The 54,747-nt window shown below is 49.9% G+C and overlaps 2 protein-coding genes across 2 annotated transcripts; both read left to right on the top strand.

Annotated features, from left to right (window-relative positions):
* Positions 1–10,974: 10,974 nt before the first annotated feature.
* On the top strand, positions 10,975–51,819 carry LOC122386739 (di-N-acetylchitobiase-like). Its single transcript, XM_043376253.1, has 10 exons — positions 10,975–11,162; positions 16,873–17,091; positions 23,029–23,173; positions 46,853–47,061; positions 47,404–47,546; positions 47,719–47,848; positions 48,474–48,635; positions 48,902–49,746; positions 49,960–50,566; positions 51,721–51,819. Exons 2-8 carry the CDS (start codon positions 16,879–16,881, stop codon positions 49,277–49,279), a joined length of 1,380 nt encoding a protein of 459 aa, XP_043232188.1. The 5' UTR covers positions 10,975–11,162; positions 16,873–16,878; the 3' UTR covers positions 49,280–49,746; positions 49,960–50,566; positions 51,721–51,819.
* On the top strand, positions 29,351–31,054 carry LOC122386743 (chloride intracellular channel exl-1-like). Its single transcript, XM_043376260.1, has one exon. The coding sequence runs from the start codon at positions 29,644–29,646 to the stop codon at positions 30,406–30,408; it is 765 nt and encodes a 254-aa protein (XP_043232195.1). The 5' UTR covers positions 29,351–29,643; the 3' UTR covers positions 30,409–31,054.
* Positions 51,820–54,747: the final 2,928 nt, after the last annotated feature.

Below are 54,747 nucleotides of genomic sequence, written 5' to 3'. Positions count from 1 at the left end.
ACTAAGTAAGTGCACCCTCATTCTGCGTAAAACTGAAGAAGATTCGAATGTATTCATAAAAGACAGCATGGGTTCAGTTTCATTTCAGTTTTATTCAATACGCAAAATCCCATAGTGTCATGGATGATTGCCAAAATCTGGTTGTCAGCGTCTACCTATCCCAATTTCTTCAGTAGTTTCTTCACCTTCTTTCGGCGTCGCTGCCTCCTCTGCTTGCGTCGCTGCTTTCGTCGTTTCCGTCGTTCCCTCCTGCGCTTCCGTCGTTCCCTCCTGCGCTTCCTCCGTCTTGCCCTTCTTCTTCGACGTCTCTCTTTTCGACGTCTCAGCCACTCCCTAAACTTCTTTATAACCTTCTTAACTGACTTCTCTCCTTTCTTAAGTGCTTTGTTGCACCACTTTACCTTCTTGCATAGTTGAATAATGCTGGAAAATAAGGAGTTAATTGAGTCCATTTGCCTCAAACAATAGCCGTTTCCACGACGGCCATCTAGTACACATTTGGTGTAGATTAGGTGCAGATTTGGTGAGGATTTGGTCAAATTAGGTTCAGTGCATAGTGCATACTGCATTTCTTAGTAGCTATCACTTATCAGCTAGGTTTGCACTAATTGCTTATATACCTGCCTCGTCATAGCATCAGACATTATCATCGATTTAAAACACTGAAGTAAATTGTTGTTGGCAACTGACAAGGTTGTTGATGTTGCTAAAATTTCATTTTCTTAGTTTGAGCCTGTAGGACCTGTGATATCACCAAAATCTATGCAACTCTTAAAAATTGTCAGATTGCAACAGAGTCCCAAGGAGTGGAAAAATCAAAAGTTCGTTGATACCACTCACGTTATGGTCGCTTTAACGATCGGCACTATTGCTACAGTCTTCTGCGGGGTAGATGAGGGGGCAAAGCTTCGCTTGGGTGCCAGTGGCGCGGCGGCGGCCAGCCCTGCGGCGCCGCCGGCGGCCCCTCCGCCGCCCCACCAGGGGGATAGCAGCAGCAGCAGCGCCACCAGCGGCGCCGCCGTCCTCAGCGCGGCCATCCTCCGGCGCAGCCGCAGCACTCCTCCATGGCGCCACCGACACGACGGCGTTTTATTGCACAGCCACGCCCACGGCCGCGTCCGAGTTCACCATCCCGGAGGCCGCCCGACGCCGTTTAATGTCACACGCGCCGTGATAGAGACTGATGGACAGGGCGGCGCAGGTCGTCCGATCGCATGGCCTCGGCATGATCGGGCCTCTTTGTGAAACATTTTAAAAGCTCATGGTCATGTAAAGATCATCCGGGAACCGTCCGACGGTGATTTTTGACGTGCGCAAATGTGATTTGAGCATCACATTTTCATCGCTGAATTGTACGGCCGGGGATCACCTGCCTTGTCAGCTAGGTGTTAACGTGCCTGTGGGTGAAATATAACGAGTGAAGCTGACTCAGGAGGCGTGAAAATGAAAACTAAAGATTCGTCAGATTGAAAAGAATGGCTGTCAGCCACAGCTGGTGGTCATAGTTTTCCGTGTCGTGCTGGGGCCTTTTCACCCCCCCCCCCCCCCGTCTGACTCGGTTCGTAGCGACACACGTTAATTAGCATCCGAAAGAGCGTCAAAAATAATGAAGGAAATGCATCAGCCATTTTTTAGGTTAAGTCAAAGGTCAGGTCACCAGAGGTCATCAAAGTTTAAACTTTGCCTATTTCTACCATTTTCGAAAAACCGGCACCAGCCCGGGAATTACAACGCCGCGGATAAGCGCATTCGATAGCCCTTTTAATGTTTTTTTTTATGTGTGGCCTCAGATTTGACCTCACGCCAACGATTTACCTACCCTTCAGAGGGCAAAAACTCTAAAGATAGCCGTTTTCCTTTTTTGTTATAACTTTTGAATCATGAGTCATGTCATTACTTTTGCCAGTGTCGTTTTGCTCTCGTCGATACGCGTCGAATGAACTGTGATTTGACCTTGAAAGGTTATTTTGAAAATTTGACCTCATGCTCTAAGGTCATGACCTGACCGGAAAAGGTCATTATGTTGCTATTAGAGGTCACTGGTCATACCAGGTCAGGTCAGAGGTCAGGTCACCAAAGGTCACCAAAGGTCATGAACCCAACTTTACTAAGGTTGTGCGATGCATGTTTTATGGCAGTTTTTCATTTCCAGCTCAATGGTGTTGGTTATAAGACCATCAGGTACGATTTAGGTCACTTTCCGGTGGAGGTCAGGTCAAGGTCAGGTAAAAAAAGATCAAATTTCAAAGTTGATATTTTTGCATAAAATGGGTATTGATTCGATGCAGTTCGTCACAGGGAGTCTAATGGTGGTCTTTGTTTTGCGCTACGAGGTCTATAATTGCTAAAAAAAAAAAAAATGAGTTTGAAAATTTGACGTCATCCATTTTGAACAGCTTTTTCGCTATAACTTGGCCAAAAAGAGTTTTTTTTCCAAAAAAAAGAGGTATCGATCTCAAATTTGGTATGTAGATAGAAGGCGGTAGTGACTATCACATATATTCCGTTTTTTTTCGAAATTCAAAAAACGTTTTGGATTTTTAAGCTATTTTATTTTAAAAAATCTGTTTTTTGATTTTTGGGGGTCAAAATCCAAAAAGTTAAAAAAATGCGATATACCTATCAGTTTTGTAGCCCTCTAAATTCTACACCTTTTATGTTTGAAACATTTTTCTGTAGGTATCTTTAAAGCTGTAGGCCTGACAGCTCTTCTCGCGAAACCTTTTTTTGGGTCGAAAATGGCAGAAATGACGTCACTCTGACGTCATTAGCATCCAATCTATCATAGCCTTTGAAAAAAATTTGGTCACAATGTGCAATAGCTATTCACGGGAGGGTACTGAAAGTTCGGTGACGATCGGCGCAGCGGTTCTCGAAATATATCGCAAAAACTAAGGGGGGCAAAAAATGCCCCCCCCCACCGCCTGGAAGGTTAACCCGCGCGGGGCTGGGGTCTCCAGCCAAACGCGCGGGGCTGGGGGGTAAATTTTACCCCCCCCCCTGTTATCTCCCGAACTAATGGTCCGATTTGGAAAATTCAAACGCCAATCGAAAGCTCTCATCACGAACAACTAACAACATGTACTTAATTTAAAGTTTGAGGTCAAGGTCAAGGTCAGGTCAAGGGTACAAATTGCAAGTTTCTACAGTATCGGCCTTGCACCGTAGTTGCCGAAGAATGGAGTCATGGACTGAGACTGATTGCCCAAAACGTGTTCTTAGGCTACCAAGACAATATTCATTGCATACAATATCATTCAGAGGTCAAGGTCAAGGGCAGGTCAGGTCAGGTCAGGTCACCAAAAAACAAAATATAGAAAAGGGCATGTGCGACACATGTTTTATGGGTCATTTTACTCATAGAATTCAATAGGCACACTCAATAAGTGATATGGACCACCTCTGGATGAATTTCAGGTCGAGGTCAGGTCAAGGTCAGGTCAAGTGAGGTCAAATTTTGAAGTTGGTTGTTAAGGCCTACAAAGGTGTCTATCTGATGCAGTTTTTCACGGCGTATCGAATGGTGCTATTTTTGTTTCCGTACGAGGTCTAAAACTTCCAAAAAAATCATTTTTCAAAATTTTTGTGTGTCGTGACGTCATAAAATTTTGAATAACTCCCACATTTTTGAACCGATTCTTCTAAAAATTGGTATGTAGGTGCACATAGACCACTTCTCTGACATAATTCCGGTTTTTTCGATACACCCAAAATTTTGGATTTTTTAATTATTTTCCCAAAAAAAGTCAGTTTTTGGAAAAATTTGGGCCAAAATCCAAAATTTTCAAAAAACCGAGATAGCCATTTGATAGACAAAGTAGAATTACGTATAACCTTTTTTGTTACGTCTTGATTCCTTTAAAAATGAAGATGTTAGCGGCGTTTGAAATTTTGCCGTTTTTGAGGCGAAAATGGCGAACAAGACGTCACTAAAACGTCAATTTCTCAAAAATTATCCGATGGATTTCGCTCAAATTTTCAGGGAACGTGTCAAATTGATGTAAGAAAAGGTACTGAGAGGTTGGCGGCGCTGCGCGCCGCCGGTTTTGAGATATTGCAAAAATTCGCGAGGAGGGGGTAAAATTTACCCCCCCCCCCCAGCCCCGCGCGGGCTAAGGTGGGGTGATCACTTCAAGTACAAGCTCGGTAGTCGGTACCCGCAGTGTATCTTCAGCACACATTTATGAGTGTTTAACCACATATAACCTTGATGTAACTTATTTGGCGGCGGCCAGAGCTCGAAGCGCCGGATGCCTAGCCTAGATATCAATAATTTTTATTTTGACCTGACCTGTGACGTCATCGGTGGCCTCGAGGTCAATAAAACTATCCCGGTGAGCTAAAAGACAAACGGCAAGAGAATATGGGGTCGTTTCGGCGACGACTGTGACTTGTGATGCTCTGGCATGTGGACAACTGTTTTTTTCAGTGTTCGTGATGATGTTTGCGCTCTGTGTTTTCAAACTGCAGGTAATCGCAATGCGTGACAGCCTGACAGGCTATTTTGTACCTTTGAGCAAAGCGATTTTAACTGCATCGACTGTTCGACAAGTCGACGAAATCATGAAGTTGATTAGATGGCCAGCATTATTCAAACTCAGATTCCATGTGCAGGGACTGCAAAAATATATTTCTCGTTTATGGGTACATCCACAGACTTCTCTATATATGATTATGGACTGTGCGCTGCTTTGGGAAATCAGCATTGGAGGCCCAAATTTCTGAAGCCGTAATAGCTGTTTTCACGACGGCCATATGGTACACATTTGGTGCACATTTGGTGCAGATTAGGTGCAGATTTAGTCAAATTAGGTCAGTGTGTCTCTTAGTAGCTATCAGCTAGGGCTACATTAATTACTTATATCCCTGCTTTGTCATATTATCAGAGAGTATCATCGATTAAAACACTGAAATAAATTCATGAAATAAAGATAGTTGCTGTACCTAAAAGAGATTAGGTGCAGATTTGGTCAAATTAGGTGCACTCGCCGGATAGCCCGTCGTGAAAACGGCTAATATGAACCCATATGTTGTAACACATTTTTTTTATTATTTCCCGTCGACAGGTTGAATTTTATGTACCTAATATAATTTATCTTGTACTATCTATTGCTCGTAGCCCAGAATAAGAGAGACTTCTGGCCGATATGAATGTGTATTGTAACATCATTGTACGTTCATCGACACCCATTGATGTCCTCATGTCAAGTTCATTTCACATTGCACAAGTGGGCTTGAAAATGGCGCTAGTCCATTTTCACTGCGGAATCCAGCGAGAAAGGGTGGCTATTGCCCCTTTCTTCTTCCCCCGTGTGCTGGATTTAAAAAAAGATGGTCCGAACCTTATGATAGGAAGGATTCATAGAGAAGGTTTATATAGAGAAGTCGGTGGTACATCCGATAAGAAAGGCAAGAGGTCCTCAGAGCGATTCACAAGTTCACGGTCGACACTCTGTTCCGTTGATACGACACTCCCAGCTCGCTGTTGATACGGTAAATTGCCGCCCTGGTGCATGCTGCATGCGTGTGCATATATTTTGTAGCTATACCTACATACACCGTTCAGTCAAACTCTTGGAAAACGCTAGTGACATAGCAGGGCTGTAATTCAGATCGTGCCCGTTTTTACATAAGAATAGCTATCTAAAGCTTTCACTTAGCAACAAATCAATTGCACTAGAGTTGATCGCCGAAATTAATCATAACCATGTCAACGTTTTCCCCGCAGTTTGCCCACCAGCTTTTTCAGCTTCTTTCGACGTCTCTCCCTCCTCTTTTTACGGCGTTCTTTCCTACGCTTGCGTCGCTCCTTTCGTCGTTTCCGTCGCTCCGCACGTCGTTTTCGTCGTCTTTCTCTTCTCCTTCGCCGTTTCTCTACTAGACGCCTAAGCCAGCTTCTCAGCTTCTTAATTGTTTTTCTGATTTCCTTCTTCGCCTCGAGCGCTTTTTTACACCATTTTATTGACTTGCACAGCTGAATAAGGCTGGAAATAAAAAACATGGAGGCGATTGTAATAAAAAAGAACTGTGAACGACGGAAACAGGCTTGAAAACGGTTACTAAAAGACAGGGCCATTAATAATGCCAACTTTGACCGTGATTGTAATCTTGCTATGGCACTTTTGAGCATTATGAATGTAATTTTTAGGTACCTATGTTACTATATAATATATACCTATATACCTATGTTACTATATAATTACTACCTTCGACCTCTTAAATAAATAGTCAGTATGACTATAGCTTCGGAGCTCTGTATTTCACTAACTCAAAAGGCAAATAAGCAACGATTTATGGATACAACAAATTATTTTACAATTTGTTATTATTTTACAATACAATTTCACGGTATTGGTCCGAGCGGACATTGCTTGCATCACCGCGGCTGAGGCTGTTGGGAATTTGGGATGTAGAGAGTGATTCTGCTCAATAAACGATACAACAAATTTGGTGGACGCGGTCTTACAGCCATTAAATGCACTTCATAATATTTGACTGAGCAAAGTGTCCAAGTACCCTAACGTGCATGTTGATTGCCTTATTTGCCTTCCATGATCATTAATGTAACGAATGAATTCTGGTAGAGATAGGCAAAAAACATCGATTTATCCACTCACAATTCTTTTGTGGTTCGCGGCGTCTTGATCAATCCTTTCGGATAAGGGCTGGCAGGAGCGGGGCGGGGCCGCCGGGGCGCGGCCAGTGGCGCGGCGGCGGCCAGCCCTGCGGCGCCGCCGGCGGCCCCTCCGCCGCCCCACCAGGGGGACAGCAGCAGCAGCAGCGCCACCAGCGGCGCCGCCGTCCTCAGCGCGGCCATCGTCCGGCGCAGCCGCAGCACTCCTCCACGGCGCCACCGACACGACGGCGTTTTATTGCACAGCCACGCCTACGACCGACCCGCGAGGCCCGACGCCGGCTAATGTCACACGCGCCGTGATATAGACTGATGGACAGGGCGGCGCAGGTCGTCTGCTCGCATGGCCTCGGCATGATTTGTTCTTTCGATGACGATTTTTGGCATGCGCACGACACGCCAAATGTACATTTGTGTTGACATTTGGCATTGACATTCTGAATTCTGATCCGTTGCAGATTTCAGAGCTGCGGAATAGGAAGTGTAATCCACAGCTGTCAGTAGGTAGAAGTAGGTGTAAGTACTTCTATCCAACTACATTTGGTTGATTGTGGGAAAATAAGAACTAGGGGAGACCCGGGAGGTATGGGCCCCCGGGCCCCGGGAGGTATGAGCCATTGCATTTTTGAAGAAATGATGCGTATTTTTACACATTTGACCGTGTAAACTGGTAGCAGCCATTTCGTTATACAATCCACGTGATTTCCAAAATCTTCCTCAATTTCCTTTGGCAATGAGCGGTGATAAAGCGATTTTGCCCTCTTCGAGTAAAATACGGTACATGCAGAAAATTCGTGATTACCCCGCGCACCGACGGGGGGCGGGTATCCGCCCCCCCCCCCCCCTGAGGTTTTTTCGCAAATAGCGGGAAAACTCCGGTGCTACGCGCCGCGAAATTTGGTACGACTATTCTGCCATCAATTTTACACATGGTGTTTAAGTTTGAACCTCCTAACTTTTAAGGTCAGGTCACCAGGTCACTTTGTATGACCCAACCTCAAGTCACTTTTTTGCAACTTTGTCACCGTGTCAGAGCTACAGTAGATGACGGAGTCCTTTGAAAGTCGGAGGATGTTATTAGATCACTGGTAGCTACAATTCGTTTATCTCGGAATTTTGATATCGATGACCTAAGGTCAGGTCAATTTCTCGACCTCCCCATTATAAGTCAGTGGGGGGAAAATCAACTCCCTGTTTTTCCACTAAAACACATCATAATGGCCCCATATACCATACATGACTTCATATACGATCAACCTTCATTACCTTGAGGCTTGTTTTGCTGTTGGGCAGCTGTAAGGTCATGTGACGTCATCAAAGGTCACCAAAGGTTTTTTGCCAATAACTCCTTACAGAAACAAGATACAGCCGCGCGCCGCTCATGGTCTCATTGTGTTCAGCTCATCAAGGCGCATCGAATGACATACATTATGACCTCGAGGTCACGTGACCTGAGGTCAACCTTTGACCTTGACCTTTCTAGGTCAACATATATATGGTTCGATGCGGATTGACGAGAGGATCACGATGATGCCCTTAGTTTGTTCCTAGCTTGACCAATTCGAAAGTTATTCGAGAAAAAAAACTCCCTCCATATCTAGCGCTGCCATTTGGACTTTTTTGACCCGTGACGCCATCTTTGACCTGACCTGAAAATGACCTTTGTAAAAATTGTAGACCTTGTCCGTGCGTACCCCATGCCGTTTACCGCTTGTCGCTATCTTGCTCCGTTCTCGAGATCTCAAGGGGGGCGGTCATCCGCCCCCCCCCCGTCGGTTCTAAGTTGGCACAGACCCCCGTCGGTGCGCGGGTTAATGTGGGCCAGTCTCGTTTTATTATGTCAGACCATCGCTAACATAAAGTTAAAAGTTGATGCAAATTAAGACTGGGTAACTAGACAATTTGAAGTTTTCTTGCAAGATTATGAGCTGAGATGCTACGTGCATTCTGGCGTCCTAACCGGGAAGTTCGGGCCAAAAATGAGGCTTTCATTGAATGTTCTCTTCAATGAGCATTATTTTTGTCGCGCAAGGTCGAAAATTTAAGCACAAATTGCATTCGAACAGAAAAATATTATTTGTCTTATTTCATGGAGCATTGTTCAGCTTACCAAAATAAATATGTGCCCAAGTGACCTCCATGAAATAAGCTGTTGGCTGCTTATGCGGCACCTGGGCTCTACTAGAGAGGTCAAGATAGATCCCAGCTACGAGTATTGTGCTCAATGTCGAGACAAGAATATGAAACATGGCACCGGCCCATACCTCCCGGGCCATGGCCAATACCTCCCGGTGTATTTTGGTGGATCGAAGAAGCGCATGATTTATTAAAAGTAATCTCGAGACAAAATAGTTGATCTTAGATGCCTAATATCAGGCACACTTCACAGGCGAAAGGCAATGTCACGTACACAAAGTGAAAAACCAGGTCCAGCCACTGCCCACTGGAATTAAGAAAATTGCCATTTCACAAAACCGGCCCATACCTCCCGGGACCCGGGTCTCCCCTAAATGTTATTTCAGAATTATCTATGCAAATTAGCCCGCTCGCCCGGCGAAGGGAGCTGATGCAACTCCCCTAAAGGCTGAGCTACACTATGCGTGACCGTCCAGGAAATTACGTACGTGATCTGCAGATCCGTGATTGCGAGACTCAGTTGACATCGGTTTCTGCGTTTTCCCAGAATGTCCGTGAATTATTGTAATATTGTATGCTGACGTAATATAATAATAACAACTAATAAATGTTTTCGCAACAAACCTTAAGTTTCCTATCTCTTCTACACTACTTTGATAATGACAAGTTTATTTTTTTTAATAAAACATAAAAAACACATGAAAATTGAAAAAACAATTATTAATTACGTCACTTGGATTCATACGGTGCGCCAACAAGTGCGCCAACAACTGTCTCATATCACGCAATCACGCAGATTCTGCAAAAAAGTTCGTAGCTCTGAACTTTATATCGGTACGGAACATCCTGACCGTCCTGACTATCAGGCATTTCCTGTACCTACTGAACGTCCGGGATTTCCTTGACTGAATCTGCGTGACCCCAGTGTAGCCGACCCTGTGTATTTCCTATCAGCTGAACTTGTCTTGCGTACCGATTTTCTGCAAAACCCGCAAACTCGCAGATCACGGACGTAGGATCCCGCATAGTGTAGTTAGACCTTAAGGGTTTTCGCAAATAACGTAAAAACGGCGGCGCGTAGCGCCGCCAAATTTTGCACACCCTCTGGGGCAGCCTTTTGGCACTTATCCTGAACAGTTCAAGTCTCAGTCTTTTCAGGTTGGTTCACCAGGTCACAAAAACCGGTACAAGGTCGGGGGGAAAATTGACGTTAGTTTATCGGCAACGGAATGACTGAGTTCTTCGTCGATAGCGTGAGTGCAATGGCACATAGCGCTACCAAATTGCGGACACGACTTGGGGCATCTATGTGTCACATGACCTGGGATTTTTGAGTTCCAGTAACATCAGGTCAGGTCACAAGGTCACAAAAGCTTGTACATTGTCAAAAAGGCACTAAAAATGCACTATTTTTATTCATGAAAATTAAAGTTCATCGTCGATTCGATTCAAACTTGCAGGATATGCTTAGCTCACCGAATGCCATCACATGCATCGCATTATTTCAGATTCGGTTGACTCCCCTTGGCGCAGGCTTGTGGTGTCATTGAGCCCCAAGGGGGTCATGATGACCCATGTGACCTCCCCTCGACCCTTGGATCCGCCACTGCTTCTACTAGATAAGCTACCAAGTTGAAGTGCCACTCTCGTTTACCCGACGGGATGCTCGTCAGTCCTGAGCGCGTAAGTATGTACCATAACGGATGAGGACGCCAGATGGGCTGGTTTGTTTGTTTGTTTGTTTTGTTGGGTTAGGCCCTTTCGGTCGACAAGACCATTGCAGAGCCGGAAGGATGATAGGAATTAGGGGGAGACATTGGTCTGGGCAGGCACTCTAGTGAGTCGCCGGGGCTGAGCCCGTCCAGAGGACAGGCCACCCAGCCCCAAGGCACTCACTGCACCCGGCTACGGGGTGCGCTCCCTCAGGAGCAGCGGTGCCGCTCCAAGGGAGCAGCCCGCATGAGATAAAGTTGCCTGTCCAGCCCGGAGGGGGGTTGCGGCTTGGAGGAGAAGGATTTCAGTATCCTGAGGATAGAAGCACGGACAGGTGTGACTGGTTTGTGGATAGAGACGACGATAGAGTTTCTCCCTGGCGCTCTGGCCGTAGCCCGTAACGCTCTGATTTTCCTTACCCGACATCTGACGGCCAGCGCCAGTACTGACAGTTCAGGTATTTTCCACTCCGCTCACCAGGTGGCAGGCATGCTATCGAGCACCGTCGGTGCTGAGCCCCGGGACGGAGCGGCGCAGGCAGGCGTGTCTGGCTGGCGGGGTGGCGCAGGATCGGGGACGGTGACTGGCGACGGCAGTCAAAGCAGAGCACGCGTGCTGGGAGCGTGGTGCCGTGGCGGAGCGCGGCGCGAGACACGTGATCTGCCGTGTGAGCCCCGAGGTGAGTAAGGGGAGGGCAAGGGAGGGAAGGTCAGGCCTATCACCTATCGATTTGGGGAGAGTCTGCTGAGTGGTTAGCTGTGAACTGTGACGCAATGTTTTGAGACCTGCTTCCTCGTTTTATCATGATAAAGTTGATACTCGATTTTGGATGAGACCTATCTAGTTGGTCGGTAGGTACCTATCTTACCCATGCCTACATAGTCGTGTCGGTATATGTCAAGTCGCATAAGCACTAAGCAGACTATCCTAGACTAGGCCTATCCGATTCGAGTGGTGTAGCGTAGCTGTCGGCTCTTTATCCTAATGATTGTAACCAATAACATATGGCAGAAGGCCGGACGTCACGTGACTTTAAGTTCTTCGTGTCTGGTGCGTCCGGTGGGCCTCTGAACGAACAAATGTGTCACAAATGCTTCGGCTCCTTTTGTATGTAGACCTTCTTTTGTAAGAAGGCCGGCACCTGCAGGTCGAAAGAATGCATCAGCGAAGATGCGTAGGTACCTACCTACAAAAAAATTTGATCGGTGATGTTTTCACAGCCTAAGCACTCTTTGTTTTTTTATTATTAAATAACAATTTCCAGCAAAATGTGTCAAAAGAACATTTCCTGAAGTTCCTTTTTGACCTTTGTAGTTTGTAGCCGCGCCTAATAAGAAATGTCACTATGGTGACAGTTCACGCACGTAATGACAACTGACATGTGACAATTTGACATACCACCATAGTGACGCCACAATGGCGACTTAAGAGAAATACCGGCACGTGCCTACAGACAACTGTGGCTAGTGCCTTGTGGGATAGCACGCCGAAGAGTTTCAATCATGATTTTTGACGAAATTTGTTGTCGCTGAACGATGACCGGCTGTACATATAGGCATGCCTAATGAAAATGTGCCAAAAAAATCCACACCGACTCAGCTATGCTTTTTAAAATTTTAATTTCTCATTTAAAGTTTAGCGTACTAAATGCGTATTTACCTTCCAATTTTGCTATTTATGCCTGCATCGACACTTGAACTTAACATTACCTACCAGAACGTTAGGCACCGATTTGCGAGCATTGACGCCCGATCCACTCAACATCGTCTCAGTCTCCGTCATGTCCGTCGTAGGTCGTGGATCGTGAGTCGTGGGTCCACATGTGCTGAAGCCTGGTGTGATAGCAATCTTTCACAGGCCCTGACAGGGCCTTCCTAGCCGATTCTGTCCTGCGACACCGGTCGGACATATAAACTATACAGACGCACCTGCACGGCAACACGTCACGATGTAAGCTGGGTGAGTGGTTATGCGCGTTTAAAAGTTCCGATTAAACATTCGCAGCTGTTTATTTTATGTACGGTAGGTACTGTGAAACGGAAGTGCTACTATTGCTATCATTTACCGCGATCTAACGTGGGTTTGTGGTGTGAAGACATGGTCGTTGACTCGTTGCACACGTAATCGGATTCTAAAAGTTTTGACTTGCCTTTTCACACAGTGTTATGAGCGTGCATTATGCGCAAGGTGAACGGCAATAGTATTCCCAATAATGTATCGAGAACCGACGCATCAAGCTGCACGCTACACGATTTTGTATCACAAGAAATCGAAGGGAAACGCACCACACTTGACAAAATGCGCATGGGTAACGCATGTCCGTTTTGCAAAATAAAGGTGGGAAAAATCAAGGAAGCCGTAAATTTTGGGTGCATAAAATTAACAATTTTTTTTAAGAACACAAGAATTGAAATTCTGAGTTTTACATACTCTGAATTGAAGATTGTGTTCATAGCTGATACGTTACTATATGGAAGATATATTTGCTTTTCAGTTCGCATGCTGTAAAACAGTACTTTTAACCATACACTTTTACCATCCATCTATTTTTATTGGTAATTTTTGTTATTTTGTAAATCGTCAGCAAGTCGATGGCACGTCACATCTCCCATCCTCCCACCGGCTGACCGAACGTCCCGTGCATGAGGGGTCACCCGTTTTCCTCGTAGTGTAATGTAATCATGCGCCTGAATTTCGTGATGTACCCGGCATATGTCATGTCTTAGTCAAGCATGTCGGAGATACGCGAGGACCGACCAACTGCGCAGTTTCCGCCAAACCACGCCGGTTCCTGACGCCGGCCGTCGCCCCCTGCTGGGTACCCTTTTCATGTCACTGATCCACTCAGCCGGGGGGCTAATCCCTTTCACTCGGTCCTTGTATGTCGCTTATCGCCCCACCCGCTCGGAAGTGGCTCCCACGGCCGCGCCGAGCCAGTACCCTTGAACGGAACTGCGGTCATCGCCACTCTTTATCAATGGCGTATAGTATCATCAGAGATAGCCATATGTATATGTGGACTGGAGGTCCAAGGACACTGATGAGGGAAAGGGTGGTGGTAAATCCCCGAAAAATAACGCTGATGACCAATGACCATTCACTGTGCCTCTCTGTGTCACTATCGCGTAGTGTGACGTTTGATACGAACCATTTGGCTAAATCATGTGGGAGTAGGGTACACTGATGAATCAGTATCAGGCGGCTGGCCGGCCCGCGCCGTGTAATGTGACACGTAGGTGGTGGTCACCCGATGGACGCACGGGACAGGACCCGGCGCACGAGACGAACGGCGCCATCCGGTCACGTGCCGACGGCCGGAACAGACGCCACTTCCGATATGCGCGTGACCAAAGTTGGATGTAGCTGTGCGGTGCGCCGTGCGGATGTAAGATTTTGCAAAGACATTGTCACATAAATGTATTTGGTTTGATATTTTGCAAATCAATCAAGATAATTATTTTTTAATCAACAATGATAAACAATACCATGTGTCGGAGAGCACACGTGCTGTGTACTTTTGACAGAGTTGTCATATTTTATCTCGTCCGCGGTTAGTTAGCTGCTGATAACTACAATGAGCTACGACAGATCCAGTAGCGGTGGAACACCTTCAATTAAGGGGGGGGCTCTGCCGACTTTTGGGCCCATCTTCAATTAAGGGGGGGGGGGGGGCACTGCCGACTTTTGGGCCCATTCTTTCCATGCAACGCCCGTAGGGCTAATGTTAAAATGCCAAAATCAAAGGGTGCCCCGGTGCCCTCCCCGTCCCGCCGCCATCGAAATTGTATCACTTCGGATTTCCCGTTCCACGCCAGAAAAGTCTCAGGTCTGATGATTATATAATTAATGTCATTTCCCTAATTCAACTACCAGTGATAAGATTTAGCTAGGTAATAGCAGCCCAAAAGTCATTTCATTCATTTCATTTATTCACCATATCAGCCACGGGACATGCCCATTTACGGCCAAAGTCACAGCACAATAAAAATACATGAACCATACACAGTCTTCATAAAAATTTTCCCTATTGCTAAAGTACAAGATAAAATAAGGAATAAATTTAAAAATAAACAAATGCGAGCACTAAGCATGCTAAAATCGTTTCAAGCGCTATGAGAACAAGCACTCTTAACATACCTTAAAATACAAGACCTGACGCGAGATAAAGAATCATGAAATATGTAGACCTCATCACATCGCTGCAAAAACTCATTTATCACCCTGGTAAGCCTACAAAACATGCCCATTTTCACCGTTTCTACTCTTCCGTGGGGCACCGCAAGAAAAGTACGCAGCCGGGTGATGCGGGGCGGAACGGCCAAGCCGAAGTGCGACCGCAAGAAGCTGGAGTCGATATTATTTTTCAAGATGCGTGTCGAGAACATTAAGTCATGTTGAGTTCGCCTTAAATTCAGTGGACAGAGAGAAAAGTGAGAAAGCAGGCGGCTATAGTCGAGAGTTTGTGGCGCGCCAGAAACGTGGGTCGACAACCAGATAACAAATTTGTGTTGTACACGCTCTATTCGTTCTGTATGGGACTTCGCCGCCCCACCCCACACCACGCTACAATACTCCAGTATGGACCTCACATTAGCACAATATGCAGCGATCAAAGCCGTTCGGTTAAATTTGACCTGTCGTCCAGACTGAAAAGAACGTATCATCACACCGAGTGCCCTATTGGCTTTGGAGACAATGCTATCGACATGCAACTGAAACGTGAGCTTACTATCAATGATGACGCCAAGATCTCTGATGAATTCTACATGTTCTAGAGCCCTGTCATGGATACAATACACACTCTTCATGGGTGCACGCCGCAGAGAGATGGTAAATGATCGACATTTATCAGCGTTTAATTGCAGGCGCCACGTTGCCGACCAGTGTTCCAACTCCCAGTCGCTTGAGGTCAGCACGCAGGCTATCACATCACTGGCAGATCCTACACAGTGGAATAGCTTGACATCATCAGCGTAGAGCAAACAATTTGTGGATATGTGCAGCGGTAAATCATTTACAAACAGGGCAAACAGCAGTGGAGAGAGCTGACTACCTTCAGGAGTACCGGACGTCACACGTATCCAATCAGAGGCGCGACCATTCATCACTACTCGCTGGCGTCTATCTGACAAAAATGAACGGATCCAATCCAGTGCTCTATCTTTAACCCTCGCCGGACCTATTGGTTTTCTACATACGCGCCGGCCGAGGGGGGGGGGGGCGGGTACGACCCCCCTCGCCGTTTCGCCCCTGGCGGAGCTAGCGCGTCGCGGAAAAAACGAGCGTGTGCGCCGTTACGAGACGCAGAGATTGGTACCCGATTTTAAGGTCCTAGGTCAACCGGTGACCTCTGAGGTCAGGTCAAGTGCCCTAGGGTACGGTTCAGTTTTTGGTGAATAACTTCGCAAAAAACGGCCGCAGAGCCACGATTTTGGCAGCATCGTGTTCGCCTCGCTCAGGCGCGTCGAATGATATACTTTTTGTCCGGGTCAGGTCAACTTGGGGTGTTTACCTCAGGTCAAGGTCAGGTCAGCACCCCCAGGTCACGAAGCTGGTCGAAAGGGGTCATGTCGCATATCATTCGATTCGGCAAGTCTTCCTGAGTCCATTGGTGGCTTTCTCGACTCACTAGCTCAATTTGATCAAGAGTTATTGACGAAAAACTAATATGACCTTGATGACGTCATAAATGACGTCACGCAAGGTCAACATTGCAAGAGTGACGCATCTAACCTTGCAAGGAGTGCATCAAATCACGATTCTGTGTGCTTGAGATAGTTGGAGATCGTTCCCGGCGCCAGAATAGCAGTTTTCATTTTTCCCCATTGACTTATAATGGTGAGGTCACGAAAATGACCTGACCTCATATGACCTTTAGGAAAAATCCGAGATATACAAGTTGTGAGACTCATAATGGATACTAGATCCTGCAAGTTTCATTTCCCTGTGACATCTCCTCTGGCAGTGAGGGCGTTGCGAAGTTGCGACATCTGAAGACCGTGCAGAGGTTCACTTATGACGTCATAGGTCAGTGACCTGACCTGACCCAAAAATGCGGTTGGTGTCAAAAGATGCGGCTTGGATCAAAGGTCAGGTATGCCAAGTTTCAGCTCTCTATCGCCAGCGTGTTCGGAGCTATCGCGAAAAAAACCCTATGGGGGGGGGGGGGCGGCACCCGCCCCCCCCCCCTCGGCCGGCGAGGGTTAAAATGGAAGCCATTTTCAAGTTTGTGAAGTAAAAGTCTATGATCTACGCTCTGAAACGCAGCAGAGTAGTCGGTATATATGCAATCGAGCTGCTTTTTGTTCTCTACGGCCTCCCATCCTGCATGCAGCAAAGTCCTGCTTCCTTGAGCTTTTCTGCGTCTCACACCCGGCGTTATGTTTCAGCCGACCATGGTAGACCTCCGAGTGTGCGCCGGACCGGCGGCCCTGCTGCTGCTGACGGTCACGCTGGCCGGCCCGCGACCGGCAGAGTCGGCCGTGTTCTTCTTCAGCCGCGACGAGGTGACCCCGGCGCCGCCGCCGACACCCACCACGGCGCCCTGCGTGTGCTCGCTGGCCGACTGGTGCCGGCCCCTGTTCAAACCCAAAACTGAGGTCAACGAGGTGAGGCCAGCAGACGGTTTTCAAAGTTACACTTATAACCACTGTGAAGGCAAATTTAATGTGTTGTGGCGAGTGACCAATTTCGAAAGTAATGCTCTACCCTCTTAGCTGCAAGCTCTTTCACGAATGGCACTGCCGGTGTTTTGTCGACTGTCCATTACAGCGGCTGCGGATGTTTTCCGTCCAGTTAGCGATAATTATTGGCCTCGACGCAGGGCCGATAACATCGGTTCCTGAGAGAGACAGTGACGCATTTCCCGACTATTCCTGAAACCGGGAAGCTGACGTTTCTAAAATATATGTATATAGTATGCCCTCCAATCTCGTATAAACAGTGGTCAACGGCCCCTGTTTTGTTCTTTGTCTAATGTGCTTGCACATAATGTCTGTTTGTTTTGTTATGGGTTCGGTTCTGCCTATTTATTTTATCGCTTGTATTTCTAAATCATTGGTCGTATTTGAACAAGACACTTGTGTTCGTGATTACGTGACAAAATATCGTAAGACAAAAGATCGTATGGAAAAAGATCGTACGAAAATGATCGTAAGATAAAGATCGTATGTTATAAAAGATCGTACGGTTAAAAGATCGTAAGCAAAAGATCGTAAAGCAATTGATCGTATGCAAAAGATCGTACGAAAATGATCGTAAGATAAAGATCGTATGTTGTAAAAGATCGCACGACAAAAAGATCGTAAGCAAAAGATCGTAGGAAAATGATCGTAAGATAAAGATCGTATGTTGTAAAAGATCGTTCGACAAAAGATCGTAACGTTACGTTCGCAAAGTAAATAATCGTATAGAATAGTGTTGTTACGAGCAAGCGAGCGCAGCGAGCGAAGCGAAGTCTTTTGAATGGGAAAATCTCAGTATGAGCGGCCCGGCCCGGCCCGGCCTGTAACGCTTTTGAGAGGCTTATACCTCAGCAACCGCTGAACCGATTGGCCTGCGGTCTTTTTTGCTGGGTAGCCCCATCCCTTCTTCCCCGTGATTGACTACTTTTGATACATCTCAGTGGCCGTCGTGGCACGTGCCACGTGAGAAGTCAAGGGTGTTCAAGCAGTTTTGCAAAAGTAATGATTTTGAGAGGCCCATATCTCAGCAGCGGCTTGAGCAATTGTCTTGCGGTAATTTTTATAGGGTAGCTGCATCCCTTCTACCAAAGGTCGGATACCCTTGATCTATTTGAGAGACCCCCAATGCACGTGCAAAATACAAAAAGAAGAGGTGCCAAATTTGTTCCCATTTCAGTGACTCGGTAATTACTGGGGCGATTTCGAACCAATGATGGACAATTGACATCTTTAACCGGCCTTCAATAACAATGACTCCAATAACTAGGATTGGATTGAAACTAGGATCCTATAACTAGGAGAATTGCGACTTCGATAGTGATAACGCGATAAACATCTGTTGATGACTCGTAAAGCGATGACGATTCAATATGAAAATGTAACAGTGCGAAGGAAAAAGTATTTTTAACGCCGTTTACTTCAGCCGCTTAACCCGCGAGTTGCTGGGGGGGGGGGCGTTAAACGTCCCCACTTTTTTCGCCGGGCCATAGCATAAAAACGGCGCGCCGCAGGCGCGCCAAATTTTGGGTAACTGTAGGGAATGGATTGAAGTTTATTGTGACAAAGTTTCAAAAAAATCGGTCGGAAAATTTTTGAGATATCGAGGTTTTAGTGACGTCATGATTTCTGAGTTTTCGACCAAAAACGGCATATGTTCAAAAAATCATATAAAATCACAGAATAGAGATACAGACATGCCGTAAACGCCATTAGACTTACAATACCATGAGCAATCAAATGGCTATCTTCGATTATTGATTATCGTTCCGCATTCTCCAAAATCCTGAACTGAATCTTGGCAATTTCTCGTGACTACTTCACGACCATTATACATGCAATTCTTAAATTGAACTTTTTTAGCCAAACACGTACATATATGATCAAATGAATGTCATCATCGTGTTCTACGCCCCAAACTACCCATAAAACATGTGTCACAGGCTGCAAATATCAGTTTTGATTTTCGGGGATATGTGCCTACCCGGTTGACCTGACCTTGACCCTGACCTATGCTTGACTGACCCCTACATGGAGCTGACACTCTTGTAGGCCTTATATGATGGATTGTGCACCGTTTTGACAGAGTTTATGACGAGAGGCGCCCATTGCGAAGTCCTGAAGTCCATGCTACGGTACTGAAAGCCCGATTTCAGGTGTTTGACCTGACCTTGACCCGACCTGTGACCTCAAAATTCAACTTTAAAGTACTCAGCTGAAGCGTCTCGTCGCGGTCTTTCGTTTGCCGCCTCGTTCGTTTCGCTGCGCCTATTGGTTCTCGAGTTATTGGCTGGGGGCGTTTAACGCCCCCCCCCCCCCCCCCCAGCAAACGGTGGGTGGCGAAATACCCCAGCAACTGCCGGGTTAAGCAACATTTTAACCTTCCAGGCGGTGGGGGGTGGGGGTGGGGGTGGGGGTGGGAGTGGGGGGGGGGAACATGGGTTTAGTTGTATTCACTTCAAATAGGTACATGAAAACGGCAGCACATACATTCATTTATTCGGCACATATACAACGCGTTGCTTTTAGGTGTCATTGAGCCATCTCAGCTCTGAAATAACATCAATGTATGGTCGAGCTTACGACGGCCACTTACTACGCGAACACAGAAATTGATAAGCTTTGTATGCGCTGGAGTTGAGCTGCACCATGTGAATACCATATTTTGACTGTACGATCCTTATCTCATACGATCATTTGGCGTACGATCATTTTCCTTGACGATCTTTAGCGAATACGATCTTTTGTCCATACGAGCATTATGTCGTACGATCTTTATCCATTACGACTTTTTAGCATACGATCATTTTCCTTGACGATCTTTAGCGAATACGATCTTTTGTCCATACGATCATTATGTCGTACGATCTTTATCCATTACGACTTTTTGGCATACGATCATTTTCCTTGACGATCTTTAGCGAATACGATCTTTTGTCCATACGAGCATTATGTCGTACGATCTTTATCCATTACGATATTTTGCATACGATCAACTGCCTACGATCTTCTGCCATACGATCTTCTGCTTTACGATCTTTTGTCCGGTTACCGTTCGTAATGGTAGGATATAATTTCTAGAGATCGTTCCGCAAAAGTGACTAGCAAGTCTGGGACCTCTTTGATGTCATTTCTGTTTATGTTCCGCTGATGTTATTGTCTTGACACCATCTCGTGTGTCAGACTGAACATACACATGTCAAACTGGAGTTGGCAGGCGTACAAGGCTGATATACACACATATGCAAATTTCTCTAAAACTTACACCAGTACGGGCGCCACATTACGCCGTGCTCCACCGTCTCAATGGGGTTAGTGCGCATTACTCCAATACCGCCATCAACAGGGTCAACGCTTGGACCCGTTGCCCTAGACCGGACCGATTAGCTAGTGTGTGTACTTGAGACGTCGGCGGCTGCATAATAGCGTTAGTATCTGGTCGCGTGTCTCCGAGTGATCAGTGGTACACACTCCGTCACCCACGGTCCCCTGTTGGTTGTTTAGTCTCGGTGCCCATGTAACCGCTGACCGGGGCTGTTCGGGGAGCGTCGTCCGCGCATCTCTGAACGATACACTCGGGTGTTATCCAGCTAGTTTCTTATCCAGCTATGGCACAAAGTTGTGACGGCCTTATCTCGAAAAGATACGCTGGATGGGCGGCTCTCCTTTGGACGCGGGAGGGCGGGCTGGACTCTGGAGGCCCAGTGTCGTCACTTGTTTGTGCCACAGACATGCGAAGTTGTCAGACGGATAGCGTAACCACTCGGTATGTGCTCTGTCGTGTTTTCCATGTCTGAGGAATGCTGGTACGAAGGGGCGACCGTGGGTAACGGTCGAAGTTCTATGGCCTTTCGAGGGGTTGAATTAGGTGTGCATCTCTGGCTTCTTGCTCAGCATCGAGCGGTGCGTTTTTTTGTTTTGTTTTTTTTTGTTTTGTTTTTTAGTTGCAACGCTGATGGACTACGGGGGCTGCGAGGCGCAAATATTCCATAATAACTCCCCCTTCCTTGAATCGCTCAGAGCCCTAATCAATACGATACCCCAGCCAGTGACCAGTGATCGCAGTTTACTGCTGAATTAAGAAACTCTTAACCCATCCATCTTGTGACTCTCTCCCGTTCTGCCGAGTTCTTACATAAACACACTGTAACAGAGGCTGTCAGAAACCGCGAGGCATGTCCGCACTCATCGTGATGCTCTCCCAAAATAAACAAATTTGCTTTATAATAATTACATAATAGTGAAGAGCGCATGCCTTCCTCGCCGTAAACGCTCCTTCCCTATGCTGCTCATGCAGACCTGAAGGTCAAATCGAGCGAAAAGCAGCCCTGTGAGCGTCTGGTAGGCTATTTCACGGCGAATGGCCTCGTGCAGCGGGCCGTGATTTCTGGATCTCCCGGCCGAGCGTTGCGGGCGGAGCTGCACTAGCTCATCTGTACGGCCCTCGGAGCCGTCTGGTGTGCAATAAACGGCGGATGGTGGGGGCGGCAGGAACGCAGCGGCGGTATCTGAAGGCCGCATCCATGGAAAGTCGACCGTCCATGTCGAGCTATTTCCTTATTTTGTGAGTTGCTGGTCTAAAATACGTATAAAAAGTGTGGTAAACACATTCCGGCTGGTTTGCTTTCTCGTGCATGCTTGTTAGTTGTTATGAGCTGCAGTCACCATCCGTGGCCCAACTTTGGCCTCAGTGCAGTCGTTACATCATACTGCTGTTTACGAATGCATATACTCATAACCACACAGCTAAATTTATGTAGCGTATGGCTGGGTGTAAAATGTAAATATTGGCTTATGTGTGGCGAATAAAATGATTGAATTTATTACTTTTCCCGAAAATAGCATTATCACACCACGCAACCGAAAACCCAAACTCGGAGCATCACTCACACATCACGCTCGCTTGCGGACGTGAGCTTTCGCCACCCTGCATGTAACATTTAAATCGTCCGCTCCAGCTGTCTGAAAAGTTGCCCACTCGTCCCGCTCGGGTCACGTGCTGTTGCACGCGGTCGCGGCGCCGCCCGGCCAGTGCCCCGGCCGCTCGTGCCGGTCCGAAGTTCGTCCTGTCTGACTGTCGACACCGCGCCATCAGATTGCGGGCAAGACGGAGAGCCTGTTTCGACAGGGTGTTCCTGATTAGTGGATGGAAGAAAGAGAGGCGTCAGTTTTGCATTCGAACGAGGTTTGTTCGCTGAAGGTCAAGGGTGACAAATCAAGGTGACCGGTCGCGCGGCGAGCCGGAGAGTTGGCGAAGCAAGGCAAAAATTGTCGAAGAGAATCGTAGACAGGTGTACGGAGGTGGTTTAAGAGTGTAGTAAATAAATAATTATATTCGCTTGGAATGGGTACTTAAGAATAAAGCCTTGGTCAGGGGGGGGGGGGGTCAAAGTCGATTGAGTTTTGTCAGTACCTATACGGTATTGGGTATTGGTTGTTTATATCTTGCTAGGGTCTATCTATATCGTTTGGAACAGGGAGTCCGATTTGGACTTCACCATTTGGATTTGGGCACTTACAGTTGACATTTTCAAATATGACCCGCTCGCCTTTCGATGTGGTCTTGTTTTTATGGTTGGTAAAACATCAGTGACGATAAAAAAGCTGATAACATCTGCGTCAAATCGATTGATGTCTTATTCACTGATCGGCACGATGACAGCTGCAGGTGGGGAACATTGTGTATTGACAGGGTTCCCGGCGCATGTTTCACCAGCCAAAATTGTCGAATGTTTATTGTAAATGGTAAACTCCATCAACTGCCTATGACTCAATGCACTTTTAATGTGTTCATTTTGTGAATCATGCATAACGATCATTAATCATTGAGCGGCGCTCAAATTATTGAACCCATTTGACCGGCAGGTATTTGCGTTCGTCCTGAACACAACCCAGTCGACGTGGCTGACGTTCGACTGGAAGAAGCTCACAACGATCGTGCTGTTTGACTTTATCGACGCTGAGCTGGTCTGCCACGCTCACCAGAACAACGTGCGAGTCCTCCACAACGGTGAGTGCTAGAACTGGGAGCTGTCTGTAACACAGACCAAACAAGTCGCAGCACTGCAGTCTGCACAATGGCGAGAACACTGTTCTTACGAGAAGGCAGTGTACTTTTTACACGTAGCAATGAGAGAGCTGGAGCTGCTTTGTCATACCAATCTGCAGTAGGCGCGCACGCGCTGTGCGTGCTCCACAAAGGTCAGCGTCGGCCGGGACTCTGAGCTCGGCGGCCAGTCTGTCATCTGACAAGTATGTCAGGACGCCGGCCGTCAGTCTGTCGATGGCTGTCTGTCGTTCTCGTTACGCCAGCTCTTGGTCTGTCATCTGACAGCATTTCAGGACGCCGGCCGTCGATCTGTCTGTCTGTCTGTCTGTCAGGGACGCTGTCAGCCTGTCCGGCTGTCAGAAAACAACACTAGTCCTTGTCTGCAGGATACCAGGACGTGACCCACTGACCCATCGGCACCGCCGCTGCGGTGTGGCTCCGGTTGGCGGGGCCCCGACCAGTGGCTGATTTCGTGACGGGAAGGGTGGTGAATTGATGCATTGCTCCATCATCACGATGTATTGAGAACGATGCGGAGGGGCGCTGACCAGACAGCGGGGATTTACCACTGGTCAGGGGGCATGTTGATGTTGACTTCAACAAGAAACAGATGACTGCTACCTTGGAAAGGAATCCCATGGGAATCCCCAGTCGTGACATTGCATGCGTGTTATTTATCATGCAAGTGGCATGCATGTTTACGAGCTAGTTTATCTGTATTACCTGCGCTTGTTGTTTAAGCTCAGCTCACTTCAAAACTGGTAAAAAACAGTAAAAGCAGCTCCCGACGATACCATATGTATATGGCATAAGTTCCATAGTTACGAGATAAATTGATGTAAAGGCTTCAAATGCGGTATAAAATGCTGGGTCACGTAAGCTAGCGCTGCACATTGCGCAATTTCCGCGACACTACATTCCAAAGGGGCCAAACTGTCAAGCGGGTTGTCCCCACTCCACCCCTTTTCACTTTCAGTCGCGGACATGTGGAAAACCCGTGCGCCCGCGAAGGTTAACCCCTACCCTCTCCCGCCCCCGGGTGCCCTTCCCTCGGCCGGTGGGTGGCGGTCGGGTCGGGCTGTCTGTGGCTGTTTGGCGCTGTGCTCCGACCCGCAGCTGTGGTCGCAGCTGGCGGTGAGAGGACTGGTAATAGAGCCCGCCGCAAACCGACACGGCTCGCGCGCTGACACATCGACAACCTGTCGGGTTAGAGGCATGTGAATTTACCGGCGGGTTAGAGGGTAACGAAAAGACCGAGGGGTGCAGGATCAGCGAATCATAAAGTATCATGATTATTATGATCATGGATCAACAGAACAACCGACACACCCTAGCCACCCTAGCCAACGCCCTGCCCACACCCTCAGATTCTGCCACTCAGTTCACCCCTATTATCGTGTTCTGCGACCTTGCGGCAGAATGGAGTTTAATTCCGCCCGCCGCCCGCAGCACAGAGAAGCAGACAGCAACAAAAACGTTACGAGCTCATCTGCTCTGCTTTAGCGCTGCTATTCGCCACAGATTCAGTAGCTTTAGCTGCTGCGGCACATGTATCGCGGTAAGTAACAAAATATGGTAGTATATATTGTACGGCAATGCATTTTGATAATGTATTTTGTTTTTGGGCCATTCACACCATAACTGGTGGCACATTTATTTGCAAGAATAAAGCCAGCACCCTTACGTTATTTTGTTAAAATTATTAAATAATCCGCCCGCATGCTTGCACTCTCACATGCAAAAAAAAATCACGATGTGTGGATAGCCCGGTAATCAGTGTTTTATCACAGTGCTGACTGCTGAACGTCATCACATGTGCCTTTATACGGCGGAAACAAAGCCCGCTCATTCGTCGCAGAGACAGAGCGCTGCACGACTTGGGGCTCGAAAGGAAAAACATGTTTCCCGAACCACTTCCTCGATGACAGTGAGTTGTAGACCTGAAAGGTCCTGTCGGGATGGCCTTGTTCGGATATCGCGAAAAAGATCGAGCGAACATCCGACTCGCCTTATCTCAGCAGTAAGGGCAGGCAGCGACTGTGTGAATCTTGATTCGGGCCTGCGCCGTTGTTTAGAGGTATCACCCATTCAAAAACTGCACCCTCCGCTTGAATGTGCTGGAATGGCTATTGCCTATCCGTATGATTTATTTCGGAATTTCCATTGTGTGAATGCTGTTAAGTTTTGTTGAGTTCTGAGCCCGTTGATTAAAAATGAGTGGCCGACTGACGAATTTATATTGACGATGAACGATGGGTTTGAGTAGTGCCAAGATAAGATCTTTACCAAAGTCAAGGCCGTTTAGAACCTTAACTTTAATTTATAAGTGTGTTTTGCGATTAATATTGATACGATGTCTACATAGTTGCTCAGTGGTCGCGACAGGTCGAACTTTTTCGTCTGTTCGTCGGTAAACGTAAATATTATTCAGTCAATAGTAATATCGATACGTTTGCGGCCATGTACCGTGTATGAGTATGTTCAGCTCTATAGCTGTTCCACAGTATCGCAGTATCGGTTAGTCATCCACATTGACGCTCTGGTATGCTAGAATTTCCGCACTAGTTATGTTCGCGCGAAACCCAAGCTGATAGTCTGGGGACTGCAGCTCTGAAAATAGCTGACCTTGATCCGTTTAAACCGTGCTGCTGGTGGTCCTTCGCCAAAGTCTACGTGATTCGTGCACTGACGCATCGAACAGTGCCGGCATGGAAGTGAGTGTTGAGTAGGTATAGGTATAAGGTCATCGTTAGCTAACCGATTACGGTTGTACCGTAACCGTGAATGAATCTTCAATGTTTTGGGCAAGTTAGACCAAACAGCTCATCTCATGCTAGATTGTCATTTGTCAGCGGTTACGAATTTCGCTCAGGTTCGCCTTAACCCGCGTCCCACTGGGGGGGGGGGCTATTTATAGCCCCCCTCCCGTTTTTCTGCAATAAATTCCAAACTGTTTGACGTATCGACGCCAAACTTTCAGTACCTTTGGCTGCATCAATTTGACACCTTGTGTCAAAATTTTAACTTCGTAGCTACCATAGGTCGGCCGGAAATGACGTCAGAGTGACGTCATGTTCGGCCGATTTCGACGCAAAACATTGAACCACGGCAATCGCTTCCAAGAGCTTAGTTTTTAAGCTAGATCCAATTTCTTTGCATGAGAGGACTCAGAATAGACTGCGCTTTCAAACTGCTATCTCAGATTTTCGAAATTTTGAAAATTTCGAAAATTTCATATAATAAATTCCAAAATTTAGATTTTTACATTTTTTTTCAAAAAGTTTTTGACTTTTCGAAAAAAACGGAATATAGGTATGTGATAGAAGGCATTATTATGACTAACTCTAGCAAGTTTTAGCTAAATATCTTCAAAAATGGCCAAGTTTACGCATTATTGCAAAAAATTCACAATTATTAATTTTTCAAATCAATTTTTCAGCACGTATTTGACATCGTACGCCAATATAAATAGCACCATCGTGTTCCTGAGCTCAAATTGCATCCAATAGACACCTTTTTTGTTGAAAAATCTTAACTTCAAAATTTGACCTTTTTTGACCTGAAAGTGACCTGACCTAAGCTAAATTCGTCTCAAAATGACCTCGAATGACACAGACGACATCACATTCGAAATCTCTGGCCAAAATGGACCATAAAACATGTGTCACGTGACCGACGCATGATATAATATTTTCGTGACCTGTGATGACCTGACCTTGACCTGAAAATCAAAGTACAAGTTTGGTACCCTCGGGGTATCTAGAGCATCTGTTCACGAGTATGTGATCCAAAAATGAGCCTGATCTGACTTGTAAGACGGCGGCCAGAGCCCAAAACGTGAATAAGCAAAATGCTAATAATTTTTACTTTGACCTGACCTGTGACGTCATCGGTGACCTCGAGGTCAATGAAATTAGGTTTCCTTCGACAGTTTTTCCGGGACTATTAGACGCCGTTTGAATTTTGACGATCGGCCCAGTAGTTTCGGAGTTAGGAGGGGGGGCTATGAATAGCCCCCCCCCCAGTAGGGCGTGTTATACGCAGACCCCAGTGGGGCGCGGGTCAATAAGCCATCAGTCTCTTCAAACCGACAAACCTTGTTTTGCTTCTTACTCTACGCAGTCGAAAATCACCTAGTAGTCGGTGCGACCCCCTCCTTATCTGTTCACCGTGTTGCAAGCCTGCCGAGGGGTAAAGAGATAAGCGGGGACATTATACCGATCTCGTCACCGCCGGTTCGTGCGCAGCTGAGCCTATCCCGTTTGGACGGGAATGTCCCAGCGGGACGAACTAAATAAACTCACAGCCGATCATACGGGCATCCCGGAGGGGGATCTCTGTAACAGCTGCCCTCGCCGGCTGGCTGGGTGAGGTGACCGTCGGCTCAGAGTTATATCCTCAGAGACCTCTGGTGACAATGTTGGAAGCTACATGTCGGAGTGGTGGCAGCACTGTTGATGCTGGTCGCAGCACGATAAGCTCGCTGCCTTCGTGAGCTTAGCGTGAGCCGTTGCGTTTGGTCAGTCAGAGCCCGTGGCGCCACACCAGGCCCAGCATCGTCCCGAATGTCGAGTGTCACAGCGATCGGAGCTTAGCGGCCAGGAAGTCCTTGGTTGATTTGTTCACGGTGTGTACGCGGGACATGCGGCCTTTTGTTCTTTGGACTAACCCATCCCCATCCTTAGCCTGGGCTGATAGTCTTCTACAGGTAACCGAGGAGACCAGTTTCAATACCAGCTGCCCCTCACGCGGAGGGGATCGTGAAGCCATTTGGTGAATGACAGCCTGTCTAAAAGGGACGGGCTCAGCCGCTGCGTAGCACCAGCCAGTGGTTGAATGAGTCCAATCAGGTCATGACTAAATGGTCTCAATAAACCAAAAAGCTAGCCACACAACAGAGAAAACAAAGGAAATCGTCCCGTCTAAGCGCCAGCTTTTCAAGAAAATGTCGGGATATTGCATGATGCGATGCATCGGTTCAATACTTCAAGTGTTTGGAATGACAGTATCAGCCACATGGGACTGTTTTGACCTTCCATCACTTTAGGGAATAGTATTCGACTGTTGAATCAATGGAAGGTGATAGCATGATAGCATATAAGCGGTACCTTGTATGTACTCGTAACATGTGCAAGTGCATGATCTTCGGTAGGTCATAGGCGTCACTTTCAACGTTTATAATTGCTTTAAAGACCGATGTGACTGATACAATATATATCGTTCAATTGTAATGGTACCATTTTAAACGGTAAATGAATTAAAACAAAATAAAGGTACATGAATAAATGTAACGTTTCAAACTACAGACTGCACTGAACAACACCAAATTCAAGAAAAGGCCTGGACAAAGTATTCATGAGCCAGTTTTGAACGTTTCCTGTACGTGTAAGGCTCTATAAGCCCAAAGTTACCGGCTGATAAATCGGGTTTCCTCGCCTAAATGTTATCACTCGGTTCACGCGTCATTATGCCTCGTTTATATGCCGCGGCTGAAGTGCGGACATCACAGAAGCCAGCATTTCTATTCTAATTGGGATCAGTTCCTGCGCTACGGGGGTTCGGGCCAATTTTCAGGCCATCACAAACGGGTATTTCGGTGCCTTATTCGATAGTTCGATCGGCTGTTCTCGCTTCTCCGAATGTCGAACGGCCGCTGCTACCGCTACTGCCACTCGCACCGTACGCAGGATTACCATATGTTGATTGATCGGACCACCATGGGACTGTGCGAACGACCGAGTCCTGAGCGGGACAAGGACGGATGGTACGGGCCTGTGGGGGTGGGAGTGGGAAATACCGCTCCCGTGTGGGGAGGGGGAAGGGGAGATGAAGCGATCTCCGGGCGCGTGGCAGGCGCGGGTCAGAAAGGGGAGGGGAGGGTCGGCACGGGACGTAGACGGGAGAGCGGGCACTGGTCGGACCCATGCGGCGGCTGCTAGCTGCAGGGGACAGCGAGGAGCAGCATTAGTAGCGACAGGGGCGGCGGCCGCCGCTGGGAGGGGAGGAGCCGCCAGCTGCATCCATCACCGGCGCCCCTCGAGGCACTCCATTCGGGCCGTCCCAATATAGCCGCGGGCGGGCACGTGCAGCGTCCCGGCGCCCGGGGACGTCCGCGGGCACAACTACCGGTCCGGGCGGGCACACACCTGGCCGGGGCGGCACAAAGAGCAGCGGCGCCGGCCCGCGCCGCGGCTGGCTCCGCCCGTGCGGCGCGCTGCGGCGCCGCACCGCGCACCGCTCTCAGTCGGGGACGCGCGCGAGAGAGGGCGGCACCCCGCGCCGCGCCGCCGCCGCCGCCGCTGACGCTGACGCTGCCGTGTAAATAAACCGCCGGCCGGTCGGCTGACCGGAGCCACCGCCGCGCAGTGTGACGCCAGCGGCCGTGCCCGCGGTGCTGTGTAGTGTGATACCGAACTCGGCTGTGGAACGTCATGGGCTCGGCCACGCTGCCCTCGATGACTGTATATGTGAAGGCGGGCGCGGACGGCCGCCGTCCGGGAGCATGTCCGTTCAGCCAGGCGGTCTACATGTCTGCGCTGGCGGCGGAGGCTGCCGGCCTGGTGACCTGCGGAGAGCCTGTGCCCGTGCTGGTGTCCCGTCCACCAACAGAGTTCGCTCAGCACGGTCTGAAGCACGTGCCGGCCGTGGTGTGCGGCGGAGTAGCGCTCGACAACGCTGACGACATCGCTGCCTACATGCGGGAGGCGTTCCCGGGCGCGGGCCTGGCTTACAACTGTCCGGAGGCTGAGCTGGCCACTGCCGGCGTCTTCTCCCGCTTCTGCTTCTACATGAAGGCGGTGTCGCGGGACCCGAGTCACCTGGAGGCCGAGCTGCGGAAGCTGGACGCGTTCCTGGCCGCCGCGCCGGGTCCGTTCCTCTGTGGCGCGCGGCTCTCTCAGCTCGACTGTGAGGTGATGCCCAAACTGCAGCACCTGCGAGTGGCCTGCGCCGCGCTCAAGGGATACACGATTGGCGTGGAGCTGGCCCATTTCTGGCGCTACATGCACCAGGCGTATTCGGAAGAGGCGTTTGTGCGCGCGTGCCCGTGCGACCAAGAGATTGTGCTGCACTGGGCCGACCGGCCCGAGACGGACAAATTGTCGTTTGAGCGGCACAAGGCGCTCTCGCGGGAGAAGCCAAAGTACTCACTGGATGTGCCTGTTAGGGCGGCCGTGGTGACACTGGTGGACGACTGAGTGGACTGAGTGAACCTCCAGTGGACTGAGTGGACCGAAAGTGGACCGATTGGACCGCTGAGGACCTAGAGCCGCCGCGAGACAGTGGCCCGAGCCGCGGTGGCTCGCAGGTCGGCTCCGGTCCGCCGTGCGGTGCCGCCGCCGCCGCGGGGCTTCGCTGCCAGTGCTGCGGTCAGCTGAAACTAGTCAGTCGAGACGCTCTCCTGGCCGCCGATCTGTCACCCAGTCGTGACCCGCCCCGCCCCGCCCCGCCCCACCCACGTCGTCCGTACCGCCGCCAGTATAATTTGCCGCTAATTTGACAGGGAGACAAGGGCCACGCCCTGCTCCACCCCTGCTAGTATACGCTGTGCGCGCAGGAATGGCTTCGGACGCGAGCAACAGCATCAGCCGCGAGCAACATGCTAGGCGGCGCAACAGATGACGGTGATAACGTCACTGTGACGTGCGTCACGGAGTTATGCGGGCTGCCAATGCGCCGGGCTGGGGAGAACTGAACGCTATCGAGCTTCCACTACTTGCCTTAGCTGCGAGTGTTTATTTAAAGAGAACGTATTGTTTGAATAACTGTTTTAGATTAGTACTGTGAAGTTTGATGTGCTGTCATGTCGTATATGATACAAGTCAATACAAGTTGACGAGATCAGTTATTGTATATTTTCTTTACAAATCGGCCGTCTTTGGGAGTTTCAGCTTGTCTTGTAAAACCGCTGTGTTTTTAACGCAGGGTTGGCATTTTTGCCGGCAAAAACTAGTTTATGCCATTTGCCGGTTTAAACCGGTTTTAACCGGCAAAAAGTGGCAAAAACTGGTAAAAACTAAGAAATATCACAATGCTATGCTTGGACATGAATTTGAACATGAAGCATTTTAAGGAGAATTCGGTGAAAGCTTTATGCTTTCAAACAGAAGTGACACTGACCATTGAAATGCTTCATAACTCAAACATTTTCATGGGCTTTCCATAAGGAGCTAGTAAGATGCCTTTTGGGGTGACAAATGAGCCAGTGCAAGGGTGACTGGGTGAGTCCTGCACAATCAGAAGTGCGAAGGGGCATCTGCCACTGATATGCGCACGGCACCGCATGACACCTTACTTACCGTGGCTGTCTTGCCCCACTCTCCCCTACATGGAAATACGTTCCGTTGTGGATGTCTACCGACATGCATAGACATTTTAAGCAGGGATAAGTAATGAGGCAGCTTTAGAATGTTTAGTGCATCTATATAACTACCAGAAATGCATTTGTACATTTCAAATCCATTCCTAACTAGAAAAGTTGTAGGTTTGGCCATCTGAGTTTTAGCCAGTTTTTGCCAGTTCTTGCCACCAGGGTTTCTGCCAGCCGGTTTAAACCGGTTAAAACCACTGGCAAAAACCAGTTTTTGCCACCCCCTGCCAACCCTGTTTTAACGTTTAGACCTCTCGTGTTCCGATAGTCAGCATTTGTGGATGAAAAGCCGGTGCTCGGGCATGCCTCGTGTTTTGCATATCCGTACAGGACGGCCACTGGTCACGCCAAGGTCGATTGCCTGACGGGAACTGCACAACAATAGCGGCCGAGCCATCTCGATATGGAGGCGCGGGAGCTGAGGATAGCCGGACAGGGGCTCCTCCACGGCTGAGGCAGCCGGGCCGAGCCGTGAGCTCCTCAGAGGGTGGATCGGATCCGCTCGGACACGGCAGGCGGCGCTCTGGCGTGGCGTAGTCGATTTGATCGGTCGAGTAGCCATAGTTTTCAGTTTTCACCGTTCGGTGTGGTCGGAATGGGGCCGACGCGGCGGTTAGTCACGTTTTCCGAATATCTTTATTGTCGCCGCGTGACGCATGCTGAATTTAGGAATTTTCACATCGTGTTGCTTTCGTTTTTCAGCGCAGTGGCAGTAGAGACAATGCCAAAATGGCGAACCGTTTAAATTACTCACTCGAATCCAGAGTGGTCGATCATTGATTACGCCGTGCGAACAGATTTTAGAAAGTAAAATCTCCCACATCGAGAGCATCTTCAAGAATTCTGAGCCAGATATCTGACACTCAACCGAACAGTCATACTCTTTTTTGACGTTGCAAAACATGACACGAGGCCTGCCATGTGCCGATGCCTCGTCACTCGTCTGTTCGTACCCCGCACTCATCTGCAGAACGAACGATGACTCGTCTCCGCGCGGCCGTGGAAGCAGGCCAGACGGCACGGCTGCCCGCCAGCTGCCGGTGCTGAGGTTGCCAAATTGAGCTTTGACCCTGACATTCGTCCGACTGCACCTGACATTCGCCCGCCTGAGCCAGTGAAGATGTAGATGTGGTCCGAGCCAAGTCGTACCGGTAGAGGCCCAAAGCTGGCCAGAGTCATCGACCAGTAGGTACTCATAAGTCACTATGGTGACCGGCTCGTTCAGCTGAATATGATTTAATGGACGGCGACAGCTCTGTTGTGATGTATTTTATGTTGTGTCGTGCAGCAGTCGCTGCATGAATCACCATACTTTTACACCGGCGATAATCCTACGTAATCCAGCGACTGTCACGGTTATAGCTTGTAAGGCGGGGTGAATAACAATGCTTTGATGTCTCCACAATCCCTTTTATGAGCATTTGAAACCGGCAACATTTTTACCAACACTTGCAGACACTGTTCTGTGGTGACCCTCTGACAGTTTCATGTCGGCGTGGTCGAATCTGGCAGTTTGAACTGCAGCCAAGATATGTGGAGATTCCCCTCCATTCACTGACCGCGGTCGGTCGTTCATACCGCGCGCTCAGTTCAGCACACGGGACCGGACGTATACCGTGTTACTACAGGCCAGTGATCCTTCCCGTCCGGGTTGGCCGGCCACCGCACTGTGGGATCAAGGCCCAAATACCACCCCTAATCCTCCCAGCCACCGGTAATCCGCCCAGTCCCGGCAGGTCAGGTGCCGCCGAGCGGAAGCGAAGGCGTTTTATTATCTAGCCACAAACGCTTTCGGCTACCTAAGCAGCATTCCTCCTTGCAGATTCTAAATAGCTGGTTTGAGGCGTTTTAAAACCTGTTAATCCCAGCGTTGGCGCTGATAATAACACTGGAATTTACTAATGCCCTATCATTTCAAGCAACGCCAACGCATTCACCACACCCACCTTCTTTCAAGACGTATCAAGTAAACTCACTGTTAATAGACCACGCTGACCTACTGTTAACGCCAGACCCCTTGAGACCCTAATTTTTCGCGATTACTTTTAAATGCGTGAAGGAATTTCAACCAAGCTCAGGACATGGCCGTTTCAAGACAGGCCGAAACTTTTACAATTTAGATATTTTATCGCCATTTCAATATTTCAGGCACTTGTCATTGACTCGTAATGTTAACTGTTTTTCCATCCTGGATAGAGGCTTTCTACGTCATATGACATTAGGCTCCGCCCACGACTGCGGCGTTGACCCGTGCCCATCAGCGACCTCTGTACAAACGACACCCCTGCCATCTGTGAAGGACTATGAATTTCGCTGACGCTTCACGTGCTATGAGTCAATTGCAGCAGACGGTCAAGTAAATGTTAGGCTCTTGTTGACTCTTGTATATAGGACCAAGAGGACCATCACTCCTCAACCTACTACTCAGTCGTGCTTCGAACAAACGTTAACGATTCCTAACAAATACGATTTTCGATGTAGGGTGTTCTGTCCGAACAAAGTCCATATTAGAACGATGGCGCGAGACAAAAGGCGCATGAAAAATGAAATGTGTTACACTGATGAAGAATGTGAAGAAAATGATAACGGGAAAAAAAAGGAATTTGAAATTTGGCTCAAAACTTGGTTCATTGTGGTATTGTTATTGCTTTGGCTCGACGAATGAATGAAATGTTTGCTTGCGTTTCCGTTTTTTCTTGATTGGAAAGATCCGGCACTTTTGTTTAATGTTGCAGACACAACATTATGGTCCTCCGGGCCGGATTCAGAATTAACGTAACGCACTTAAGCATTTGAACTCAGAACTTGCATCAGTATTTAGATTTTGAAACATATGCGCATAACGCTGTAACGAACTAGCGTAACCAATGCAGAACTATTATTTTAAGGTTTGAGGACTTTTAACGAGTTTCATATTTTCGTAACGTAAAAATGAGCGGAGATACGAGTACGTCGGAGGCCAGCCTGAAGACGAGGAGTGAGGCTGGAACCAGCACCTCAACAGCCAGTGCCAAGCGCAGGAAGGCTCAGGTGTCCCAGTTGAAGGCGCTGCAGGCCAGACGAGCGGCTGATGAAGCTGAACGAGCGCTGGAGTCACGAAGACGGGCGGCCACCGCTGCCGCCGCCGCTGCTGAGGCTGAGGCCCAACTCGTGATACAGGAGGCCCGGGCAGAGGCTCAGAGGGCTGCTGACGCCGCCGAAATCGATGCTTTAGAATTGCGGCTCATGGAAGACGACGATTTGAAGTCCCAGTCCCCGAACGATTTGGTATTTGAAGATAGAGACAGAGAGGGAAATGGAGCGCCGGCAGACCCTAGGCCGCCCTCCGGTGTCATATCAAGACACGGTCAGATGCAGCAGTTAACCGATGTGAATCAGATACGATCTCAGTCCGCTGCAGGGCCCCAGCGAGCTCACCTGCCTGAACAAAATGCAAATGCTGACGCCCGGGAGCGCACGGAGCGCTGGCTGAGTGAGCTGCCGTGCGGTGACGGCCAGCGCCGGACCTCATCACTGCCCAAGATAACGCTGGACGAGTTTGATTGCTCTCCACTCGAATGGCCACGGTGGAGCGGACTTTTCCGGGCTCTGGTGCATGATAACGGCGCTCTCTCAGACACCGAACGTTTGACCTACCTGCAGTCTTGTCTGACAGGCGAAGCGAGAGAAGCAGTGCGTGGGCTCTTATGTGACGGCAACATGTATGAAGAGGCACTGAAAGAGCTGGATATGCAATTTGGGGACCCTCGCGCGGTTGTAACAGCTACCCTTGATGGTGTCCTCAAGCATCACTCCATAAAGGAAAATGATGTCGAGAGCCTGATGCGGTTCTCTCGCGCCCTCCACGCCGCCGTCAGTGTTCTGTCCGCCAGAGGTTTCGAAGCTGACCTCGCTGCAGTAACAAACCTGGACCAGGTCCTAGAAAAGCTGCCAAGGTCACTGGCTTGGCAGTGGGGCCAGGTGGAGCTGAAGATGGCACCACGTCGTCCCACGCTGGGAGACGTTGACCAGTGGCTGAGACCGCTGGTGCTGGCTGGTCGCCGCGCGCTCAGTGTCTCTAGACAGCGGGAGGTGATGATGCCCAGAACGCAGCGGGTGGCTCCGGCAGAGCCAGCCGGTCGACGGAGAGGCAGCAGCCAGCGCACCACTCTGGCTACAGCGACGGCAACAGAGCCCGCTCCATGTCCGGCCTGCGATGGAGAGGCGCACAATCTGGATTGCTGTCCAGTTTTCAAAGCCATGGCGCCAGTCGACCGCCTGCAGCTCGCGCGTGACAACAGACGCTGTTATCGCTGTCTCGGCGAGTCACACTGGGCCAGCCGGTGTCGAAAGAAGTTGATCTGTGGAGAGAACGGCTGTCGTGGGAAGCATCACCCACTGCTGCATGTGCCCGATCACTCGAGTCGGCGCTCAGAGGAGCAGGATGCTCCCGCACTAGCTGCTGACCAGCCGAGAAGTGTGATGGCGACAGCCTTGGATGCAACGAGCGAGCCACGTAAAGCACTGCTGCAAGTGGTTCCCGTGAGAGTACTCGGCCCAGCTGGGAAGTTCGTCGACACGCACGCGCTGCTCGACTCGGGAGCGGACACATCATTATGCATTGAGAGCGTGTTTCGGGATCTGTCGGTGACTGGGTCGACGGAGAAGCTCACGCTCGGTAACGTTGAGGGTACCGGCATGACCCGGCCTACAATGAAGGTGTCACTGCAGGTGGCTCCGCTGTCGGCAGACGGGCAATGTGAGCCTGTAAAGGTGCCCGAAGTCTTCTCCGTTCCCCAGCTCAATATCCGGCCGCAGAGAGTCGATTGGTCAAAAAGGGCTCAGTGGAAACACCTGGAAGGCATCTCGATTCCAGACACCAACGGACGGAAGATCGAATTACTCTTAGGTGCTAATGTGCTGGAGGCGATTCTCCAGCGGGAGGCCCGAGTAGGTGGGCCAGGCCAGCCGGCAGCCATCCGGACGTATTTTGGGTGGTGTCTGACGGGCAGCGTGGCACAGCTTCTACCGGTCGGCTCCCGAGAAGTGCTGCATGTGGCCCACCGCTGTGAAGGCGAAGAGAAGCTGCAAGCTCTAGTGAGAGACTTCTGGTCTACCGAGGCCTTTGGAACAAGGTACAATATGAAGCAGCCTCGCTCTCATGAAGATCGACTGGCGGAAGAGATGATGGAGTCCACCACCAAGTGGAGAGGTGACAGGTATGAAACCGGCCTTCTGTGGAAACCTGATTGCGCCCCCCTGCCCAATGACCGTAGCATGGCCCTGCGCCGCCTCGAATCTACGGAGAAGGCGCTCCGACGAGCACCAGAAAAGGCTGCAGCTTACCGCGACACTATGAGAGAGTATCTGGATAAAGGCTACGCCCGTCTGCTGACCGAAGAGGAACTACAGAAGCATCATCAGAGGTGCTGGTATTTGCCGCACCACGCGGTAACCAGCGCGAGCAAACCTGGTAAATTCCGGGTGGTGTTTGACGCAGCGGCGAAGTTTGCAGGCACATCTCTCAACGAGAATTTGCTAACGGGCCCAGACCTGCTGAAACAAATCCCAGGAGTGCTGCTTCGCTTCCGCCAGCAGCCAGTGGCTCTTATCGCCGATATTGAGCAGATGTTCCTGCAGGTGGCGGTCCGAGAAGAGGATCAGCCGGCACTCCGGTTCCTGTGGCGGGATCTAGAGACAGACAGACCCCCGAGCACCTATCAAATGGACCGGGTCATCTTCGGAGCTCGCTCGTCACCCGCCTCAGCGAGTTTCGTATTGAAGAAGACCGCAGAAGAGTGGGCTGAAGACACTCCCGAGGGTCGTAAAGCAGCAGCCATCGTGGTAGAAGACTTCTACATGGACGACATGGTAACTTCAGTCAACAGCCCCGCCCAGGCGAAAACTATCGTAATCGAGGTGACAAAGCTGATTTCAAGAGGCGGGTTCCGGCTGCGAAAATGGCTCAGCAATGATAAGTCTGTCCTCGTCGGAATTCCTGTGCAGGAGCGGGCTCCCAGTACAGCTGACTTAGAGAAGACACTGCCAACTGAGAAGGTGTTGGGTGTCACCTGGGATGCCGAGCTGGATGAGCTTAGCAGCACGGCGCCCAGTGAGCTGGCTAATGTGCGGCAGCCGGCAACGAAGCGAGAAATACTGCGCGTCGTGGCGTCTATTTTTGACCCACTCGGATTCACCTCGCCGTTTGTGCTTCTAGCCAAACTGCAGCTGCAAGCACTCTGGTCTTGCCAGCAGGGCTGGGATGACCCACTCACCACAGAGGAATCTGATCGATGGGCGGCATGGATGGAGGAGCTGCCCCGGCTGAGTGACACCAAGCTGCCACGATGGTATGGCGTTCAGGAAGAAGCCCCTCTGAGAAGAGATCTCCACGTCTTCTGTGACGGATCTGAAAAGGCTTTTGGAGCCGTGGCGTACCTGCGTCACGAGTACTCAGACGGAACCATTCACTGTGCGTTTGTCATGGGTAAGTGCAGAGTCGCACCGCTCAAGAAACTATCTATCGTACGCCTGGAAACTCAGGCAGCCGTGCTGGCTGTGCGTCTGGCAGCGTCGGTTGTCCAAGAGCTCACTGAAGAGGTGCACCGGGTGGTGTTTTGGAGTGACAGCCAGGTGGTTTTGAGCTACATAGCCAACGACAGCAAGAGATTCCACACATTTGTGGCAAACCGGATTGCTGAAATCCGTGACTTGACCGAGCCCAGCCAGTGGCGACACGTTCCTGGTGAGGTCAACCCAGCTGATGACTGCTCTCGCGGGCTAACGGCCTCTGCGCTCACTAAGGACAGCCGTTGGATCCGTGGGCCCGATTTCCTGTGGAGGCCAGAAACCTGCTGGCCGGCTGGTAGTGAGCAGCATAAGCTACCTGATGAGGATCCTGAAGTTAGAGTGGTGTTAGCTACTCAACACAAAGCCAGAGAGACAACCGCGGTCATTCCTGACCCAGAGCGATTCTCAAGCTGGCTGCGCTACAGGCGTGTAGTCGGCTGGACGCAGCGATTCCTGATCAACTTCGTGGCATCTCACTCGTTCGAAGATCGCCAGAACGACTTGAGAAGTGGTCCACTGTCGGCTGATGAGCTGCAAGACGCGCAGAATCTTGTCATTCGGGAGGTGCAGCGTGGGGCGTTCACTCAAGAGCTTGCAGCGCTGAGAAGCGGAAGGTCCATCAGCACGAGTAGCTGTCTACTTATGCTCTCTCCAGTTCTTGATGAAGACGGCCTGCTTCGAGTCGGTGGGCGGCTGGTGAACGCCCCTCTGCCTGAGTCCGCCCGCCATCCGGTCATCCTGCCGCGGGACAGCCGCGTGACAGCTCTGATCGTGAAGGACGTCCACCAGAAGCTACTGCACGCCGGAGTCGAGCAGACACTGAACGATCTGCGACAGCTATTCTGGATACCCAGAGGGAGAGCAATGGTGAGGAGAGTCCTGCACAGCTGTCCGGTGTGTCGCCGGCGCCGCGCAAAACCGTGCCAGCCGAAGATGGCAGATCTGCCCCAGGCGCGGTTCGACACGCGGCACGTGTTCAGCAGCGTCGGTCTCGATTTTTTTGGTCCTATGCTCGTCAAGACGGGAGGACGGCATGAGAAGAGGTACGGACTGTTGGTGACGTGCCTCGCCACCCGGGCAGTGCACCTCGAGCTGTGCCACTCGCTCAGCACCGACAGCTTCCTCATGGCGTTCCGCAGATTCGTCTCAAGGCGAGGCAGACCGAAAGAGGTGTTCTCTGATAACGGGACGAATCTGCGAGCAGGAGAGAGGGAGATGCGTCGGCAGATCCAAGCATGGAACGTCCACGCCATCAGTGACCGCCTCGCACAAGATGGCATTAAGTGGCATTTTAACCCGCCAGAAGTGGATGATTTGGAGGCGATTACGCCGAACCATCTTCTGCTCGGCCGACGGGTAACTTGTCTGCCACCTGGCGTCTTCGACAACGGCGAGTCTGCGAGCAGGAGGATCTGGCGACAAACACAAGCTCTGACAGACCAGTTCTGGACCAGATGGCTGAAGGAATATGTCCCCAGCCTGACCTGTCGCCGCAAGTGGACAAGAGACATGCGGAACTTGGCGCCCGGCGACCTGGTTTTGATCGCAGAAGATAACGTGCCGCGGGGTCAGTGGCCCCTCGGCAGAGTGATTGAAGTGATGCCCGGCCCTGACGGCCGGGTGAGGTCAGCTCGTCTGCGCGCTCGTGGTGGTACAGTGCACCGACCGGCCACCAAGATATGCCTTCTCGAGGAGGCGAGATAACTGCTGACGGTGTCCAGTGATACCGGCGTCTCACGCGCGCGTGCGCGTGGAGGGGGGGGGAGGATGTTCTGTCCGAACAAAGTCCATATTAGAACGATGGCGCGAGACAAAAGGCGCATGAAAAATGAAATGTGTTACACTGATGAAGAATGTGAAGAAAATGATAACGGGAAAAAAAGGAATTTGAAATTTGGCTCAAAACTTGGTTCATTGTGGTATTGTTATTGCTTTGGCTCGACGAATGAATGAAATGTTTGCTTGCGTTTCCGTTTTTTCTTGATTGGAAAGATCCGGCACTTTTGTTTAATGTTGCAGACACAACATAGGGTATCTGTTTGAAATACGAGCGAGCCGTATGATGTGAAGCTCAGGCAATTAACTTATTATTGCGTTGTTCGATGGTTAAATAGCGATGTACAAATCGGCAGCTACTTGGTGACATCCGACATCCCATTATCGCATTATCTGCAACGCCATAGGCTTTAAATACAGGTGAATATTTCCTAACCTTATGTCAGTTAGGGGAGAGTGGGGTAAGATGCCCAGGGTGGGAAAGACGCCCCACCCCCTCTAGCGGCGAAACAAAGAATCGAACCTGGAAATTAATGTTCTTAGCGTAAAGCGGAAGCCTGCCTTGTCAACTGCACACAAATTTGCGAAGCTCAGTTGGGCAACGGCTGGCTGGCGATTGCATGTTTTTTATTTGCTGCTTTCAAAAAATATTTTGCTGTCAAAACATTGTAAATATCAAAGAAGGTAGATAATTTTTGCGTCCCTTGCTATAGTCGTGATACATTAAAATGCGTGTACTGTGTCCCAAACAGTTTGTTTCAGGGTGTAGTTTTATGGCTAACAAATTGTACTGATTTAATGTTACTTCGGTACCTCTGGGTAAGATGCCCCCTGTCCTGATGGGGAAAGACGCCCCCCTAAATTCGTAGGCTGTCCTTCAAGCATCCCATCAAATCATTTATTACATACTTGTGATTAGAGACAAAAGCCGATCTGGGACTATTGAGAGTCCAGTACGGTCGGGTGCTCCCCATGCCGGTCTCTCGGCCCATACAGCGACTTTTTGGGCGGCATCTGACTCTGAGAGCCCTCGCGACGGCCTCTGTGGGCCCCATTATTGGCTCCAGGGCCCCTCACGACATCCTTTGAGGGCTCCCACGTTGGCTCCACGGGCCGTGCTGGCATCTGAGATCCCCACGATGGGCTTGAGGGCCCTCAAGCATCATGAAGACCTATAAGGGCCCCACAGTGGTCTCCGAACGCCAACACGGAGGCTTGTTTGGCCGCGCTGGACTATGATGGCCCTAACGATGACCTCTGAAGCCCCTTACGACTACTTTTGAGGGCCCTTACGATGACGTTTGGTGTCTACTGCAGGCTCGAAGGGACTGCTGATTCGCTCACGCGATTCACGTGCCCATTTATGTCACTTATAGTGCAGGGGGCATCTTACCCAACGCCAGGGGGCGTCTTTCCCACCCTGTGGGGTAAGATGCCCCCTTTCACTTCTTCAGGGAAATGCTTTATAGCAAAAAAAGTTATCATATTTCAGGCACGAATGTGTGATATTTTTGGAGAAAAATGATGTCGGCTTCCGTTGAAACTCCAAGTTTTTGCTTTCCGATCGTCATTTTCGAATAAAATCTGACATAGTAAAACCCTGGGCATCTTTCCCCACTCTCCCCTATATGCCATCTGCCCGTCATATGCAGCTTATATAAAAAAAAATATCAGCGAACATATCAGCATTGTAGAAGCAATGCGCATTGAGCATTTATGACTCCTTAGTCATCATGTCGCTCTCTGGGCACTGTCAGCCAAGACGCTACGCACAACTCCGCCGGCTTTCGGCACCGCTCGACCGTCGCCCGTCCCCGCTCCCCGCCACAGCGAGAGTGACCGCGCGCCGGCCCGAAACCGCCGCAGGCCAAGACCACAGAGGCGGGGCTTAGCTGTGACGTCATAACGTATCACAGACTGACTGGTGATAGCCTCTACACACCGGATGAAAATCTTGCTCGAAATTTAACATTACGAGTCAATGACAAGTGCCTGAAATATTGAAATGGCGATAAAATATCTAAATTGTAAAAGTTTCGGCCTGTCTTGAAACGGCCATGTCCTGAGCTTGGTTGAAATTCCTTCACGCATTTAAAAGTAATCGCGAAAAATTAGGGTCTCAAGGGGTCTGGCGTTAACAGTAGTAGGCGGAAACTGCGAACCGCGGGCGGCTGAGCTTTGCCAGCTCTGACCCCTCCCCTGGCCAGCCCGCCCCCGGCGACTGGCCCGGTGCCAGGACCGGTTGGTCTGTGTTCTGCGCGCTATGGTCCCAAATTACCTCACCCGCCGCAGAGGACGTGTCTCATGGCGGGATGCACCCGTGCTAACGGTGAGACGTATGTGCACCTGGGCAGGACGTTTCCGGTGAGGCATTGCCGGATATACTCAAACACCAATTAATCACATCATGTAGATACAATCCGTCATTTTTTATAGGAAGGATTCACAAGGACAGAGCCACCGCTCAAGCGAAGCTTGTTGTGGTGGACCATAGCCTGACCATTGACCATATGGCCTGACCATGCATTGACCATAGCCATGCCATTTTCGGGACAAAGTTACCAACATTGCGCAGCAACAAAGAGCCAATAGACGCCATCCAGCCAGTCTTCACGCTGACAATATATGACCTTATGAAGAACCCGGGCTTTCAAAGCTAGGGTGCTTTGACGGCTCGAATGTCCTTGACACCACATAAGCCATAACACCACTACAAAGGACGTTTTATGCTCTTTACTATGAGCATCCGCCGTGCAAACTGCTAGTGCAAACTTACAAGTACTTGCTGTCAAGGCCCACTATTCACTAACAGTGTCTGTCACCACCAAATGCGGGAGTTGCACAGTGGTGCTTCGTTATTCATAATGGAACCTCCATAACCATCAGGGGGCTCAGGTCCATGTATGAGAGGACCGGCGCGGTGGGACCCCCGTCCACACAAGAAAGCGCCCATAGAGATAAAAAGAACAGACGATGGGCCACTGACGCTCATCCGGAGATATACCCCGCGTTCGATGTCTCTCGGACGACGAAGATTCTACGTCGTCCGGCCAATCCCGTCCAAGGTCAGCGGGGGCTTGGCTGCTGTTATGGAACGTGATTGGCCGGACGGCGTAGAATCTTTGCCGTCCGAGAGACATCGAACGCGGGGATAGTTTTATTGTCAGGTGGCACCTTATTAATCGGGCGGCATTATTAAGACCTCATCCGAGCTACCCAGGTGATAATTTGACTGTAACCCTCACAGTTGCCACGAATGATAGCAAACGAGCCATGTAGCATGACCCCCTGATACCCAGGTGGCTAGTTTCCATTGTGACCTCATTGTGACCCATGATGTGACATGATGTGACCTCATTGTGACCCGTCAACGGTGTGAACTGTACCTCACAGACCGTACCCCGCCTGGCGCCGCGGTGTCCTGTGGTTGACTGTTTTTGTCGTCTTGGACAAGGATCAGATGACACTGTTAGCCGAGTGGTGAATGGCGACTGCCGGTGCATTCGCAAGCAGGTTGACGCATACGCACTACGCGTGCAATATGCGCACTGTCATTTAGCGGAATTTCCACGGTGTTGGACACGGAACATGCTTCGTGATTGCGTTCACCTGGCGGTCGTGAGTCACTCGTGCCGTGTTTCGGCTGTAAACGGTACCCTACACGACTACCGCACAGTGCCTGGCACTCCAGCACTACTCCGCACAGACTGCCGCACTAACTGTGTCACGACTGAGTCCGTTTGGTAATGAGTAATAGTCGTCAGCGAGCAATTACCGCCGGGTTTACCGCGCGTCGCGGCCGACGCGTGACCGTCTGCCGGCGGTGTCTGAGTGGTGCACCGCGTGCACTGTGCACCTGTCGCCGGTGCACGGCAGCCGGCGCGGCGCTCCGGTCCCGTGAACATTGGTGATACGGCCCGCCCTCCGCAGCTCGGCTCTGTGTGACGCCCCTGAGAACGAGCCGTGTTCTCAGTAGGGTGTGGTGCGGGGCGGGGCGGGGCAGTATGTGACTCGGGAGTCGGTCTCAGACGTGCCGACTCTCTCTCTCTCTCTCTCTCTCTCTCTCTCTCTCTCTCTCTCTCTCTCTCTCTCTCTCTCTCTCTCTCTCTCTCTCTCTCTCTCTCTCTCTCTCCCCTCTCTCTCTCCCCTCTCTCTCCCCTCTCTCTCCATCTCTATCTCATCTCTATCAGATGGGCTGTGGGTGTCCGGTCTAGAACACCAGGATCGAGGCTGAGAAGGCACGCTATCAATGGGCGAAAGCGGCCCATACGATGTCGCCCAAAGTAGAGACCGCCGACCGGACAGCAGAGGCCATAAACCGGACATCAAAACCCAGAGCAAAGACCGAACCGGCCGGAGCAGCGGCTCAAGATCGGAACCGTGTTGGCGCTGCATTCTTGCGGAAGCGTTCCGGCGTCGAGGAAAACACGCGGCGGCAGCTGAGTGAGATTCCAGCGGCTCTCTGACGGAGGCCAGTTACAGACGTGGCCCAGTTGTGGCGGTGTCGACAAACGTGAAATGGAACGTGTATGTCGGGTTCAGTGACTTACGCTACACGTTGCGGCCCGTGCTCTCAACATGGCACGGAGATTGGGCACGGATATTGTTCCGACCGCGCCATTCGTAATACAGTTACTGGACTCGGTCATTCTTTCTCGCCGGCCAGTGAATGGCTGGCGTTGGATTCTTCTACGGGTTCCCACAATGTGTAAGTTACGGAGAAAATCTTATCAAGATATTTGGTGAATTGTAGGATTGGTGTTCAAGTTGAGTTGCTCTTCAATGATAGTTTACATGTTAACAAATTGTAAGCACCTTACGGTTGTCGAAACACTTATTTTCATCAGAGGATCCAACATATGCATGGGAAAAGACGATATAGGTAATCTGCAATACCGACTAAAGAAACGGACAACAAAAGGTTCCTGAAAACCACAAATATAAAATGCAAAAAGGCAGAAATAAATGACAGCATGGTGTGTCCAATGTGTTTGTGTCTGAATTTACCGGAATTTACGCACCCAGTTGATTACCCAGTAAGCTGATGTAAGTGCCGTTCCCGTTGTTGGCAGCGTCTGAGCCACCCCCTCCCGTCCTGTCAGTCTCCGAGCTGACGTAACTGTATTTGGCCGGACCGCCAGCTCGGTCCTCCGCCAGCAGCGGCTCGGACCGGGGACGCGCCGGGGGTGTCTGCCGAGAACCGCTGCGGGGTCGGGCGCGGGTCAGGGGCCACCGTGTTTACCTCAGCTCGTGCAGACGCTGAGTCACGGCCACTGCAGCGCGGTGGTCAGCGCTGCGACGGGTCGACAGAGGGGCCCAGGGAGCGTCAGAGGAGCCCCGTCCAATGTCACAAACTGTGACGCCGCAGCGCGACGGGTGTGCCGTCTAGCACGGCGTCTGCAGCCGTCTGCAGTGCCTGGCGAGTTTACAGAACAGTGGCAAGAGACGAGACTGGTCTCTGCCAACGCCGTCCATCGCTCAAACTATGTCCATTTTCCTGAGGCGGCTTCACGCGGAGAGTTCGACACCCACCGTTAGAAAACGATCTCAAGGGTGGAGTCCCCTGTTCGGGTCATCAAATGCTGTACTGTGGAGGGAGCGCCTGCCTGAGCGAGCTCTGAGAAGGATTCATCAGCTTCTTTGGTTCCAGCCAACAACCTGGCACTGGTTGGTTTTGCCGATGCTCCATGTCTCGTTAGACACGCATTTTTGTGGTGCCTACTGCTGAGGTTGACTTGACCGCACACACGCGGCCCAACACTTAAGCGAAGCTTTATTTGACTAAAATCAATGAGTTTTAAAGGGAGTGCTTAGTTCCATGACAGTGTGTTTTCCTTGTGCTAGTATTCTTTATTGCAGCAATGCACAGGTGTCCGAATTTTAGACAGTGCTAAACCAATTAGTTGTTTCCAGCACTGTTAAACGGCTTTATCACATCACTTGGACGGTGGCGGCTGTCATTGTTAGGAGCTTATTATACTTTTAACCACTTGAACCGGCCTCAGGCATATTGTGCCATCAAAAACACGGAACAATACACCATATAAATCTGTAACATTGTTCTGTGAAGCCTGGCGGTAGGTAACGGGCACTCGAGGCTCTCCTTCGGGGAAGGTCGTTCTGATAAGGTGTGGCTCATAAAGGTACCGTTCGTTCGTTTGTTTGTTTGTTTGTTTGTTTGTTTGTTTGTTTGTTTGTTTGTTTGATTGTTTGTTTGAATACTCTGTATTCGGCTATTCAGTTACCACTTACGAAAACGTTGAACATGGGTTATTGAGAACATTAATTATAAAAATAGTGCCGGCTTTAATGCTGATTGACATTGGAGCACGTCTGTACTACGACTGAACTTTTAAACCTATAGAAACGAGAAGAAGCATTCTAGACAGATGTGCCCTCATGCAATCATCGAGTCATCCTTGCTTCCGAAAGTGGACAAGTGATCCTGCCCTTCATCAACTGAGTCTCCGTCCCAAACGACGAACGGATACACTGCACTCCCTCAGACGGACACGTCGTACACAGCGGCAGGGTGAAACTGGCACCGGTCACCGTCCGCTGTTGCGGCGTGGTGGCTAATGCGTCACTAATGGTGCCATTGTCTGCACGACTGGTGCGGGCCTGACCCGCTGGCAACAGTCAGCTCCGCTCGGGAGCTGGGCGGGCGGCAGGTTGTTTGGTCATTATAATGTCATTTTGTTTCTTCAGTGTGACGAAATTAATCTGGGTGATAACCAGAAATGTGACAGGTATTTATTAAAACTTACTTTGTCGGTCAATGCTCTCTACCAAAACTCTGAATGCTTGTGACTGAAAGCGCAAAATCTGTAAGGTTTGTCGCAAAAAAAATCGCTAACTTTTCCCTGAAAATTCACCCAGAACATCGCTATGACCACCTTACAGTCGTCCATTTCTCTAACATCACCTCTCTCTATTCTCTCCGGCAGCCAATTTCCTGAAGGCGAACGTCACCAATGCCACGTACCGGGCCCAGTGGGTGGCCGAGCACGTGAACTACACACGCTTCCACTACCTGGACGGCATCAACGTCGACTTCGAGGACCCGATGGACGCCAAGGAGCCGGCCCGGCAGGCCTTCGTGCAGCTGATGAACGACACCCGCCGGGCGCTGCAGGATTACAACGTGATGACGGTGGTAAGAACGCACGCCACAACAGGCACTTTTTATCGTGAACTTGAGTTTCCATAGATCATCAGTGAGACAGTGTATTTATGATAAATCTTCCTTGATCATGTTAACCGGACGTGACATCAACGGCGTTTGCCAGACTCGCTTTGTGTGTTTATTTATCATTTCACCATCTCGGGCTGCAACGCCCGTTACTCTGCTGTCCCGTGTCTGGGGACGCCCCCAGGGCATCAGCATCACCCACCCTTCCCTTTCGTCGTACTGCAGCTCAGTTATTTCACCACTGCCTTCTGCCGTCCACCCTGCTCAGATTTTTCACCCGTCCCTCTCCTCTCGCCTTGCGCACAGCTCAGCGTGGACGTGCCCTGGTCGCCGGACTGCATCGACGGCCGCTGCTATGACTTTGTCGGCCTCCAGCGGCACGCCGACATGTTCTTCGTCATGGGCTACGACTTGCGCAGCCAGGTGCACAGTGACGACTGCATCGCCGGGTACGTGCCAATTGAGCTGACTTACCACAGAAGCGCAAAAAGGTTCTAGTTGATTATGTTAATTGATCGTTTGCCTAACAGCATGCATGCATTTTCCAAGAAGACAGGCCCCGCCATTTCACATAACTATATAGCGCGTTTGAAGTTGACCGTTCTGCTGCTCTTCTCTCAGTGCAAACGCGCCCCTGAACCAGACTCTGGCCGGCGTCCGGAAGTACCTTCAGCTGAACATCACTGCCAACAAGCTGGTGCTGGGCGTGCCGTGGTACGGCTACGACTACCCCTGCCTCAACGTCACCAACGTAAGGGCGCTCTCCAGGGGTCAAGGTCGCTGGCGTTTGTGTTGGTAGCGTCACGCTAGGCAGAATAATGACAATAGACGCTTTCATCAGCGCCATTAGTAACGGAGCTTTCATGTAAAAATTGTCTCAATTAGAGAAAAGTGAGGAGACCATCCGTTCTCCATTGGCAGTAGTGAAACTTGAGTAGGAAATCTAACTTGGCTGGTACGGCCAATCTCAAACAAACTTAAGCTCTCTATCGTCCGGTCCTTCCCTCTAATCCCATGCATGCTAGGCCCACACAATACGCTACATGAATGCCGAGTTCCGCCGTCGCCGTCCTTTGTGAGAAGCGTGCCGCCTCTTGCTCCGTGACTCACAATAGCCGTTTCACAAAAATACGCTCCTAAATACAGTGGATTGTCATGGAGGCCTGTGTGTAGATTCCTGATATGATGAAATGAATTACAGTTGCCTTCAGCCTGTCACGCGCCTCTCAATTTCATGCGAAGACAATATTCGTTGAGTCAGTGTTTGGCCATTTTACGTAAAACGCATACCTCCAAAGCACCAGAGCACGAGCCTCATTATGCCGCACAGTCATAGTGGCCCTCACGACGCCGTCTCTCGCTGTTGCCACCCTCAGAACGGCACCCGGTGCTCCATCGAGCGCGTGCCTTTCCGTAAGGTGAGCTGCAGCGACGCTGCGGGCACCGAGCGGCCCTTCAGCCGACTGGCCGTGTGGAGCAAGTACGCACTGGAGAGGTTCTGGTCCAACGCTTCGCAGTCGCCCTACTTCAATGTCAAGGTGGGACGCGATTAGTGGCACCGCTTAGAATGCTGTTGTGGGCAGTGTATTATAGCACCGCTTCTCAATTATCCCCATTGTATAGCTGTTGGTGGACGTGAAGTTTTCAACATTAACCCCGGCTAAAAGTTGTTAGTAATTTTAAAAAGTATGTTCGTTGTGTTGACTTGGTTTAAAAAAGTATTCGAAATTGCTACAAAAGGTCTTCGTATGAAGCATCTTGTCGACGATTGTCTTTGACTGACCCTCCATCCTTGCGCCTTCAGTTCGAGAACTGGAACATGACGCACCAGGTGTGGTTCGACAACTCGACCAGCCTGACGTACAAGTACATGGGCGCCGCCAGCCTGAAGCTGCGCGGCGTCGGCATGTGGGCAGCCAACTTCCTGGCGGCGGGCGACTCGGCCGAGGACCGGGCGCAGCGAGACGAGATGTGGGGCGCGCTGCCCAGCTGGGACTGGCAGAGCTCGGAACGACACAGCGGCGGCAGCGCGGCCGGCTCCCCGCAACGACTCGAGTACCGAGAGAAGACCGACCTCCACAGGAACATCGAGCTGAGACTGCTGAATAACGTCGCAACGAATCGGCTCGGAAAGTCGCCCGGGAAGACTCACTGGAAGGGTCCGATGATCAAGGTCAAGTGATCAGGAAGGTCGGCCCGAAGGGAGCTGGGGTAACGCAGAGGGGTCGATTGGGGAAGGAGAGACAGGGGTGCGTGGGGAGGCACGGAGGACGGAAGGCGGGGACGATGAAAGGACGTGTGGAAACTCTTCAGACTACACGAAACTTGGGCCAATTAAACGAATTAATAAGAGATCTTGCCGCTCAGGTTAAACGAATACGGAGCATATGTAGTAACAGTGAAAAGGGCATTAAAACGGCAGGAAACGTCTGCATTCTTCGGAAGCGAAGACAACTTAACCATTGGCCATCCAGGACCGGGCCATCCATGTGACATGAAATGCGTTTCAAGGGACGACGTAAAATCGGCTTACACGAACTGTATGAGCCATTACCGCTTTATTAGATTTCCTCATTCCACGGCATCCATGGTTTGAACGATTGGCGATAAAAGCATTGGAGTTTGTGGAGTGTGGACCGAAACATCTACGCTGTACAGTCTGTCTTAAAAGTACCGCGCAAAGTGACGGTGGATCCATCAAGCCTGACCGAGGAAGGGCCTGCTATAATTTGAAAGTCACCGAACCAATGGAGCTGGGGAATGGACGAGGATGTCCATTGCTTCGGTGACTCAAATTTGGCAGTCCTTCATCGGTCAGGCTTGATGGATCCACCGTCACTTTGCGCGGTACTTTTAAGACAGACTGTACATGTAACTGAGCTTGCGAATGGCTGTTTCATAGGACGGTGGCTGTTGATTGACCCGGGGTCATTGCTAGTTTTGCATTGCAAACTGCAATGATGTGGCATAAAAGACGGCCTGTGTGTAACCGAGTGTTTTAAGCTTGAGGACAGACTTGCACTCTTCTAGTTAGTTCGGCGACTGCTGTAGATATGTGCATAATGTAATATCAGTAGGTCAGTAGTAATTTCATTAGACGATTCAGTGTAGGTATTAGGTAGCGGCAGATGCCCTCGCATGTCCATGACTCTATTGACCAATGCCACAATACACCGACTTAGTAAATAAAGGTTGATTAGATCAGAACAGGTGCAACTTTGTACTGTGCTTATCCGGCGTCGGCGTGGTGTGCCAGGATATTTTGTAAGCGACTTGCGTCTAATATAGAGAAACGTTTATAACATGGTCAGGTATGCACAAGTGAAATGAAATATACGATGAGTTTTGCCGGTGCGCCGTCTCTGGGCATTCAGCGACGCAGAATACCACTTGCAACGAACGGGAGATAAGGGCTCTGGGGGATTACCTGGACAGGGCAGCGGTAACTGACTATAGAGCTGCCCCTACATCCCCAGTAAACATGCCGACGTCGGCCCGACGTCGGCCGACGTCGGGGTGACGTCGGCAACTCGGCATCGGCATGCCGACGTCGGCCCGACGTCGGTCCAACCTCGGCACGACGTCGGCTGGATGTCGGATATGCCCGCATGTTCCGACGTCCAGCCGAGGTCCAGCCGACGTCGGGCCGACGTCGGACCGAGATCAATTGCTGAAGTCCAGCCGACGTCGGGGCGACGTCGGACCGACATCGGCCGCTGTTTTGACCGTTAAAATAATATAAAATACATGTTTCATGTTTCATAAAGAGCTTCTGTATTCAAAATATCCTCAGGAAACTCAAATCTTCCTCCACGCCACCACCCCCTGATCCGTACTGGACGGGAAACTTTATCCCATTTGGGATTGCCCGTAAGCCGAGCTCGCCCGTAGCCGGGTGCGGTGAGTGCTTGGGGGCTGCTCGGCCTATCCTTTGGTCAGGCTCAGCCCCGGCAACTCACCAGGGCCGGGCCCAGTTCATATAGAAAGGCCAGTCGGCAAGTGTCACTTTGCCAAAGTGCCACTTATCAAAGGGACACTTTGGGAAACGTTGGTGCAGGTGTGTAAGAGTGGCTATATGAATCCATTGTGGGGTCGCCCTTTCCAATAAGTGTCACGTAACAGCAATGGGACCAGGGACTCTATATTAACTGGACCCAGGGTGTTCGCCAAGAAGACCAATGTCTCCATGCTATGATCCTTCCGGCTCTGAAATGGTCTTGTCAGACCGAAAGGGCATAAGGCAACAAAACAAACCAACTTCGTTAGTTGGCTGCGTGGTGTAGTGGTTAGCGCACTAACCTCGCATTCGAATGACACGGGATTCGAATCCGATCACCGACTGATGCTTTTGGCCTGTTGTCCCAGTAAACATGCCTACGTCGGCGACTGGGGGGCTCGAATCCCGCCGCCGGTTGATATTTTTGGCGCGTTGTCCCAATAAACATGCCGACGTCGGCCCCGTCGGTCCAACGACAAACGATCTCGTCAACCTCGGCAAACGATCTCGGCCCGACGTCGGCTGGACTTCGGCTGGACATCGGAACATGCGGGCATATCCGACGTCCAGCCGATGTCGGGCCGAGGTTGAACCGACGTTGGGCCAACGTCGGCATGTTTACTGGGTCCTAACTGCTGCAGGATTACACGCTGTGACCGCGCTGAATAAAACCGTGATGGAACGTCGTCAGATGATGCTAAAATAAATATGGCATTTAAATATAATTTTGAGTCTGCACTGAAGCACTGAAAGAGGCATCACAAAAGGCCCTAAATCAAAACTGACCATGCAGTAGCAGCAGTAGATTCATACAATACAACGTGGGTTCATACATCTTGCACCGTTCCGTGCTTCTATCCTCAGGATACTGAAATCCTTCTCCTCCACGCCGCAACCCCCCTCCGGGCTGGACAGGCAACTTTATCTCATGCGGGCTGCTCCCTTGGAGCGGCACCGCTGCTCCTGAGGGAGCGCACCCCGTAGCCGGGTGCAGTGAGTGCCTTGGGGCTGGGTGGCCTGTCCTCTGGACGGGCTCAGCCCCGGCGACTCACTAGGGTGCCTGCCCAGACCAATGTCTCCCCCTAATTCCTATCATCCTTCTGGCTCTGCAATGGTCTTGTCAGACCGAAAGGGCCTAACCCAACAAAACAAACAAACAAACAAACATACATCTTGTCTTCTTAAAATAGTCATAAACCTACCTCATACCTGAAGGCATTGGGAAGCCTCATTGCTCAAAAGGGAAAGCGAAAGAAGCTATTCACCAGTATAACAGGGAATACTCAGCAGCAGAACATCAAAAATTGAATACTTTTTCGAATGTCCGATGGCGAATATTGGACTCAACTTCACTACTTAGCTTTGGGTAATTCACTTCAGCATATTAATGCCCCACGGGCCACGGTATCACCCGTGGGTATCAGCATGGATGAGATAACACGGATGAGATAATATTATTATCTCATACCTACAGGGTGTCCCATAAGTTCGTTCTCACCTTATATTTGCATGTAAAACAGAGTACATTGCGTTTTGATATGTTTATAATCCCTCAATGTGCTCCCCATTTCATAGGCAAACACATGAATACATGCTGCGACATGCCAACCGGCATGTTTGGCAGCATAGCAGGCTTGAAGTTAGCCCAGACTGACTTGGCATGGGCCGTGAGCTCCTCAATGCTGGAACACCGCTTCGCTTCGACGAGCCTCGATTTCAATATTCCCAGCACATTTTTATGAAATTTGGATCCGATGAGTTGCCTGGGATGTGATCTTGCCACAGACGCCTATCACAGTCTCCTGGCACTGCTTCTAAGCTTTGCTTGACCTGTGCACTGATGCACTGTCTTGCTTGAAGATGGGCCTACGACCTCCCGGATGCCATTTTCTCCTCAAAAAAATGTGGTCATACTTGCGGTTCGAGTTAAGCTAGAAGGCTGAAACTCCTCCTAGATCTTCTTGGAGAAGCATTCTGCGTCCCAAGACTGTTTCTGGAGTATCAATCGCAACGTGCTCAGTGTCTGGACGCATATTACCCCACATTACCGTGACCCTGGCCTTTTGCATAGGAATAAAGCGGGATGACACAAAGGCCTTTTCCGTCGCCCATATGGGACCGTTTTGGGGTTTGGACGGGTGTTTTATCTCGAGCACGGACTAGGTAGTCCAGATGACCACATTGATGTCATCGGCCCTCCAGTTTTTTAGCCTCAGGCATAACGAAACACATGTTTGGCCATTTTAAGACGTTTTTGACTGTTTTGAGCCCTCCGGTAAGTAGAACTTTAGTCACCTTGAGTTAGGTACCCTGAAATGATACTCTTCGACAGCTGGTAATGCATCCTGAAAATCATGTTTACCAACTTTCTAACGCTAAGACCTTTTTGACGGCCATTTTGGCGCCACACAGTTTTGGCCACATGGCTCACTCGTGAAAGCTGACAAAAAAGAGCATAAACTTGCAGCGATTGACTCCCGACAAATCATCGGCGTCACTTGTTGACTGTGCGTCCAGTTAGCGACAGACATTGGCTACATACTGGATGGTCTCAATCACCCTCAGCCGTTGTGAATGGCCCAGTGCGGACTAAATACCGAGGCGTTCCCGTATCGGAGACCTCTATGTTGCGGCGTAAGCCGTCTCCACAGGAAATGAACTCTCTGGCAAAAAATATTTTGTCTAGACGAATTAGTTACCGTGGAGCACATTCACAGTGGCCATGGCAACCCCAAAAGCTCAGTAACAAAATAAATTAAGCGTGGCTTTAAATAAGAGAGCCTCTAAAAGAAAAATTTAGGTGAGAAGGAACTTATGGGACACCCTGTACATACACGGATTCAGTATGCGGATGCACGTGCGATGTTGAATGTTGAATGTTTTGTGTGATCCATAAGCACCAACGTCTGGTACTACTAATACCGTCAAGCGACTTAATGCACATAGAAATTACCATGAAAAATCGTAAAAATGTACGCTTCCATCCATTGCAATATCCCTACATGAACCAGCTTTTGGCACGTGTGTGTATTTTGTGTTAAACAATTTAGTGGCGGCATTCCTTAAGATACGTAGCAAACGCGCCATAGTTGTACGCAGATTAGTGTTTACATTTTTTGGTGATGGCGCTGGGGGACCATCAAAGCGTCCAAAACCGCAGCATCCAAAGTACGCAACATCCAAAACCGCAGCGTCCAAAGTACGCAACGTCCAAAATACGTCCAAAATCGGGTATATAGGGAGCATTCACAACGTCCAAAACCGAAACATCCAAAAACGCAACATCCAAAACGTATCATCCAAGGACGCATCATCCAAAGTACGCAACATCCAAAGTACGCAACATCCAAAGTACGCAACATCCAAAGTACGCAACATCCAAAACCGTTTGGTTAGGTTAGGTTAGGCTAGGTTAAGTTAGGTAAGGTTTGGTTAGGTTTCCTTATCCCCGGTAGGCATAAATCAGTAGGTTAGGTTAGGTTAGGTTAGGTTAAGTTAGGTTAGGTTAGGTTAAGTTAGGTTAGGTTAGGTTAGGTTAGGTTTCCTTATCCCCGGTAGGCAAAAATCAGTAGGTTAGGTTAGGTTAGGTTAGGTTAGGTTAGGTTAGGTTAGGTTAGGGATAGGCAAAAATCAGTAGGTTAGGTTAGGTTAGG

This window comes from Amphibalanus amphitrite, unplaced genomic scaffold (genome assembly GCF_019059575.1).
Source record: "Amphibalanus amphitrite isolate SeventyFive unplaced genomic scaffold, NRLGWU_Aamphi_draft 000261F_arrow, whole genome shotgun sequence".
Classification (NCBI taxonomy): Eukaryota; Metazoa; Arthropoda; class Thecostraca; order Balanomorpha; family Balanidae; genus Amphibalanus; species Amphibalanus amphitrite.
The sequence above is the reverse complement of the archived record's forward strand: the minus strand, read 5'-3'. Positions and strand labels throughout refer to the sequence as shown.

Coding starts and splice junctions, on each gene's coding strand:
- LOC122386739 (XM_043376253.1), top strand. CDS start 16,879: ATGGTAGACCTCCGAGTGTGCGCCGGACCGGCGGCCCTGCTGCTGCTG. Junction 47,547..47,718: donor AGTGACGACTGCATCGCCGG/GTACGTGCCAAT, acceptor CTCTTCTCTCAG/TGCAAACGCGCCCCTGAACC. Junction 48,636..48,901: donor CGCCCTACTTCAATGTCAAG/GTGGGACGCGAT, acceptor TTGCGCCTTCAG/TTCGAGAACTGGAACATGAC.
- LOC122386743 (XM_043376260.1), top strand. CDS start 29,644: ATGGGCTCGGCCACGCTGCCCTCGATGACTGTATATGTGAAGGCGGGC.